The 72,089-nt window shown below is 43.7% G+C and overlaps 2 protein-coding genes and 1 pseudogene across 3 annotated transcripts in view; 1 reads left to right on the forward strand and 2 right to left on the reverse strand.

The window, feature by feature from the left end:
- Window positions 1-3,203, reverse strand: part of LOC115157444 (fibronectin type III domain-containing protein 7) — a 19,507-nt gene extending 16,304 nt beyond the window's left edge. Inside the window, exons 1-5 of the mRNA XM_029705701.1 lie at window positions 3,004-3,203; window positions 2,522-2,540; window positions 2,090-2,347; window positions 1,263-1,523; window positions 1-101 (exon numbers count right to left, since the gene is read on the reverse strand). The exon at window positions 1-101 is cut by the window's left edge and continues 157 nt beyond it. Coding sequence (XP_029561561.1) covers window positions 1-101; window positions 1,263-1,523; window positions 2,090-2,347; window positions 2,522-2,540; window positions 3,004-3,060 — 696 coding nt within the window. The 5' untranslated portion in view covers window positions 3,061-3,203. The remainder of the gene's footprint in view (window positions 102-1,262; window positions 1,524-2,089; window positions 2,348-2,521; window positions 2,541-3,003) is intronic.
- Window positions 3,204-29,532: 26,329 nt separating this feature from the next.
- LOC115156465 (G-protein-signaling modulator 2-like) lies at window positions 29,533-59,912 on the forward strand (annotated as a pseudogene).
- A 3,109-nt stretch (window positions 59,913-63,021) lies between these two features.
- Window positions 63,022-72,089, reverse strand: part of LOC115157446 (WD repeat-containing protein 47) — a 28,876-nt gene continuing 19,808 nt past the window's right edge. For both annotated transcript variants that reach the window (XM_029705702.1, XM_029705703.1), the window contains exons 12-17: window positions 69,544-69,704; window positions 69,224-69,396; window positions 68,834-69,004; window positions 68,540-68,671; window positions 67,041-67,259; window positions 63,022-63,385 (exon numbers count right to left, since the gene is read on the reverse strand). In XM_029705702.1, the coding sequence (XP_029561562.1) occupies window positions 63,243-63,385; window positions 67,041-67,259; window positions 68,540-68,671; window positions 68,834-69,004; window positions 69,224-69,396; window positions 69,544-69,704 (999 nt within the window). In that variant the 3' untranslated portion in view covers window positions 63,022-63,242. The remainder of the gene's footprint in view (window positions 63,386-67,040; window positions 67,260-68,539; window positions 68,672-68,833; window positions 69,005-69,223; window positions 69,397-69,543; window positions 69,705-72,089) is intronic.

A 72,089-nucleotide genomic window follows, 5' to 3' on the forward strand; every position in this document is an offset into this window, starting at 1 on the left:
GATGCAGAGGGTGTAGAGGACCGTGTGGTTGACCGGGGACCAGGTCACCAGGATGGTGTCATTTCTGGGAGAGGTGGACTTTAGCTGTGGGGCCACCACCACTGAAGAGGGGGAAGGGAGAAAAAAGGTAGATTAATAAACTAATAGATGTGATGAAAGGAGGCAGAGAGAGAGAGAGAGAGAGAGAGAGAGAGAGAGAGAGAGAGAGAGAGAGAGAGAGAGAGAGAGAGAGCGAGAGAGAGAGAGAGAGAGAAAGCGAGAGAGAGAGAGAGAGAGAGAGAAAGCATGAGAAAGCGAGAGAGAAAGAGAGAGAGGATACTATCCAGGAAGGAAACAAACCTGTTCCAGGCAAAGATAAAAGAAGAGAGAATACACTGAAATAGTTCAAACCTGGCCAGACAGAGAGTCATCTTTTTTGTTTGCTAGTGAAATAGAATCCATTTTCCTGTCCTTATGATACGTCCAGTTCTCCTTGGGGAGAGGAGAACCTAGTTCTCATGGTTTCCCTTTTCATATTCTGATATGTTTTAAGGCTTAAATGGGGAGATACAGTTTCTGCACAAGGCACCCACTATGACAATAGAGCTGTGAAACTGCACTCCATTATGGAGATAGCAGCCCTTTGTCTCTCAGACACTATGGAGAGGTAGCGTTTCAGTCATTACCATATTAAGTAAACAACTTTTAATTTCAGTTGAAGAGTGAGTGAAAGTTGAGGGATAGACTTATTGTCTGTGATCGATTATTTTTGTGGCTTGGATCAGATAGACACTAATTGTCATTTTACGTTGTAATTATTGTAACAAACTTACGTTTTTTTAATAAACCTAGACAGGTGTATGTATCTAAAACGGTGTATGTGAACAGGTATATAAACCTGGACAGGTGTATGTATCTAAACAGGTGTATGTAAACAGGTGTATAAACCTGGACAGGTGTATGTATCTAAACAGGTGTATGTGAACAGGTGTATAAACCTAGACAGGTGTATGTATCTAAAAAGGTGTATGTATCTAAACAGGTGTATAAACCTAGACAGGTGTATGTATCCAAACAGGTGTATGTGAACAGGTGTATAAACCTAGACAGGTGCATGTATCTAAAACGGTGTATGTGAACAGGTGTATAAACCTGGACAGGTGTATGTATCTAAACAGGTGTGTGTGAACTGGTGTATAAACCTGGACAGGTGTATGTATCTAAACAGGTGTATGTGAACAGGTGTATAAACCTGGACAGGTGTATGTATCTAAACCATCTACCCGTTCTGATCTGGACGGGTGCTGAGGGCTGGCTGCGTCCCGCGCTGTTGACAGACATGACACTGAGGGTGTAGTCTGTGTACGGCTGCAGCTGCAGCACGGTGCCCGGGGAGCTGGTCACCGCGGTCTCTGAGAAGAAGTCTCCCACCTCAGACTCAGCTCGCAGAATGTAGCCGCTCGCCCCCATCACCTCACTGAACTCCACAGTGATGCTGTCGCTCTGCTTGGAGTAGGCCTGCTTAATGGTAGGTACCTCGGGGGCTGGTGGTCAGAGCAGAGCAGAACAGAGCATCATCACACACAGGGATATAGACATCATCATCATGATCATCATCATCATGATCATCATCATAATCATCATAATTATCATTATCATAATAACCATAATTATCAGCATCATCATCATCATAATCATCACAATTAACATTATCATCATCATCATAATCATCACAATTAACATTATCATCACCATAATCATCATAATTATCAGCATCATCATAATTATCATCACCATCATCATCATCATCATAATCATCATAATTATCATTATCATCATCATTATCATCATAACCATCATCATTATCATCATCATTATCATCATAACCATCATAATTATCATCATCATCATCATCATCATCATCATAATTATCATCATCATCATCATCATAATTATCATCATCATCATAATTATCATCATCATCATCATCTTATTATTATTCAAATACCTTATTCAAAGCATTGAGAGAATAGCAGGCCTACAATGCGTTATACATAATTCATAATATGTCCATTACGCACACACATGACCATTATGCATGCATACATACATGAGCTCCCGTCCAACTCTGCACTGCTCAGGACGTTGCCCGCTTTGTCAATGGCCTCGACCCGCATGGTGTACATCGTGTTGGCGGAGAGAGAGTTAACAGAGCCCATGACGGAGTTCCCGCTAAACTGGGCGAATGCGGACGGTCGAGGAGAGTTCTTTGGTGTGGCGGTGATTTTGTAGGAGCTGGCGCCAGAGTAACGACTCCATCGCACCGTCATACTTTTTGTGGACACTTGGAACACGGATAATGTTATGTCTGCAACGTTGTGAAAGAACATAAATCATTAAATACATTTTAGGCTTATTATTTGCATGTACTTTATAATAATGTAATAACAGTGAAATAAAAGAGAACGTTAATGTGTGCGTCTCTCAAACAATTATGTGGGAAAGTTTGTTTTAAAAAGTTAACAAAGGGTGGTTTGAATACCTTTTTGCGCTCCACATATCTGAAAACCAAACATAAACATGAACGCTAACGGAAACCATTTCAACGGTAGTGGTGGTATTTCATATTTTATCCCTAGAAGGAACATTATACCCCTGGCCTGTATAATATTCTCCCTGTATGACAGGCCGCGCGGCAGCACATTTTTTCTTCACTCAACACAGATTTCAGGACTGGTCAGTGAGCTCAGGGCTATTTTCTCCTCAATGAATGAATGTGTCCATTGAGCCAAGGTTGGGCATACACTTGTTGAAAGCAGTGTTACTCAAAAGAGCCTGTGTATTTATTTCCCAAACGTCTCCCTCTGTCTCTATGCATTTCTAGAATCATACAACGTGCATGTTTTCAGATAGTTACAATGACACAGCAGAATAACAATATCATATACAACTGCAATAATCAACACTAAGATTGTTTAAGCAACACATTATTTGTAGGTCTAATTAGTAAAGATCTGTTCTTACCTCAGATAAACTGATTAAAAGCAAAAGCTGTAACACTTTAAAATCTGTTCCTCCCATTCTTCCTGGAGAGCCTCTGCCTTGAGGCTAAAGATGTATAGTAGGCTAATGCTATTTCTGATTATGACTGCAGGGTAGTGTCAGGGGCTTAACTTTGACGGTTTTTGTTTTTTAGGGGGAATGAAATGACAATTCTTTTATTGTTTTCAGCAAATACCAAAGATTGAGCCCTCCCACTGCCAGGGTGCCTGCAGGCCTATCAGAGAAGGAGGAGGAAAGATAGCCTACTCAATTGTAGTACTGGATGTACACAGGTGCACTATTACACTGTGCCCCATTAAAAAGCTACTGTCATTAGTCAACAATAGCAGTTGAGTAAATGTATGTATAATGGCTTAGCTATAGTGTTACAGTCATAGGCCAGGTGTGTTCATGTGTGCTATCTGTGTTCTGCATGCTGTATGTTGGTGAGTTAAATATCCAGTTGTATAATGGCAAAATTATGCTTGCATGGCTCTGCATTACAGTGGATAACATCCTGTTGTGCTGGAGATACAACACCTGACTGTACACTCTGAGAAAAAGGATTTCAAAAGGGTTCTTTAGCTGTCCCCATAGGAGAACCCTTTTTGGTTGCAGGTAGAACACCTTTTTGGTCGAGGTAAATCCCTTTTGGGCTCCATATAGAACCCTCTGTAGAAAGGGTTCTACATGAATCCCCAAAAAGTGTTCTACGTGGGAACCCAAAAGGGTTCTTCTACGTGGAACCAAAAGGGGTTCTACCTGGAACCAAAAGGGATTCTTCTAAGGGTTTTCCTATGGAGACCGCCGAAGAACCTTTTAGGTTCTAAATAGCACCTTGTTTTTCTAAGAGTTTACAACCAATATTACGCGGGGCGGAGCAGGTGAACCCAAGTGCAGACTCAGACGAGGAGACAGGGATAAGGTAACCAAGATATTTATTGACAAATGGAGAAGAAGGGGTGCAGGCCAGGGAAAGCTTGGGCGGGTTGCAGGGAGCCAGGTGCTGAGGCTGAGGCTAGAGTGAGGGATGTTGGGGCTGGGTAAGCAGGTCAGGAGAGGAATCCAAGGAAGCAGTAGAGTGGGGGGGTCCAGGACAGTAGCAGGACTGACGAGACATGGGACTGGAGACAGGGACCAGAGTCAGAGTGGATGGAACTTTAGCGCAGACAAAAGCAGCGCCAGGCTAAGGGAAAAACAGGCATAACAGCATTACAAGCTCTATGCAGGAACAAACAGCTTTAAAATGCAGACCGACTGAGCAGAGGCTACGAACTGGCAGCGTGGAAGTGGCAGGGCTGAGTATTTGTACAGGCCTTGATTATGGAACAGGTTGCAGCTGGTAGGGATCTGCTCTGCCTCCAGCACACCGGTCTCCACTCACACAATCACATATACACACACACACAGAGAGGGAGAGAGCACTGGGGGAGTGGTGGCAGGTTAAGGAGACACAAGATGAGAAGTAGAGGGCGTGGCAGGAGCAGATGTAACAACCAAGGTTGTACAATAAACCGGAGATTCGTGCCAGTTATACTGCGTTGCTAAGTGCTATTCTACACCTCCTGTGAGTATTACCTGTCATGAGAATGGTATGCTAGCTATAGCCCAATCTATCCTACAAGCAGCTAATAGCTCAACATAACTACAGTAAAAGCAAGACACCAGGCTTTAGTTTAGCATATACCAGGCCATTATAGGAGCTATGATTTATTTGTTTCACCAGATGGGTGGAGGACAGCTACTCAGTTGTTTACTTCAAGATAAACAGTTCTTCAAATCATTTGACAGGAATGTTAGGAATTCCTATAATTATCTCTCAAATGTAGGCATTCATATCCTTTGAAACAGAGGAAAGCCTATATCCTAAGGGAGAAAATCAGACATTATTTTGTACGAGTCACCTATAGCACTATGTTATTGTTGTGGTAAGACACAAAAACATAGCCTCAAGACATGACTTTCTGTTCACTTGTCCGATACAATGTTTCATGACCTATTTCTCTCTGTATTGAGAGTTTTGTGGAAGGCACCTCTCATGGATGGACAGCCACTGGCCAGAGGGTTTTCCCTTAAAGCGTTGATATTTTATATCTGTCACGTCCTGACCATAGTAAGTTGTTATTTTCTATGGTAGAGTAGGTCAGGGCGTGACAGGGGGTGTTTGTCTGTTTTTGTATTTCTATGTTCAGTTTCTAGTTTTGTATTTCTATGTTGGTGTTGTTTGGATTGATCTCCAATTGGAGGCAACTGATCCTCGTTACCTCTAATTGGAGGTCATATTTATGTTGATGTTTGTCCCACCTGTGTTTGTGGGTGATTATTTCTTGAGTAGTGTGTTTTCTCTCTGCGTCACGGTTTGTTGTTTTGTGTTTCAAGTATTGAGTGTATTGCATTTAGTTTCACGGAATAAATAAATATATGGAACTACGAACATGCTGCATTTTGGTCCGATCCTTCAGACAGCCGTGACAATATCTCTTGGATGAAATGGAACTAATAGCTCATTTGACAGATCAATTTGTCAGATCTATTTGTCACTTTCCCTTCAATCTATCAAAGTAGGACCCAATCTATATAAATAGTCATGACAATACATGTTGTTAATGTACAGTATGTGGTCAGGGTGTTAGCCTGGGTGCCACATATTTGGAGTTGGCAAGAACACAAACAGATCTGGAACCAGGCTAGGAATATCTTGGGAACAACACCAACATTTAATTAGTTATTTAGCCTATATGCCACTTGATTTCAAATAAAATAAAATTGTATTTGTCACATGCGCCGAATACAACAGTGAAATGCTTACTTACAAGCCCTTGACCAACAATGCAGTTTTAAGAAAAATACCAAAAAAATAAAAGTAACTAATAATTAAAGATCAGCAGTAAAATAACAATAGCGAGACTATATACAGGGGGTACCGGTACAGAGTCAATGTGCGGGGGCACCAGTTAGTCAAGGTAATATATACATATGGGTAGAGTTACTAAAGTGACTTATACACAGATAATAACAGAGAGTAGCAGCAGCGTAAAAGAGAGGTGGGGGGGCAATGCAAATAGTCTGGGTAGCCATTGGATTAGATGTTCAGTAGTCTTATGGCTTGGGGGTAAAAGCTATTTAGAAGCCTCTTGGACCTAGACTTGACGCTCCGGTACAGCTTGCCGTGCGGTAGCAGAGAGAACAATCTATGACTAGGGTGGCTGGAGTCTTTGACAATTTTTTGGGCCTTCCTCTGACACCGCCGGCTCGTGTCACTGGGGAGCTCTCGGCTGTGCTTCCCTTTGTAGTCTGTAATAGTTTGCAAGCCCTGCCACATCCAACGAGCGTCGGAGCCAGTGTAGTACGATTTGATCTTTGTCCTGTATTGATGCTTTGCCTGTTTGATGGTTCATCGGAGGGCATAGCAGGATTTCTTATAAGCTTCCGGGTTAGAGTCCAGCTCCTTGAAAGCGGCAGGAGGTTGCCTGTAATCCATGGCTTCTGGTTGGGGTATGTAAGTACAGTCACTGCGGGGACGACGTCATCGATGTACTTATTGATGAAGCCAGTGCCTGATGCGGTGTACTCATCGGAAGAATACGGAAGAATACCGGAACATATTCCAGTCTGTGCTAGCAAAACAATCCTGTAGCTTAGCATCTGCTTCATCTGACCACTTTTTTATTGACCGAGTCTCTGGTGCTTCCTGCTTTCATTTTTGCTTGTAAGCAGGAATCAGGAGGATAGAATTATGGTCAGATTTTCCAAATGGAGGGCGAGGGAGAGCTTTGCGCACGTCTCTGTGTGTGGAGTAAAGGTGGTCTAGAGTTTTTTTCCCTCTGGTTGCAAATTCAACATGCTGATAGAAATGAAGTAAAACTGATTTAAGTTTCTCTGCATTAAAGTCCCAGGCCACTAGGTGTGCCACCTCTGGATGAATGTTTTCCTGTTTGCTTATGGTGGTATATAGCTCATTGAGTGCGGTCTTAGTGCCAGCATCAGTATGTAGACAGCTACGAAAAATACAGATAAACTCTCTAGGTAGATAGTGTGGTCTACAGCTTATCATGAGATACTTTACCTCAGGCGAGCAAAACCTTGAGACTTCCTTAGATATCGTGCACCAGCTGTTGTTTACAAATATACATAGACCGCCACCGCTTGTCTTACCAGAGGCTGCTGTTCTCTCCTGCTGATACAGTGTGTAACCTGCCAGCTGTATGTTATTCATGTCGTCGTTCAGCCACGACTCGGTGAAACATAAGATATTACAGTATTTAATGTCCCATTGGTAGGAGTTCGTCCAATTTATTATCCAGCGATTGTACGTTGGCTAGTAGTACGGATGGCAAGGGAAGATTAGCCACTCGTCGGCGTATCCTCACAAGGCACCCCGATCTCTTTCCGTGATACCTCTTGTGTCACGGTTATCGTCGGTGAAGGAGGACCAAAATGCAGCAGGACTGTGTTTGTTCATTTTGAATATTTATTAAATCAAAATGAACACAAAAACAACAAAACGAACTCACGATATACCGACAGTCTTCTCAGGCTCATACATGCTAGACAAGAAACAATCTCCCACAAAACCTACACCAAACAATTACCCATATATAGGACTCTCAATCAGAGGCAACGAGGAAACACCTGCCTCCAATTGAGAGTCCCAAACCCAATCAACCTAACATAGAAATACATCAACCAGACTACACATAGAAATACATCAACATAGACCATAACTCAAAACTCGGAAATTATAAATCAAATGCCCTCCTAACTAACACACCACCCCGAACCACATAAAACAAATACCCTCTGCCACGTCCTGACCAAACTAAAATGACAATTAACCCTTATACTGGCCAGGACGTGACATCTTGCGTCTTTTTCTCCTACGAATGATGGGGATGTGGGCCTGTTCGGGTGTCTGGAGTAAATCCCTCTCGTCCGACTCATTAAAGAGAAATTCTTCTTCCAGTTCAAGGTCAGTAATCGCTGTTCTGATTTCCAGAAGCTATTTTTGGTCATAAGAGACGGTAGCAGCAACATTATGTACAAAATATGTTTAAAAAAATGTGAACAAACAAACAAAATAGCACTGTTGATTAAGAGCCCATGAAACGGCAGCCATCCTCACTGGCACCATCTTGTTACTGCTCACAGGCCTCAGTATCACCCATTATCTGACCCAGTAGGCTCACTTTGTTACTCACCACAGTCGACAGCAGTACTGTGTGTCCAAAGCTATCCTATTTATTAAAATCGAATACAAAGGGCCAAAGACTGATGACAAAGACTGGTCTGGTCATGAAGGAAGTTATTAACCTCATATGCAGCAAGGTTATCAGTTAAGATGTGAAGAAACGTGTATACTACCAGGTGTTCCATGTCATACAGTGAAGGTTAATTGTTTGGTACTGACAAAGACACCTCTTTACATGTGAGATGCCTTTCTTGTACATGTAATTCAATGGTAGAGCTTGAACTGAACACTCCTTGTTCCCCTATATCTCTGTCATGCGTGGCTCTCTAAGTCCGATCCTACACTCTAGAAGTAAAGGTGTCTGGAAGAAACTTTTGGGTTGCCACACCAGTGGAAACATTGTAGTTTAAAAAGGTTCCTCGAGGAACGCTTCTGAAAAGGGTCTATTTGTGGAACCCCTATGTAAAGGTTCAAACCTGAAGTTTTTTGTCATGGGAGGGGTTCAATTTTGAACATTCCTTATAATTTATTGTTGGAGGCGTGACTTATTAGAAGTGTGGCTTTCAGATATTTTTGGCCAACCGTCCTTGAATATCTTTACATATTATATTTTTGAATATAATATTAATAATATTAACATTGCTGATTACGTATAGTAATAAAGTAGTAACTATTCCAACTTTGGGATTTGCATAGGCTCTTGAGGAACTCATACACCTCTGTTAGCCTCATTAAAGCTACCAAACTGTCATTGTTCAACCTTAATATGTGATGACACAACAGAACAGATGAACAGGAATGACATTTACTCTGACGGGTGGCCAAACACCTAACTAAAATACTAAGCCACGCCTCCACTCCAGGGTTCCTCGGTTTCTCCAATAACCCCTTAGCTAACAGAAGATGCAAATATGAACCATTGACTAGTCACTACTAATTCTAAGCATGAACAGGTGTGGGTGTGTACGAGTAAATCGAAAAAAAGGATCAAGCGTGGATAAGGCTGTTTTGTGAACCAAGGACAAAGAGAGAAATCTGAGCAAATTAAACTTTACAGAGATAGATCTGAAACTTGATCTGAGTTTCATATTTCTATTGTTATGATTTATTATAGCCTTGTAGGTGATCCCATCAGGATTAGAATGGTCCCTTTAGGGGAGACCTGCTCCCTGTCCATGGCACACAACTGATATGTGATGCTTCATTTAAATTTTTTATTTCCCTAGTTGTACAACTACTTATTAATGTCAGATGAATCCCTAGGCTTGGTGACGGACACTTGAGGTCATATTGATAGTTTTATAAATAGGGGATACAGGCTAGAAAATGTCCTTCCCAAAACATTATTGTTTCAGCCAAACTAATACTATTGTCCACTATTCAAAGCGAGAGCTTTTTCTATTGTCAGGAACCAGTGTTTTCCAGTAACCAACCGTGAAGTTGACCTGGACTGTGAAGTTCCAGGAACCAACCTGTGAAGCTGTGTGATTGGATAAATTGCAGAACAGAGATCCTACATGTAGTTCTAGGTTGCTGACCACCTCACTCAAAACGTCCAACAAAAGAAGAAAACAAATGTATGTTATATATAATCTTTCAAATAAGTTATTACATAAATAGATAGAGTATAGATGAACACCAGGGTAAGATAAGGATCATTAGATGTATGCCTCAGAATGAGAAGATATCAGACAGAGACAGGATCACAATACATCTACATAAACAATATGAGCGATACCATATGCCAGGGATCATCAACTAGTTTCAGCCACGGGCTGATTTTTTTCTTAAGCGGATGTCCAGGTGTCCGGAACATCATTAAAAATAATTTGTTGACTGGAAATTGACAAGAAGATGCCCAAACAGTTATAATATTAGACTAAAATGTAAAAAAAAAATTGTATCACATATATCTCTCTATTATGCGTTGGAACACTTTGGAACAGGTGTTTTTACAGTCTTTTATGTCCAACAATAAAAATAATAAAAATAGAAGAGTCAAAATGTTTTTGCTCAGAAAAATAAAATGACTGGCGGGTCACCAGTTGGGGAACACTATCATATGCTATCAGTACCTTGGTCAGATGTTCTTATCCAGAGTGACTTACAGGAGCAATTAGAGTTAAGTGCCTTGCTCAAGGGTACATCAACAAAATTCTCACCTAGTCGGCTTAGGGATTCGAACCAACAACTTGCGGGTACTGGCCCAACGCCCTTAGGCTACTAGGCTATCTCCAGTCCCATTGTATTGTTGTCACGGCTACTATAAGTGATATATATATATATCTCCCTTTTCCCAATGAGAGTTCAACAAAAGGGCTTATCTAGAAAAATGTCCTAAAGGACTTATTCGAGGTAGACAGGAGTTGGAGCACTCAACTATGGGAGTTCATTCACATGCAATTTGGAGGATTATTGTCAGGTGTGATTGTCAGTTACCGTGTAGTTACAAAAAGAAAACGTGTAAAGTGTGTTATTCTGTGTTAGTACTACTGACAAGACATACACAAACACCAAGCACTGACCCATGGCAGGCGACTGAAAAAGTTGGTGGTCTGTCCTCTTAGTTCAGGTTTGAGTGTGGAGGGATCAGGTTTAACACTGTGGGGGCACAGCACTTAGACTTCCGCTTGCACTAGTTTCCTCTCCTTTTATGTGGATGTCATGGAGGACCATGGTTCCCCCCCAGAGAACACACCAGATCAGGCTTCAGTACACAGCCCAGGGAGGGAGCAGAATGGTAGATAGGTAGCTCAGCTGGAAGACATCCACCTGGCATAATCAAGGTGTTGACAGACACCTCAAGGTCACAGGGCAGTTTCACACCTCTGGGAGGACACATGGACAGTATCAGTGTGATAGCTGTGAAAGTGACGTTTTATGGATTAGGGATTGACCTGGAGCTGATCTGGACACCTCTGGTTTGACCTACTAATGAGAGATATAATAACATGGTTTCAGTGTCTTTAGAGAGGAAAATGTGATATTGCGGTAAGTTAGGTCTTTTACAGGAAACCACGACCACAGGGCATGAAAGAAGGAAAATGAACTGTTTTGTGTTGTTTAAGATCATATCTAAGAGAAGGGTTGTGTTGATGTCTATAGGTCTAGGGAAATCACCTATATCTAAAATAAAATTGGACGGGACGGTTAAGCATGTTGCCCGGACACTTCTCCTCAGACACCCATAAGAGAACAACAGGGAAACAGAATATTCTACAACAAAACACACAACTTGGCACCGGAATGGGACAGAGCAAGGGGAACACAAAGACATCTGATAGAAAAACTCAATAAGCGTCGGTTTTGTCTGCGATATCAACAGGGCGAAAACAATGGGCGGGAGGGTGTCAGGTGAACAAATTATAGTTAAGAGGACCAAAGTCGATACACATTCTCAGAAGTGAAGGGGCTTTTTTCTGTAATGTAATATTCAAAATCTGGCCTAGTTTTTATCAACATAATCTCTGTCCCTTTGTGTAGGGGAATGGTGGATGGACAGTTGGCTGGGTAGTACTAGAATAGTGTGATAGGGATGTCCTGCGGCCATAGAGGCAATAAGTTGAGGTGGCTGAATGATACTGGTAGTAATAATAGTAGTACTGAGGTAGCTGTTGTTACCAATGTTGTTACCAAGCCAATAGTTGCAAAGTTACAGTAGAATAGACTCCTGTGTGAATAGTCCCTCTTGTGTTCATCTTAACACACGGGCCTCTGGAATATGGGGGGCCATTTTGCGACGCCAAGATGTTATCTTTGAAAACATATGACATTTACAAAATAACTGGTTGTAAATAATTTCATTCAAAATAAAATGATCAGATTCAGTAAAATTTCTCTAATACAACAATTTTCTAAGAACTTCAACATCTGGAAAGCATGTTTTCCTCACTGAAATACATTCAGAAGTTATTCTAATTGTAAACTTATGATGTAATGATGGTTACATGACATGAAACAACACATAGTTATTTGATTCCTTTAGGATGACTATTCTTTGCATAATTCTTTGACATAACTATTACAGAACGGGTAAGTGGGAAAGGGGGAGACCTAGTCAGTTGTCCAACTGAATGTATTCAACTGAAATGTGGCTTCTGCATTTAACCCATTTTACCTCATAATTCCTCAGTAAATACCTATCTCCATTCTCCTATCTCCATGTGGAAGCCTCACCTTGTCGGCCCTTTGCCTGCCTCGGTCCTGGGGGGGGGGGGGGGGGCTGAGAGCTGGGGGAAGTGTCCGCTGGAAAAACACATTGCTGGGCAGTAGAGGTGAGTCTGACTGGGTAGAGCTCCTTCTGTGGTGGGAGACAGACAGCACCTGCTGCTCTCACATTTTGAGTGAGTGAGTGAGTGAGTGAGTGAGTGAGTGAGTGAGTGAGTGAGTGAGTGGGTGAGTGAGAGAGAGAGAGAGAGAGAGAGAGAGAGAGAGAGAGAGAGAATATAGTGTAGGAGTAGACAACACTGGGTGGGAAGCATCTCAGCTGTTCTTCTCCTTGGCCTTTGATTTCTGCATAGTGCATCTTTAAATTGTGACGTGATAATGAAATGAATAAAGTAGTCATGATGAGGCCCAGTCATGACAGTGTCATATGGGCAGGAGTGGACTGGTTGCTGGTCCTTACATGGAGATCTGTAGTTTGGGTTCTTGTATGAGTGCTGGAATGCTGGAGGACTGGAGTGGGTGAGATTGGAGGTCTCCAGAGAACAGTTCTCGGATGGTAAGATGGATGGAGAAGCACACACAACTACCTTCAGGACCACCGAAGATAACTTTAAGGCAAATTCTGCAAACTGAATGACCAAAATCTGACTCAACAACTGATTTAATCTTTTGTTAAACATATAATGTAAGAATGAGTCTTGTTTTTTCAACTGTTCCCTGTATTTTACACCCATTAGGAGAAAGTCAATACCAGGACCACCAACCTGTATTGGAGTGTTTTTTGCTCTGGGTTTTCCCTGGTCTGTCCGAGCAGGAGTAGGGCTTGCTGCTCCCTCTCCTGCCACCTAGTGGTGTACTGTGGAATGGCAGCATGTTCTCAGAGCGGTCCGACTCCACACTGTCTATACCTGGGAAAAAAGGACCATACACAGGCCAGGGAGCTGTAACTTCGTACACAATGAAATTGACAATTAAACACAACATTACATTTACAATTATCTCTGGTGGGCAGACTACATAAACATAAATTAATAAAATAAATTAATTTAAAAAACTATGTTTTTATTCTGTGGATTTGATAACGAGCAGGCAATAGTTTCCGGCAACTGGTTATTTGGACAAGTCACGATTTCGCAGGTGTTAGCATCTTTCGACTTTCAGAAGGGGAGGGAACATTTGGCCCATAACTTACAAAGAGAGAGGGTCGAGCTCCTCACCCTGGTTCCACTCCTCCTTCTAGCATCTCTTCATCTCTTCTCTTAACATGTATGGACCAACAACTTCATTGAGCATCTGACCAATAACGTAAGACTTTAGTTCTGGGTTAACCAAGATTACATTTACAATGACTAACATTACATGCTAATATAAGCAATATCTCAATTACATGCTAACCGAACTAATACTAAATTCCACATTGGCAGTAGCAGGCATCAACAGCTTGGTTTTAAGCCTTCTGTTGTGTCTGTATCTGGAGGTAAGTTAGTCCATCCTCTGGGAGAGGTTTTAAGCCTTCTGTTGTGTCTGTATCTGGAGGTAAGGCAGTCCATCCTCTGGGAGAGGTGAGGCAGCTGGACCAGACCCTCTTCCAGGTCTCTCCTCAGTTGGGACACCTCCGACTGTAGGACCTGCATCGCCTCACTGGAGAGACACAGCGAGAGAGAGGTTAGTCAACTCAAAAACATGAGGGTTTTGGCCACTATGATGTAAGCCTTATTAAATGGTAGCCTGCCCTGGTTATCATTTTCATATGGTCAAGTTTACTCTTGAGTTGAATACTCAGTACTTTTAGACTAACCTTTGCCCAGCTGTACTGCCGGGCAAACATCCACACTTCCACTAGAACCACAGCAGAAGCTGTGTGAATCTTCACCACTCACCATGCAGTTTAACAGGTACACTCTGAGTAGGTCTGGTCAGCCAGTAGTCCACTGCAGTCCTGCACATCTGAGGAGGCATCTGCAGACTGGGTCTCCTCTCTCCAATATCCCCAGTCAGATGGATAGTAGTCTGCAGACTGGGTCTCCTCTCTCCAATAACCCCAGTCAGATGGATAGGAGTCTGCAGACTGGGTCTCCTCTCTCCAATATCTCCAGTCAGATGGATAGTAGTCTGCAGACTGGGTCTCCTCTCTCCAATATCTCCAGTCAGATGGATGGTAGTCTGCAGACTGGGTCTCCTCTCTCCAATATCTCCAGTCAGATGGATAGTAGTCTGCAGACTGGGTCTCCTCTCTCCAATAACCCCAGTCAGAGGGATAGTAGTCTGCAGACTGGGTCTCCTCTCTCCAATATCCCCAGTCAGATGGATAGTAGTCTGCAGACTGGGTCTCCTCTCTCCAATATCCCCAGTCAGATGGATAGGAGTCTGCAGACTGGGTCTCCTCTCTCCAATATCCCCAGTCAGATGGATAGTAGTCTGCAGACTGGGTCTCCTCTCTCCAATAACCCCAGTCAGATGGATAGGAGTCTGCAGACTGGGTCTCCTCTCTCCAATATCTCCAGTCAGATGGATAGTAGTCTGCAGACTGGGTCTCCTCTCTCCAATATCTCCAGTCAGATGGATAGTAGTCTGCAGACTGGGTCTCCTCTCTCCAAAATCCCCAGTCAGATGGATAGTAGTCTGCAGACTGGGTCTCCTCTCTCCAATAACCCCAGTCAGATGGATAGGAGTCTGCAGACTGGGTCTCCTCTCTCTAATATCTCCAGTCAGATGGATAGTAGTCTGCAGACTGGGTCTCCTCTCTCCAATATCTCCAGTCAGATGGATAGTAGTCTGCAGACTGGGTCTCCTCTCTCCAATATCCCCAGTCAGATGGACAGTAGTCTGCAGACTGGGTCTCCTCTCTCCAATATCCCCAGTCAGATAGATAGTAGTCTGCAGACTGGGTCTCCTCTCTCCAATATCTCCAGTCAGATGGATAGTAGTCTGCAGACTGGGTCTCCTCTCTCCAATATCTCCAGTCAGATGGATAGTAGTCTGCAGACTGGGTCTCCTCTCTCCAATATCTCCAGTTAGATAGATAGTAGTCTGCAGACTGGGTCTCCTCTCTCCAATATCTCCAGTCAGATGGATAGTAGTCTGCAGACTGGGTCTCCTCTCTCCAATATCTCCAGTCAGATGGATAGGAGTCTGCAGACTGGGTCTCCTCTCTCCAATATCTCCAGTCAGATCGATAGTAGTCTGCAGACTGGGTCTCCTCTCTCCAATATCTCCAGTCAGATGGTAGTAGTCTGCAGACTGGGTCTCCTCTCTCCAATATCTCCAGTCAGATAGATAGTAGTCTGCAGACTGGGTCTCCACTCTCCAATATCTCCAGTCAGATGGATAGTAGTCTGCAGACTGGGTCTCCTCTCTCCAATAACCCCAGTAAGATGGATAGTAGTCTGCAGACTGGGTCTCCTCTCTCCAATATCTCCAGTCAGATGGATAGTAGTCTGCAGACCGGGTATCCTCTCTCCAATATCTCCAGTCAGATGGATAGTAGTCTGCAGACTGGGTCTCCTCTCTCCAATATCCCAGTCAGATGGATAGTAGTCTGCAGACTGGGCCTCCTCTCTCCAATATCTCCAGTCAGAGAGATAGTAGTCTGCAGACTGGGTCTCCTCTCTCCAATATCTCCAGTCAGATGGATAGCAGTCTGCAGACTGGGTCTCCTCTCTCCAAAATCTCCAGTCAGATAGATAGTAGTCTGCAGACTGGGTCTCCTCTCTCCAATATCTCCAGTCAGATAGATAGTAGTCTGCAGACTGGGTCTCCTCTCTCCAATATCCCCAGTCAGATAGATAGTAGTCTGCAGACTGGGTCTCTTCTCTCCAATATCTCCAGTCAGATAGATAGTAGTCTGCAGACTGGGTCTCCTCTCTCCAATATCTCCAGTCAGATAGATAGTAGTCTGCAGACTGGGTCTCCTCTCTCCAATATCCCCAGTCAGATGGATAGTAGTCTGCAGACTGGGTCTCCTCTCTCCAATATCTCCAGTCAGATGGATAGTAGTCTGCAGACTGGGTCTCCTCTCTCCAATATCTCCAGTCAGATGGATAGTAGTCTGCAGACTGGGTCTCCTCTCTCCAATATCCCCAGTCAGATAGATAGTAGTCTGCAGACTGGGTCTCTTCTCTCCAATATCTCCAGTCAGATAGATAGTAGTCTGCAGACTGGGTCTCCTCTCTCCAATATCTCCAGTCAGATAGATAGTAGTCTGCAGACTGGGTCTCCTCTCTCCAATATCCCCAGTCAGATGGATAGTAGTCTGCAGACTGGGTCTCCTCTCTCCAATATCTCCAGTCAGATGGATAGTAGTCTGCAGACTGGGTCTCCTCTCTCCAATATCTCCAGTTAGATAGATAGTAGTCTGCAGACTGGGTCTCCTCTCTCCAATATCTCCAGTCAGATGGATAGGAGTCTGCAGACTGGGTCTCCTCTCTCTAATATCTCCAGTCAGATGGATAGTAGTCTGCAGACTGGGTCTCCTCTCTCCAATATCTCCAGTCAGATGGATAGTAGTCTGCAGACTGGGTCTCCTCTCTCCAATATCCCCAGTCAGATGGACAGTAGTCTGCAGACTGGGTCTCCTCTCTCCAATATCCCCAGTCAGATAGATAGTAGTCTGCAGACTGGGTCTCCTCTCTCCAATATCTCCAGTCAGATGGATAGTAGTCTGCAGACTGGGTCTCCTCTCTCCAATATCTCCAGTCAGATGGATAGTAGTCTGCAGACTGGGTCTCCTCTCTCCAATATCTCCAGTTAGATAGATAGTAGTCTGCAGACTGGGTCTCCTCTCTCCAATATCTCCAGTCAGATGGATAGTAGTCTGCAGACTGGGTCTCCTCTCTCCAATATCTCCAGTCAGATGGATAGGAGTCTGCAGACTGGGTCTCCTCTCTCCAATATCTCCAGTCAGATCGATAGTAGTCTGCAGACTGGGTCTCCTCTCTCCAATATCTCCAGTCAGATGGTAGTAGTCTGCAGACTGGGTCTCCTCTCTCCAATATCTCCAGTCAGATAGATAGTAGTCTGCAGACTGGGTCTCCACTCTCCAATATCTCCAGTCAGATGGATAGTAGTCTGCAGACTGGGTCTCCTCTCTCCAATAACCCTAGTAAGATGGATAGTAGTCTGCAGACTGGGTCTCCTCTCTCCAATATCTCCAGTCAGATGGATAGTAGTCTGCAGACTGGGTATCCTCTCTCCAATATCTCCAGTCAGATGGATAGTAGTCTGCAGACTGGGTCTCCTCTCTCCAATATCCCAGTCAGATGGATAGTAGTCTGCAGACTGGGCCTCCTCTCTCCAATATCTCCAGTCAGAGAGATAGTAGTCTGCAGACTGGGTCTCCTCTCTCCAATATCTCCAGTCAGATGGATAGCAGTCTGCAGACTGGGTCTCCTCTCTCCAAAATCTCCAGTCAGATAGATAGTAGTCTGCAGACTGGGTCTCCTCTCTCCAATATCTCCAGTCAGATAGATAGTAGTCTGCAGACTGGGTCTCCTCTCTCCAATATCCCCAGTCAGATAGATAGTAGTCTGCAGACTGGGTCTCTTCTCTCCAATATCTCCAGTCAGATAGATAGTAGTCTGCAGACTGGGTCTCCTCTCTCCAATATCTCCAGTCAGATAGATAGTAGTCTGCAGACTGGGTCTCCTCTCTCCAATATCCCCAGTCAGATGGATAGTAGTCTGCAGACTGGGTCTCCTCTCTCCAATATCTCCAGTCAGATGGATAGTAGTCTGCAGACTGGGTCTCCTCTCTCCAATATCTCCAGTCAGATGGATAGTAGTCTGCAGACTGGGTCTCCTCTCTCCAATATCCCCAGTCAGATAGATAGTAGTCTGCAGACTGGGTCTCTTCTCTCCAATATCTCCAGTCAGATAGATAGTAGTCTGCAGACTGGGTCTCCTCTCTCCAATATCTCCAGTCAGATAGATAGTAGTCTGCAGACTGGGTCTCCTCTCTCCAATATCCCCAGTCAGATGGATAGTAGTCTGCAGACTGGGTCTCCTCTCTCCAATATCTCCAGTCAGATGGATAGTAGTCTGCAGACTGGGTCTCCTCTCTCCAATATCTCCAGTCAGATGGATAGTAGTCTGCAGACTGGGTCTCCTCTCTCCAATATCCCCAGTCAAATAGATAGTAGTCTGCAGACTGGGTCTCCTCTCTCCAATATCCCCAGTCAGATGGATAGTAGTCTGCAGACTGGGTCTCCTCTCTCCAATATCCCCAGTCAGATGGATAGTAGTCTGCAGACTGGGTCTACTCTCTCCAATATCCCCAGTCAGATAGATAGTAGTCTGCAGACTGGGTCTCCTCTCTCCAATAACCCCAGTCAGATGGATAGTAGTCTGCAGACTGGGTCTCCTCTCTCCAATATCTCCAGTCAGATGGATAGTAGTCTGCAGACTGGGTCTCCTCTCTCCAATATCTCCAGTCAGATGGATGGTAGTCTGCAGACTGGGTCTCCTCTCTCCAATATCCCCAGTCAGATGGATAGTAGTCTGCAGACTGGGTCACCTCTCTCCAATATCCCCAGTCAGACGGATAGTAGTCTGCAGACTGGGTCTCCTCTCTCCAATATCTCCAGTCAGATGGATAGTAGTCTGCAGACTGGGTCTCCTCTCTCCAATATCTCCAGTCAGATGGACAGTAGTCTGCAGACTGGGTCTCCTCTCTCCAATAACCCCAGTCAGATGGATTGTAGTCTGCAGACTGGGTCTCCTCTCTCCAATATCTCCAGTCAGATGGATAGTAGTCTGCAGACTGGGTCTCCTCTCTCCAATAACATCAGTCAGATGGATAGTAGTCTGCAGACTGGGTCTCCTCTCTCCAATATCTCCAGTCAGATGGATAGTAGTCTGCACACTGGGTCTCCTCTGTCCAATATCCCCAGTCAGATAGATAGTAGTCTGCAGACTGGGTCTCCTCTCTCCAATATCTCCATTCAGATAGATAGTAGTCTGCAGACTGGGTCTCCTCTCTCCAATATCTCCAGTCAGATGGATAGTAGTCTGCAGACTGGGTCTCCTCTCTCCAATATCCCCAGTCAGATAGATAGTAGTCTGCAGACTGGGTCTCCTCTCTCCAATATCTCCAGTCAGATAGATAGTAGTCTGCAGACTGGGTCTCCTCTCTCCAATATCTCCAGTCAGATGGATAGTAGTCTGCAGACTGGGTCTCCTCTCTCCAATATCTCCAGTCAGATAGATAGTAGTCTGCAGACTGGGTCTCCTCTCTCCAATATCCCCAGTCAGATAGATAGTAGTCTGCAGACTGGGTCTCCTCTCTCCAATATCTCCAGTCAGATGGATAGTAGTCTGCAGACTGGGTCTCCTCTCTCCAATATCTCCAGTCAGATAGATAGTAGTCTGCAGACTGGGTCTCCTCTCTCCAATATCTCCAGTCAGATGGACAGTAGTCTGCAGACTGGGTCTCCTCTCTCCAATATCTCCAGTCAGATGGAGAGTAGTCTGCAGACTGGGTCTCCTCTGTCCAATATCCCCAGTCAGATAGATAGTAGTCTGCAGACTGGGTCTCCTCTCTCCAATATCTCCAGTCAGATGGATAGTAGTCTGCAGACTGGGTCTCCTCTCTCCAATATCCCCAGTCAGATAGATAGTAGTCTGCAGACTGGGTCTCCTCTCTCCAATATCTCCAGTCAGATGGATAGTAGTCTGCAGACTGGGTCTCCTCTCTCCAATATCTCCAGTCAGATGGACCGTTGTCTGCAGGTTGGAGCAGGAGCCTTCGCTGTCACTCATTCTCACAGGACTGGAGGCCCCATCAGACTGGAACTGGAGCCCGAGGATAGGTGATAAAAACAACAACATACATTTCATACATTTGAATTATTAATACATTACTGAAATGTCCACTCAAATAGCTTGCCTCACTCCAGGTTTGTATGTAGCTGTACCTTTCTGTATGAAGTTTTGGTTGGGATCGTCCTGTGGCTGGGCGACTCAGATCAGAGCTCCCAAACCCACTGTCTGTCTCTGGTCTCACTGTCCTCTACATCCCAGAATAAACCCAACATCAGCGTCACTTCAACACCCAGGATGTTGTTAGCTGTATTACCAATAGTACAGCGTCTGTGCCAGTTTGGGAGTTAGTCAATGTATTGACACTAACCTGGGATGTGTTGAGGGTCTATGATGCTCTGGGACTGGGTCTTGACAACAGAGGAGCAGGAGACAAGCCAAACTCACACTACGTCCCAGATCCCACTCACTGTCTGGGTTCAGGGGGGCTCTGCTGCAGGCTACAGTAACAACAACACAATACCAGGATGAAGACATTGTCTAAATACATGTTTTAAATGTTCATTTGGAAACACTTTACCAAATCGTACACCTTTCATATATAGCATGTCAGTTGTGCATTATGACTTAGATAGAGACAGTGCATCCTGTCTTACTATTGTACTGATGAAATCACCACTCCATATAACCACAGCTGTGTCACTTTTACTAAAGAGTGGGGGGTTAGTTATGTGGCTTGTTCATTATGCACACGTGCTATATTATAGACAAAAGAGGGAGGTGTTGTGGTGAATAGGGAGTTGGTTAGCTTGTTTACGTAGCTAGTCCAGTACACTGAAATACCAAAACACTAACTTGTCAGGCATCCACAGTCTATCTCACGATATCGGGTACTGGCAAGCCAAATACTCTAGAACCATATCATAAGCTGGCCCCTCAGATAGACCCGAGCTCCTCTCCTCTTCCTCCTCTTCCTCTGTGTTGGTGATGTCTAGTCTCTCTAGGGAGCCTTGTGAGAGGCTCAGGGGGAACAGAGAGGATCACAGAGACTAAAATAAACGGTTCCTACTCTTTATGGAGCCCACCAGCACCTCTGTACCTGAATGTAACACTATCTCCAGTGGTGTGCTTGCTATCAGCATACATGAACATGTACACACATGCACGGACACACATGCACGGACACACATGCACGGACACACATGCACACACTATCCACTTACATCACCATCAACAGTCCACAGATGATTATCGGAATATCTGAATGTACAGTAACTTGTGATTGATGTCAATGTCATGGAAAATAGAGATAATATCACTTCCCTAGACAGGATTTCTACTTAGAGCCATGAGGCATAAAAACATAAGTATGTAAATGATACACAGTGTTGTATTACAGGAATCTAGATGATTAATACTAAACAAGAAACCCATGAATGTAAATGGCATATAGAGAAGCTCAAAGAAGTGGGACATGTACCGTAGACTGACGCTGCTGTGTACAGTACTGTTCAGTAGGGGGTCAGCAGGAGTGAGATCACAGCTCTGGTCTAAACCATCATCCTGTGGACCTCACTGGCTTCTTCGTCATACTCCTCCTCTTCTTCCCTCTCCTCTGGTCTCAAACCCCCAGTGGAAAAACAGGGGCCTGGATCCTGGATCCTGGAACGTGAGACCCTGACCACAGAGAGGTTCATTAGATAACACACTCCCACACACACATTTTGAGCAGGTAGCGTGTCCTGTCTGTCCTCACCGTGAAAATATGAACCACGGAAATGATTGTCACTCAATGAGAGAGCAAGACACGCCTCCACTTACAAAACAAGGACCTGGGTTGCATTTCATTCTAAGAAGTTGTCCCCTCCCCAGATGTGGTGATAGGTTAGGGCAATAGCTCCTCCTAGTTTACACCATATTGCTTTCACTTACTCAGTCCTATCAGATCTGTGAGGTGGCAGAAGGAAGAAAACAACTTTTGGGAATGAAATGCAGCCCTGTTCATCAGGACTACAGCTGCATTGGTCAACATACAAATCTCATGTTGCTCACACAAACACCTGTCACATGGATCAGGACTTCTGCTGCAGAGAACCCGTGTTGATCAGTGGAGGAAGGGGAGGACCATCCTCCTCAGTGAAATGTCATAAAAATGGAAATAGTGAAACATTTCAAAAGTTTGACTTTTTAGATAAAACTATACCAAATATACTCATATGTCACCAAATAATTGGTTATAAAATAAATACACTGTTTTGCAATGAAGGTCTACAGTAACTTCAACAGCACTGTCTGGGCTAGCACCATGGTGTAGCCTGAGGACAGCTAGCTTCCGTCCTCCTCTGGCTACATTGACTTCAATACAACACCTAGGAGGCTGGTAGGCCTCACCCCCTTCCATAGACATACCATGGTAATTATGACCATTTCCAGGGGACGTCCTCCAACCAATCAAAGCTTTTGCAGTATGTTGTCCATCCAATCATAGATGTAGGATCAGAGAACGAACCTAATGTGTTGTATTGGGATTGTGACAAAGAGCATTTTGAGGGTTCTATGTGGAGAAGCTTGGTGACATTGTTGGATAGAGATTAAGAGTGAAAAGTGATAGTTGAGCATTTTTGGACATTATTCAATTCAAATGATTTTTTTCAAATTACAGGATATAAATACATTTAAATAAATAGTTTTCTTGGGTTTAGAACTTTTGTGTCGTTAGTGCAATTTATTTAAATTTGCCATGCTAACTTCAGTAGCTAGCTAGCTACCGGCGCGAGTGTACAGTTTTCTTCGCCAGAATGGCCAATGCTGCCGAAAATGTTGTGGACTTTTTGTTGAAGAACCCCTTTAATTCTCTGGGGTACACGGAAAAGGTGCGAATTAAAAGCGAGGGTCGACCTCTGCCTGAGATCAGTTTCATGAAGAAGGATGAAAAGGTGAGAGCGTTCAATTCCAACTGGTATCAAATGTATAGCTGGTTAACAGGGAAGCCTATCATCAAGCCGCCTGTAATTGCACGTTACGATGCTTGACATGCTGAACATCTTTTCGGGGATGTTGAAAACAATTCCAAATGATTTGATAGCTTCCATCGCATCATCCATTAAACGTTAGATTAAAGAGAGAGGTTGATGAAGCACATTCTTTCGCGTGCGCTCGAGTAGACTTTCCAGTATTTATTTAGCAAAGTTAATAACACGTCACAAAATCACTCCGGACGGACACAAGCAAAACCTCATGACATATATGTTATGCAGCAGCCTAGGCTACACCAGTGGCGGTTCTAGACCATTTCAACTGGGGGGGCCAAGCTGGGGCCAGCTGTACTGTTAGAGGGGCCAGTTACATTAGACGTTATTGTTGTCATATCGTTTTCTTCACTGCATTTCAGGCATTAGCAGGCAAAAGACCACGTTCATAATCATTAGTGTTCCGCGTTGCCACTGTCTAATAACGGATGTAAAAAAAGAACGATAGCAAAAATCGTTTCATACTCCACACACCAGGTACCACCCCAAAGCCGTAAACACGGGCATCCTTATAGATATCATCCTAACCAACTTGCCCTCTAAATACACCTCTGATGTTTTCAACCAAGATCTCAGCAATCACTGCCTCATTGCCTGCATCCGTAATGGGTCAGCGGTCAAACGACCTCCACTCATCACTGTCAAACGCTCCCTGAAACACTTCAGCGAGCAGGCCTTTCTAATCGACCTGGCCCGGGTATCCTGGAAAGATATTGACCTCATCCCGTCAGTAGAGGATGCCTGGTTATTTTTTTTAAATGCCTTCCTCACCATCTTAAATAAGCATGCCCCAATCAAGAAATTTAGAACCAGGAACAGATATAGCCCTTGGTTCTCTCTAGACCTGGCTGCCCTTAACCAACACAAAAACATCCTGTGGCGTTCTGCATTAGCATCAAACAGCCCCCGTGATATGCAACTTTTCAGAGAAGTTAGAAACCAATATACACAGGCAGTTAGAAAAGCCAAGCCAAGCTTTTTCAAGCAGAAATTAGCTTCCTGCAACACAAACTCAAAAAAGTTCTGGGACACTGTAAAGTCCATGGAGAATAAGAGCACCTCCTCCCAGCTACCCACTGCACTGAGGATAGGAAACTCTGTCACCACCGATAAATCCACTATAATTGAGAATTTCAATAAGCATTTTTCTACGGCTGGCCATGCTTTCCACCTGGCTCCCCCTACCCCGGTCAACAACACTGCACCCCCCACAGCAACTCGCCCAAGCCGTCCCCATTTCTCCTTATTTCTCCAAATACAGTCAGCTGATGTTCTGAAAGAGCTGCAAAATCTGGATCCCTACAAATCAGCCGGGCTAGACAATCTGGACCCTTTCTTTCTAAAATTATCTGCCGAAATTGTTGCAACCCCTATTACTAGCCTGTTCAACCTCTCTTTCGTGACGTCTGAGATTCCCAAAGATTGGAAAGCAGCTGCGGTCATCCCCCTCTTCAAAGGGGGGGACACTCTTGACCCAAACTGCTACAGACCTATATCTATCCTACCCTGTCTTTCTAAGGTCTTTGAAAGCCAAGTCAACAAACAGATTACCGACCATTTCGAATCCCACCGCACCTTCTCTGCTATGCAATCTGGTTTCAGAGCTGGTCATGGGTGCACCTCAGCCACGCTCAAGGTCCTAAACGATATCATAACCGCCATCAATAAGAAACAATACTGTGCAGCCGTATTCACAGACCTGGCTAAGGCTTTCGACTCTGTCAATCACCACATCCTCATCGGCAGACTCAATAGTCTTGGTTTCTCAAATGATTGCCTCGCCTGGTTCACCAACTACTTCTCTGATAGAGTTCAGTGTGTCAAATCGGAGGGCCTGTTGTCCGGACCTCTGGCAGTCTCTATGGGGATGCCACAGGGTTCAATTCTTGGGCCGACTCTCTTCTCTGTATACATCAATGATGTCGCTCTTGCTGCTGGTGAGTCTCTGATCCACCTCTACGCAGACGACACCATTCTGTATACTTCTGGCCCCTCTTTGGACACTGTGTTAACAACCCTCCAGACGAGCTTCAATGACATACAACTCTCCTTCCGCGGCCTCCAACTGCTCTTAAATACAAGTAAAACTAAATGCATGCTCTTCAACCGATCGCTGCCTGCACCTGCCCGCGCGTCCAGCATCACTACTCTGGACGGTTCTGACTTAGAATATGTGGCCAACTACAAATACCTAGGTGTCTGGTTAGACTGTAAACTCTCCTTCCAGACTCACATCAAACATCTCCAATCCAAAGTTAAATCTAGAATTGGCTTCCTATTTCGCAACAAAGCATCCTTCACTCATGCAGCCAAACATACCCTCGTTAAACTGACCATCCTACTGATCCTCGACTTCGGCGATGTCATTTACAAAATAGCCTCCAATACCCTACTCAACAAATTGGATGCAGTCTATCACAGTGCCATCCGTTTTGTCACCAAAGCCCCATATACTACCCACCACTGCGACCTGTACGCTCTCGTTGGCTGGCCCTCACTTCATACTCGTCGCCAAACCCACTGGCTCCAGGTTATCTACAAGACCCTGCTAGGTAAAGTCTCCCCTTATTTCAGCTCGCTGGTCACCATAGCAGCACCCACCTGTAGCATGCGCTCCAGCAGGTATATCTCACTGGTCACCCCCAAAACCAATTCCCCCTTTGGCCGCCTCTCCTTCCAGTTCTCTGCTGCCAATGACTGGAACGAACTACAAAAATCTCTGAAGCTGGAGACTCATATCTCCCTCACTAGCTTTAAGCACCAGCTGTCAGAGCAGCTCACAGATTACTGCACCTGTACATAGCCCATCTATAATTTAGCCCAAACAACTACCTCTTCCCCTACTGTATTTATTTATTTTGCTCCTTTGCACCCCATTATGTCTATTTTTACTTTGCACTTTCTTCCACTGCAAATCTACCATTCCAGTGTTTAATTGCTATATTGTATTTACTTTGCCACCATGGACTTTTTATTGCCTTTACCTCCCTTATCTCACCTCATTTGCTCACATTGTATATAGACTTATTTTTCTACTATATTATTGACTGTATGTTTGTTTTACTCCATGTGTAACTCTGTGTTGTTGTATGTGTCAAACTTCTTTGCTTTATCTTGGCCAGGTCGCAATTGTAAATGAGAACTTGTTCTCAACTAGCCTACCTGGTTAAATAAAGGTGAACTTGCCTACCTGGTTAAATAAAGGTGTAATAAAAAATGTAGGGGGGCCACAAGGGGGTCCAAAATTGTTGTCACAGGGGCTCTGTGATCTCTTTCCAACATGGTGTAAGTAGCCCTCTCATTCCCATTCCCCATAATATTGTACCATGAATGTCTTTACTAAATGCTTCAGGTTAAAATAATTTGTTTTCGATGGTTTTTGAAACACACTTTTTGGTCTCTGTGCGTTCTGCGCCTATACCATGGTTCTCCCGTCCTCCTCAATGTTTCAAGTCACCAGCCTCCACTGGTGTTGATACATGTATAATGAAGGAAACACAGATGGTGTAATTGGTCCCTTGAGGCTTAGCTGATCACACTTAACATTACAGAGGCTTATACCAGTGTAAATAACAGAGCAATAATCTATGTAACTACTCTGTAAAAAGCTTGTATGTACATGCAGTAATCATTGAGATATTTGAGTGAGAGTGAGTGAGTGAGTGAGTGAAAGATTGAGCAAGCAAATAAATGGCAAAACAGTGAATGAACAGCTATGCTATGAGTAAATGAGTGGGTGTGTTACATTATGTGGAAGGACCACCAGGGGGCAGGCTGTGCCCACTGATAGTAGCCCAGCCCGGCATGTGAGTACAGGGGATCAGAGGCAGCTAAGCACACCTGGCGGCACTAATCACCTATGCTCTTCCTTCTACATAAGATACGGGAGAACCAGCAGTGGGGAGAGCTCGGTGGAAAAAGGATGTGTTGGTTCTCCAAACGGATGACTTACCTGACAGACGACAGAAGAAAGGAAAGGACCACCTCTTGGGAATGGCAAACACGGATTCTCACCACCACAAGAAATGAGCTCTTTCATCGAACGTATAGTTAAGATGGTGACACACCTGTGATTTATGTTATAGTTAAGTTACTCACCTTGTTTTCCTTATTCCTGTAAAGATGTGTGTATCCTTGTCAGATCCTCCTTGGTTGTGTGGGCATGCAGGAGAAGAGAAAAGCCCTCCATAGAGAACTTTGTTCTATGTCAACCTGCTCCGGACCCGTTTAGTCCACCTTTCCGCTTTAGAGCAACAGACAAAATACTTGGCCGCTCACAGTTACCACATGCAGGGGTGGTGAGCAGACCCGGGGGACTGGGCTCCCCACACAGTGACGGGGGTGTGGAGGATGAGTGGGCCTGGGCTCCCCACACAGTGACGGGGGTGTGGAGGATGAGTGGGCCTGGGCTCCCCACAGTGACGGGGGTGTGGAGGATGAGTGGGCCTGGGCTCCCCACACAGTGACGGGGGTGTGGAGGATGAGTGGGCCTGGGCTCCCCACACAGTGACGGGGGTGTGGAGGATGAGTGGGCCTGGGCTCCCCACACAGTGACGGGGGTGTGGAGGATGAGTGGGCCTGGGCTCCCCACACAGTGACGGGGGTGTGGAGGATGAGTGGGCCTGGGCTCCCCACACAGTGACGGGGGTGTGGAGGATGAGTGGGCCTGGGCTCCCCACACAGTGACGGGGGTGTGGGGGATGATGAGTGGGGAGGGGAGAGCTGCTGCTCACACACGTTCCTGTCAATCAGCCCTTTTAATGTCCTCTAGGTGCATCTCCATCCTGAATATCTCTTCCTCCACACGCAAAATCACCGATAATATGCACCACTGCGACCTGTGTGCTCTCATTGGCTGGCCCTCACTACATATTTGTCGCCAAACCAACTGGTTCCAGGTCATCTAAGTCTTTGCTCGGTAAATCCCAGCCTTATCTCAGCTCACTGGTCACCATAGCAACACCCACCCATAGCACGCGCTCCAGCAGGTATATTTCACTGGTCATCCCCAAAGCCAACACTTCCTTTGGCTGCCTTTCCTTCCAGTTCTCTGCTGCCAATGACTGGAACGAATTGCAAAAATCACTGAAGCTGGATTCTTATATCTCCCTCACTAACTTTAAGCACCAGCTGTCAGAGCAGCTTACCGATGGCTGTGTACATGTACAGTAAATCTGTAAATAACACACCCAACTACCTCATCCCTATGACATGGTGTTCAACACATTTTGAATTCATCCACCTGTAAAGTTCAGTATAATTGAAATGAAGGGTGGTAATGCACCACTATAAAGCTTTAGTTTGTTTTACAGGTTACCTTCTGCATAAACCGACTCCCTGGTCATCCTTTCCCCTTCACTCGGACTCGGTTGGGCAGTTTAGAGTGGTTTTGTTGGTTTGGCTCCTCAGTGAATTGTCCTGCAAACACAAAAGCTGAGACGGTCCAGATCCAGTTTATGTTATGGCCTACATCATTGAAAATGGAAAGTAGCTTATTTGTAATTGATGATTTAATGTGAAAAAATATAATATAATGAGAAATGACTAATTTCATTCCTCAAGTTGCATCATCTCATGTAAACTGGTTGTGTAATACATTTATCATTTTTCTCAATACTTTGTCCTTGAATCCTCACTCTTTTCTTATTTGGTATTTTTTTAGGGGGTGAATCCTCACTCTTAGGTTGTGACTGTGCGTGTAACCAGAATCATATGCCATCCGACCCCATTTGTCACTAAGGAAACGGGTGGCTCTTGGCCAGGTCATTTGTAACAGAGCGAGAACCTGTCATAATATCAGATGTCAGAGACAGCATCTTGCCTGATGGAGATGGGGAGTTGGGGAAGTCTTCTTGGTCACCACAGTCAAACTCCAGGGTAAGATTAGATAGCGCTTGTGTCTGTTGAAAGAAATGGTTACAAGTTGTACAACATTTCCATTGAGATTTTTTTTTTTTAGATTGTTTAAAAAGTGACAATAGTATGAAGGTTATTTAAGTCCATTTAACAGAACAAAGACGAGACCATTGTAGAGTCCATTGTAGAGTCTCATCTGATCAATGAAGTTTTCTGCATAGTCAGCAGTTTATCATATTTAGCCTCAAAGAGAGATATATGAGAGAGATATGTTATGCATGAAGAATGTGTGACTCATTTGTAGAGTGGTTTACAGGCAACTGGCCCTCTGAACCCACCTAACCCTAACCCTCTCCCCTAAACCTAATGATGCACCAGTCCTGGGATGGTCTCTGTCTGTTTGTCCTGGTCTCTGAACACGTAGAGCCTCTATGAGTGCTGAATAGAGTCCTCCATCACCCTGTTGATCACCTCCAAAGCAGAGGACCTACCCAGTGAGGACTCGGGCCTGGCGAAGATGGGGGGCCTGGAGAAGATGGGTGACTGGCTGACAGGTCTCACTGGACCGCTGGTACTCTTTGAGATTTTCACCTTGGAGAAGTCAGGGAGCAGGTAGTGGACTTCAAATCAAAATCTAATTTTATTTGTCACTTACAGTGAAATGCTTACTTACAAGCCCTAACTAACAATGCAGTAATTTTTGCAATGTGTGGGCGTGAGTGATGTGAGTATAATGGTAGGTTTGTGTGTGAGCAGTGCTTGACAGGAGCAGGAGCTCACTGGAGCTGAGTACCGGCACCTCAAATGTTCTACTGCTTGAGTTCCTGCACCTCTTACAGAATATTGGCTTAAACTATAGCAGTCAGTAGTTCCTGCACCTCTTACAGAATATTGGCTTAAACTATAGCAGTCAGTAGTTCCTGCACCTCTTACAGAATATTGGCTTAAACTATAGCAGTCAGTAGTCCTGCACCTCTTACAGAATATTGGCTTAAACTATAGCAGTCCAGTAGTTCCTGCACCTCTTACAGAATATTGGCTTTAAACTATAGCAGTCAGTAGTTCCTGCACCTCTTACAGAATTTGGCCTTAAACTATAGGCAGTCAGTAGTTCCTGCACCTCTTACATGAATATTGGTCTTAAACTATAGCAGTCAGTAGTTCCTGCACCTCTTACAGAATATTGCTTAAACTATAGCAGTCAGTAGTTCCTGCACCTCTTACAGAATATTGGCTTAAACTATAGACAGTCAGTAGTTCCTGCACCTCTTACAGATATTGGCTTAAACTATAGCAGTCAGTAGTTCCTGCACCTCTTACAGAATTTGGCTTAAACTATAGCAGTTCCAGTAGTTCCTGCACCTCTTACAGAATATGGCTTAAACTATAGCAGTCAGTAGTTCCTGCCTCTTACAGAATATTGGCTTAAACTATAGCAAGTCAGTAGTTTCCGGAACCTCTTACAGAATATTGGCTTAAACTATAGCAGTCAGTAGTTCTGCACCTCTTACAGAATATTGGCTTAAACTATAGCAGTCAGTAGTTCCTGCACCTCTACAGAATATTGGCTTAAACTATAGCAGTCAGTATTCCTGCACCTCTTACAGAATATTGGCTTAAACTATAGCAGTCAGTAGTTCCTGCACCTCTTAGCAGAATATTGGCTTAACTATAGCAGTCAGTAGTTCCTGCACCTCTTACAGAATATTGGCTTAAACTATAGCAGTCAGTAGTTCCTGCACCTCTTACAGAATATTGGCTTAAACTATAGCAGTCAGTAGTTCCTGCACCTCTTACAGAATATTGGCTTAAACTATAGCAGTCAGTAGTTCCTGCACCTCTTACAGAATATTGGCTTAAACTATAGCAGTCAGTAGTTCCTGCACCTCTTACAGAATAGTGCTTAAACTATAGCAGTCAGTAGTTCCTGCCACTCTTACAGAATATTGGCTTAACTATAGCAGTCAGTAGTTTCCTGCACCTCTTACAGAATATTGGCTTAAACTATAGCAGTCAGTAGTTCCTGCACCTCTTACAGAATATTGGCTTAAACTATAGCAGTCAGTAGTTCCTGCACCTCTTACAGAATATTGGCTTAAACTATAGCAGTCAGTAGTTCCTGCACCTCTTACAGAATATTGGCTTAAACTATAGCAGTCAGTAGTTCCTGCACCTCTTACAGAATATTGGCTTAAACTATAGCAGTCAGTAGTTCCTGCACCTCTTACAGAATATTGGCTTAAACTATAGCAGTCAGTAGTTCCTGCACCTCTTACAGAATATTGGCTTAAACTATAGCAGTCAGTAGTTCCTGCACCTCTTACAGAATATTGGCTTAAACTATAGCAGTCAGTAGTTCCTGCACCTCTTACAGAATATTGGCTTAAACTATAGCAGTCAGTAGTTCCTGCACCTCTTACAGAATATTGGCTTAGAACTATAGCAGTCAGTAGTTCCTGCACCTCTTACAGAATATTGGCTTAAACTATAGCAGTCAGTAGTTCCTCGCACCTCTTACAGAATATTGGCTTAAACTATAGCAGTCAGTAGTTCCTGCACCTCTTACAGAATATTGGCTTAAACTATAGCAGTCAGTAGTTCCTGCACCTCTTACAGAAATTGGGCTTAAACTATAGCAGTCAGTAGTTCCTGCACCTCTACAGAATATTGGCTTAAACTATAGCAGTCAGTAGTTCCGGCACCTCTTACCGAATATTGGCTTAAACTATAGCAGTCAGTAGTTCCTGCACCTCTTACAGAATATGGCTTAAACTATAGCAGTCAGTAGTTCCTGCACCTCTTACAGAATATGGGCTTAAACTATAGCAGTCAGTAGTTCCTGCACCTCTTACAGAATATTGGCTTAAACTATAGCAGTCAGTAGTTCCTGCCCTCTTACAGAATATTGGCTTAAACTATAGCAGTCAGTAGTTCCTGCACCTCTTACAGAATATTGGCTTAAACTATAGCAGTCAGTAGTTCCTGCACCTCTTACAGAATATGGGCTTAAACTATAGCAGTCAGTAGTTCCTGCACCTCTTACGAATATTGGCTTAAACCTATAGCAGTCAGTTAGTTCCTGCACCCTCTTACAGAATATTGGCTCTTAAACTATAGCAGTCAGTAGTTCCTGCACCTCTTACAGAATATTGGCTTAACCTATAGCAGTCAGTAGTTCCTGCACCTCTTACAGAATATGCTTAAACTATAGCAGTCAGTAGTTCCTGCACCTCTTACAGAATATTGGCTTAAACTATAGCAGTCAGTAGTTCCTGCACCTCTTACAGAATATTGGCTTAAACTATAGCAGTTCAGTAGTTCCTGCACCTCTTACAGAATATTGGCTTAAACTATAGCAGTCAGTAGTTCCCTGCACCTCTTACAGAATATTGGCTTAAACTATAGCAGTCAGTAGTTCCTGCACCTCTTACAGAATATTGGCTTAACACTATAGCAGTCAGTAGTTCCTGCACCTCTTACAGAATTTGGCTTAAACTATAGCAGTCAGTAGTTCCTGCACCTCTTACAGAATATTGGCTTAAACTATAGGCAGTCCCGTAGTAGTTCCTGCACCTCTTACAGAATATTGGCTTAAACTATAGCAGTCAGTAGTTCCTGCACCTCATGAGCTTTCCTCTTACAGAATATTGGCCTTTAACTATAGCAGTCAGTAGTTCCGGCACCTCTTAACCAGAATATTGGCTTAACTATAGCAGTCAGTAGTCCTGCACCTCTTACAGAAATTGCCTTAATACTATAGCAGTCAGTAGTTCCTGCACCTCTGACAGAATATTGGCTTAAACTATAGCAGTCCAGTAGTTCCCTGCACCTCTTACAGAATATGGCTTAAACTATAGCAGTCAGTAGTCCTGCACCCTATACAGAATATTGGCTTAAACTATAGCAGTCAGTAGTGTCCTGCACTCTTACAGGAATATGGCTTTAAACTATAGCAGTCTCGTAGTTCCTGCCCTCTTACAGAATATGGCTTAAACTATAGCAGTCAGTAGTTCCTGCACCTCTTACAGAATATTGGCTTAAACTATAGCAGTCAGTAGTTCCTGCACCTAAATATAAACAGTACCGTCACACAAAATCAGCACCAGCACCTATTTCAGTCCAAGTCAAGCTCTGTGTGTGTGTGTGTGTGTGTGTGTGTGTGTGTGGCCTCGCCTACAGCATGTGGGTGTGTGTATGAGTGATGTGTGTACGAGTGGTGTGTGTATAAGTGGTGTGAGAGACTTGATAAACTTGCTCTTCAGCATAACGAGTATTTGAAGATCCAGTTTTAGAAGTTCAAAAGCATGAGACTAAGCTGCATGCAGTCGGTATAAGTGCAATTCTATTAGGATAACTAAACTGATAACATACCTGTACATAGCCCATCTATAAATGGCACAAACAATTACCTCATTCCCTACTGTATTTATTTATTTTGCTCCCTTGAACCCCAGTATTTCTACTTTGCACATTCACCTACTCCAAATCTACAATTCCAGTGTTTTTTAATTGCTATATTGTATTTACTTTACCACCGTGGCCTTTTTATTGCCTTTACCTCCCTTATCTCACCTCATTTGCTCACATTGTATATAGACTTGTTTTTGTACTGTATTATTGACTGTTTGTTTTACTCCATGTGTAACTCTGTGTTGTTGTATGTGTCGAACTGCTTTGCTTTATCTTGGCCAGGTCGCAGTTGTAAATGAGAACTTGTTCTCAACTTGCCTACCTGGATAAACAAAGGTAAAATAAAAAATAAAATAAAGGTTAAATTAAATAAAACGAATCTCTATCCTGCTGAGAAGTCTGTGCAACCTCTCAAAACAATCAACCACAAGACTTGCTGGCAAGTTATCAGCGTATACCTGTTGTACCCAATGAAACTCACCTGACCTGTCCCCAATCTCATCTATTTAGAATGTGTTATATGCTACACAGCATTGTTTCTTATGGGATCTTCAAGTTCTGACATAACCCACCAGTTACGTCTGCAACATTGTTTCAAGATCTAAAGCAGTCGAATGTATGTGGCTTCATCAATAATGTACATTGTATCACGTCTGAAATTGACGTGCGAGGGGAGGATTTTGATCGCTTCAGTAAACTCCTGAAACCTGAAAAAGTATTGGGGAGCAGCGAGCTCACTTCACTCTCTTCCTTCCCTGCTGCTGACAAACGCCGAGCTTTTGAAAGCACCTGTGTGTTTTGGCCAACTTCTCAATTCATGCAAACAATATTAACTTAGCCTGTCAGTTTGCTAGCAGCTATCCACATTTTATTAACAGCTAGCTACTGTCTAACGTTCTGCAACAGTGGCAGTGCAACTAGACAGGCTCCTACTTTTTCAGGCAGTCAGTTTACTTAGTTGACTTACTAGTTTTCAACCCCCCAAACTGAGACGTTTGCATTAGTAAATTCCATTATTGTCGAGAATGAGTCTTTGTTTTATTCTTCGGATTATTGCATATTTTGCTAACACACTTGACACCGTGAAGCTGCATGAGGATGACGTGTTTACTCACTCATCCTATAGTTGAAATTCATTATTGAAATCTCATTGGTCCACAGACGGGTATTACGGGCGTGGCTATCTTTGAACCTGTTCCGCTGATTGGCTACTGGACTAACAAAACAGAGTCGACTCATCGAAGTTTGCCAAAAGTTTATTGCTAGTTATGTTAGCAAAGTGGCGAATTTATAAGCACATATGGCAATAAATATAACGTTTTATTATAAAGTTGTAGAATAAAACTGACATTTTATTTACCGTCCGAGTCGAAGTATCGAAACGGGGAGTAAAACGCATTGTTCGAACTGGACCGCCTAACGTAAGTGGACTAGACTAGCTGACGTTAGCCAGCTGAGCTAACGTTAGCTACGGTTACAGGTTGTAAAGGCTCTCTGGTTGTGTACCCATAGCTTAGCCCTCTAGCTATAAGCTAAATAAATAGCTATATGGTTGTGGTTGTAGCTTGCACGTTTGTTAGAACTGGCTTGTTGGCTACCAAGTTAGCTAGTTAGTTTTTTCAGTTGACTTGCTGATCAAATCTCTCAGTTCACTATTTGGGGAACGCCTTAGCTATATTCGTCAAAATAAATATAAAATATATATATAATTTGTTAATCAAATGTTATAGGCCTATAGCCATATCTCGTGTGTGCACAATATCTACAGTTTACTAACTTAGTTAGCTTGTTACTGTAAAATTGCTGTGTTAAATTGTCTTTCTTTTCTAGCCTAAAACAAGTTCCAGTGTATTTTTCTGGGAAATCATGGCATGACTTCATCTCTTCTGGGAAATGAATAAGGGAACAAGCAAGAAAATGTGAAGACAACAGTAGAAGGACATTCAGCTATTGATAGTAATCTATATCACGTGTATCTTAAAAAAACAAATCGGGCTTCTCAGAGTCCCAATCCCGCTAGCAAGCCAATCTCCACACTGAATCATTTCAGGTGAGGGGTGCCTCTTTCTAGATCTGTCCCCTCTGTTTTGATGGTGATTTGCTGGCTGCATTACTGTGCTCATGCATTATTATGCTTTGGTGTTTCCGGGTTTGCTTGGTTAATGAGAGGCTGTGGACTGGTTAATGAGAAGCTGTGGACACAGAGTGAATAGACCACCCTGTGAGTACATTAAAGATGAGCTCATGATAACAGTTCTGTGTGTGATGTGGGAGCCAGCCTCCTATCAAGCTGTTCTTTCAAATGACTGCTTTTGTTGCCACAGCTGCACTGTAGTCGTATATCACTTGTTCTATTAACCACTACGTCATAGTCGCAGACAGACAGCTTTGTCACCGACTCAGACACATACAGTTGAAGTCGGCAGTTTACATACACCTTAGCCAAATAGGAGCAGACTCCTTTCTGAGAATGTAGGCTCCTCCTTTACGCCGGTGAAAAGAATCAGGGAAAAGGATCTCTGTCTGACTATCAGTGAGCTGGTGTAACTGAGTCAGGTCTGTAGGCCTCCTTGCTCGCACATGCTTTTTCAGTTCGGACCACACATTTTCTATAGGATTGAGGTCAGGGCTTTGTGATGGCCACTCCAATACCTTGACTTTGTTGTGTTTAAGCCATTGTGCCACAACTTTGGAAGTATGCTTGGGGTCATTGTCCATTTGAAAGACCCATTTGCAACCAAGCTTTAACTTCCTGACTGATGTCTTGAGATGTTGCTTCAATATATCACACAATTTTCCTCCCTCATGATGCCATCTATTTTGTGAAGTGCACCAGTCCCTCCTGCAGCAAAGCACACCCACAACATGATGCTGCCACCCCTGTGCTTCACGGTTGGGATGGTGTTCTTTGGCTTGCAAGCCTCCCCCTTTTTCCTCCAAACAGAACGATGGTCATTATGGCCAAATAGTTCTATTTCTGTTTCATCAGACCAGAGGACATTTCTCCAAAAAGTACGATCTTTTGTCCCCATGTGCAGTTGCAAAACCGTAGTCTGGCTTTTTTATGGCGGTTTTTGGAGCAGTGGCTTCTTCCTTGCTGAGCGGCCTTTCAGGTTATGTCGATATAGGACTTGTTTTACTGTGGATATAGATACTTTTGTACCGGTTTCCTCCAACATCTTCACAAGGTCCTTTGCTGTTCTGATTTGCACTTTTCTCACCAAAGTACGTTCATCTCTAGGAGACAGAACGCGAGTCCTTCCTGAGTGGTATGACGGCTGCGTGGTCCCATGGTATTTATACTTGCCTACTATTGTATGTACAAATAAACGTGGTACCTTCAGGCATTTGGAAATGATTCCCAAGGATGACCAGACTTGTGTAGGTCTACAATTTATATGTCTTGACTGATTTCTTTTGATTTTCCCATGATGTCAAGCAAAGAGGCAGTGAGTTTGAAGGTAGGCCTTGAAATACATACACAGGTACACCTCCAATTGACTCAAATTATGTCAATTAGCCTATCAGAAGCTTCTAAAGCCATTACATAGTTTTCTGGAATTTTCCAAGCTGTTTAAAGGCACAGTCAACTTAGTGTATGTAAACTTCTGACCCACTGGAATTGTGATACAGTGAATTAATTAAAAGTGAAATAATCTGTCTGTAAACAATTGTTGTAAAAATTATTTGTCATGCACGAAGTCGATCTCTTAACCGACTTGCCAAAACTGTAGTTTGTTAACCTTTTACGGCTAGGGGTTCCGCTAGCGGAACATTTCGACAACATCCGGTGACATGGCAGAGCGAAAAAAAAAAAAAAATTAGTAATATTTAACTTTCATACATTCACAAGTGCAATACACCAAATTAAAGCTTAACTTCTTGTTATTCTAGCCACTGTGTCAGATTTCAAAAAGGCTTTACGGCGATAGCAAACCATGCTATTATCTGAGGACAGCACTCCATCAAACAAACGCATAACAATCATAATTCAACCTGCCAGGCGTGACACAAAACTCAGAAATAACGATATAATTCATGCCTTACCTTTGAAGATCTTTTGTTGGCACTCCAATATGTCCAATAAACATCATAAATGGTCCTTTTGGTTCGATAAATTCCGTCTTTATATCTCCGAAATGTCTATTTATTTGGCGCGTTTAATAAAAAAAAACAGGCTCCAACTCGCGCAACATGACTACAAAAAATCTAAAGTTACCTGTAATCTTGATCCAACATTTCAAACAACTTTCCTAATACAACTTTAGGTATTTTTTAATGTAAATAATCGATTAAATTTAAGATGGGATAACTGTTCAATACCAGACGAAAACAAAGTGGAGCGAGCTTCAGGTCGCGCGCCCCAACCACAACAGTACACTAGACTTGACCCTCGTTTCTGAACAGCCATACCACTTCATTACTCAAAAGAAAAACATCAACCAATTTCTAAAGACTGTTGACATCCAGTGGAAGCGATAGGAACTGCAAGCAAGTGCCTTAGAAATCTAGATCCACAGAAACCCCATATGAAAACACTGTCACCTCAAAAAAACTCCTGAATGGTTTGTCCTCGGGGGTTTCGCCTGCCAAATAAGTTCTGTTATACTCACAGACATAATTTGAACAGTTTTAGGAAACTTTAGAGTGTTTTCTATCCAAATCTACCAATTATATGCATATCCTAGCTTCTGGGCCCGAGTAGCAGGCAGTTTACTTTGGGCATGCTTTTCATCCAAAATTCAGAATGCTGCTCCCTATCCTAAAAAAGTTAACAAGAAATTTGTGGGGTGGTTGAAAAACTAGTTTTAATGACTTCAACCTAAGTGTATGTAAACTTCTGACTTCAACTGTACATTACACACCCATTTGGTGCACAATACTAGAAAGGTTTCAGTTCACACACTGGCAGCTGTTGATTGCTAATTATAAACATATGTACAGGAATGTATGGCAGACTCCTCACGCACAAACAAAAGCAGGCTTAACCTCTCTAGGGGGTGTGGCCAACATCCAGTGAAATTGCAGAGAGTGAAATTCAAAAATACTCAATTCAAATATTTAACATTCTTGAAAATGTGTTATACATCAAAATAGTATCTGTGAAGTAATGTTTTCCCTCTACAGTATGGGGTTAATTTTCAGAATGAGAGAATTAGGTGAAAACGTGGCATTGCTTGTTAAACAAGTGAATTCAGGGCTCAAGTGTAGCTAGAGCTGGCTTAACCCTTGTGTTGTCTTAAGGGTAAAAAATGACCCGACACAATGTTTAGCAGCAGAGAACCGCCTAAATTATATTTTTTCACTTGAAATTGATGACTTCCTAGAGTGACCTCAACATTTAGAAAAAGTGAAACATCGCCTTTGACCACCAGGGTACAAGGCATACAAAGTAATTTTTGGCCCGGCAGTTATAATGAGAAATTGAGATTGTGTTCTACTGATTGAACTCAGCCAGCAGCTCCTGAAGAGGAAGATCACCATGGTTGGCACAGTTAGAAAGAACAAGCCTGAGCTCCCCCCTGCACTCCTTGCAAAAAGGGGGAGGAGGCCTTCTCATCAAAGTTTGCCTTCACCCCCACCACCACTCCAGTTTCTTACCTCCCAAAGAGGAACAAGAATGTGGTCCTCCTCAGCACACTGCACAAAACGGCTGAGATCAGTGATCGTGAGGACAGCAAGCCAGCCATCATCCTGGACTACAACCACAACAAAGGAGGCGTGGTCAACCTGGACAAGGTGATTGGAACTTACAGCTGCAGGAGGATGACTGCCCGCTGGCCCCCTGGTCATCTTCCATAACATCATTGATGTGTCCCTCATACATGCCTTTGTGATATGGAACAAGATCAACCCTACCTGGATGCCTGATAAGCGGAACAAGAGGAGGGTGTTCCTGGAGCAGCTGGGAAAGGCACTTGTAACCCCACACATTCAAAGAAGGGAGTGCCTCCCCCGCACAGCAGCCTCTGCAGATCTTGTGAAAAGCTGTTCAGGGAGCTGAATCTTGTCCTGATCCACCTGAGGCTGCAGCTGGGGCAGGCAAGAGGAGGAGATGCCAATTCTGCCCCCCAAAGAAGGACTGGAAAACATACTATGTGCTGCCACATGTGAGAAATACATCTGCAAATTCCATGCGCACACACTTGCATACTCCCCTACATGTGCTAATTAGAGTTGATTGATTTGTTTTTCACATTTTTGTTTTGTGTCTATCTTATTTGTTTATACACCTTGTGGGTGGGTGCTATGGTTAAAAAAATGGGAGAAGACTAGTATTTTGTAGTTGAATTCCTCATTGTACAGTATATAAGAATATATCATTATGTTGCCAAAAAACAGTTTATTGTTTCCCTTCAATAAATGCATTCAAAACTACTCTGCACATTTCTGCTACTTTCTTAGGCAATACAAGTGCTATCTCTTGCAAAACATTTTTTTACACCTATGCAGTACTTTTAGTAATAATAAACCTCTACTTTAGTAAAGAAAACAATTGACAGGGTGTCTGTAATAACTAGTCTTGTCCACTGATTTGAAATGCAGTCTTTCTGCATTGTGAAGAGGGAAAACCAAGATATTAAAAGTTTGATGAATGACAGGTTGTTTCTAAATGCAGAATAGATTTTGGGTTTAAAATTCAATTAAGCTGCTTTTATTTTAGTGAATGCGGGTCATTTTTACCCTTAGGACAAGGAGTATACAGAATGTTAAGGACTATATACAAGGGTTAAGCTGGAAGCCACTAGAGTTGAAAGGAACACCACACACTTTCCCTCTTTCTCACTTCTTCAATACAGTGGATAAAAAGGGCTATGCCAGGTGTACTCTCTGCCTGAAAGAGATCAATTATTCCAACAAAGGGTATCATGCTGTATTCACAACGCAACAAGCAGCTTGACAAAGAGGTCTGTGGCGAACCATCCCCAGGTTGAAAGTAGATTACTCCTGGATTAGAAAAGTGATGATTCACAACAACCAAGTCTTTGAATAATCTTTGTGAATGTCATTTAGATACAGGCGTTGCGATACTACCTACTATCAGAATATGCCTCTTTCTATTATCCACCAATGAATATTAATATGCACCTGCAGCATACATTTGAATACCGCTTACTGTTTTTTATATTTGTAATAATTGTGCTCTTGACACTTAGCTGGTAGTCTAATTTGGTTTCAGGAATAACCTGTTAATTAGGTCTACTCCTTACTAGTAAAACGTGACCTGTTAATTAGGCCTACTCCTTACTAGTAAAACCAGACCTGTTAATTAGGCCTACTCCTTACTAGTAAAACCAGACCTGTTAATTAGGCCTACTCCTTACTAGTAAAACGTGACCTGTTAATTAGGCCTACTCCTTACTACTAAAACGTGACCTGTTAATTAGGCCTACTCCTTACTAGTAAAACGTGACCTGTTAATTAGGCCTACTCCTTACTACTAAAACGTGACCTGTTAATTAGGCCTACTCCTTACTACTAAAACCAGACCTGTTAATTAGGACTACTCCTTACTACTAAAACCAGACCTGTTAATTAGGACTACTCCTTACTACTAAAACCAGACCTGTTAATTAGGACTATTCCTTACTAGTAAAACGTGACCTGTTAATTAGGCCTACTCCTTACTAGTAAAACCAGACCTGTTAATTAGGCCTACTCCTTACTACTAAAACCAGACCTGTTAATTAGGACTACTCCTTACTACTAAAACCAGACCTGTTAATTAGGCCTACTCCTTACTAGTAAAACCAGACCTGTTAATTAGGCCTACTCCTTACTACTAAAACCAGACCTGTTAATTAGGACTACTCCTTACTACTATGACGTGACCTGTTAATTAGGCCTACTCCTTACTACTAAAACGTGACCTGTTAATTAGGCCTACTCCTTACTACTAAAACGTGACCTGTTAATTAGGACTACTCCTTACTAGTAAAACGTGACCTGTTAATTATTTCTACTCCTTACTACTATAACCTGACCTGTTAGTTAGGACTACTCCTTACTACTAAAACCAGACCTGTTAATTAGGCCTACTCCTTACTACTATGACGTGACCTGTTAATTAGGCCTACTCCTTACTAGTAAAACCAGACCTGTTAATTAGGACTACTCCTTACTACTAAAACCAGACCTGTTAATTAGGCCTACTCCCTTACTAGTAAAACCAGACCTGTTAATTAGGCCTACTCCTTACTACTATGACGTGACCTGTTAATTAGGCCTACTCCTTACTACTATGACGTGACCTGTTAATTAGGACTACTCCTTACTACTAAAACCAGACCTGTTAATTAGGACTACTCCTTACTAGTAAAACCAGACCTGTTAATTAGGACTACTCCTTACTACTATGACGTGACCTGTTAATTAGGACTACTCCTTACTACTAAAACCAGACCTGTTAATTAGGCCTACTCCTTACTACTATGACGTGACCCTGTTAATTAGGACTACTCCTTACTAGTAAAATGTGCGTCTGGAAAGAGGCGGCCTACTTTATCATGTGGGAAAGGACGGCAGCGTTTGGTCTTGTGCTGTTGGCGTTCCTCATCTACGACTACTAAGGCTTTCTTATCACTGTACTAACAATGGATTTCCACACCGTCGTAACTGGTGGTCTTTTTTCAAACTTCTTTCGTCAGCCAGGCTACTTTACCTACTTCTTGCTAAATAATAAAAGTTGAATCAATTTGCATTATAATTATCTTTGCTGTGGTGATACATGTTCTCTTTTCTCTACCAATGATTTGCATACAGTATATTACATGTATCTGTGGTGATTGGGAAAAATCCTCTCCTGTTTGTCTGCTTGCCTAGGCTAGCTGTATCTTCACACTTAAGTAGACCCTGAGCACTAATGATTGAGTCATTGATTGACAGCTTGCGTGTGGTGAGGGGTGAACATATCCACTTCTGTCCTGCCCTGCGTGTGCACGCTGTTTAGTGGGTGTTGCCAGTTGTCGCGTGGCCAGAATGAAGCTTCACACAGAGCAATCTTGTGTTCTCTTCACAGAAGGCTGCCGAGGAGAGCTGTAGGTGGCACTGACAAGGCAAGCCAAAACTCAAACAGTAGGAGAAATGCAGCCTCGTGGACTGACGGGCAACTCTGTCTGAGGATCTCTGGTCTGGGGCTGTGGTCATGTCTCTAGACAGGACTAACAGTTCAAGGACAAACAACCTTACATAAAAAGGGAATATTAGGATTTTCCAACAACTCTTGTTGTGAAGGTTCAGACCACTTCTCCTAGGTCCAGCAGATGTTTTTGACTTTTAGTTTTTCATTATCACAATTTTTCGGATTAACTGGGATCGTCCCACTTATGACCTTAAATGGATTCTGTTGGCTCTTTGGTTAGCATTCAAGATGAGGACCAGTCCCTATCGTGTCCGATACAGGTAGGCAATACCCCCCCAGCATTATACTGTCACTGTCTCAATCGTTGGTCAAACATATGTTGTTTCATGTACGGCCTAGATTGGGTGCTTTAAACTTCCCTTCATTGAAGTTTATTTTATTTTTTAAGAATTGGAACAAGAATTTAACAACAATGATCAGTGTAGGATTTGACACAGTAGACCATGTAGTCTAGATCTCATCCTGATGTCTCAAAAGTCTGTTGCATGGGATGAGATCAGATTTTCCAGAGCTTTCAGGTGTGAATTGTAGGCTACATTTCCCTCTTCTTCCATTTTAAGTGGAGTTGAGACAGAGGGATGGTTTGGACTATAGACTGACTAGTTGAGTGGTTCCTGTTCCCATGTTTGTGGTAGACTGCAGGTCACTGTACTTTCATAGGTGTCACCCAGCACCTGGCCCAAGGTAAAGGGCACCGGCAGGTGTGACCTGGGGGAAAAAACAGCAAAAACCGCTCCAGGCTTCTCAATCAATATTTAACAAGCCTCTGAAACATTCATGATGATTTGCTTTGTATTTCTAGTTTCCAAATGAGATGATTCCACTTCTTTTGAAAGGAGTGGAGGGACATCTGTTTGGTAGAAGACACCATGGTTGTATGTTCAACCATCTTCACCTCCACCTATAGGATTTATAGGTATTTTCCTGGTCAACCATTTTAAAATGCATTTGAGCATTAATGCGGAGGTGACAATTATGGCATATGTTCTCAAACGCTTCAATGTTAGTATTGAAGGTAGGCCTAACTCCTAGTCAAACCTTGTACGTTTAATTGAATACTTAAACCTCCTATTAGAGCTGGCACAAAGAACTGAAATGATCAACGACCATACTGAGCACTTATCGCAGGCATTTAGCTGATATTGTTCATTATGATAAGTAGCCTATACTAGAGAAGTGTGAAATGACATAAGTTTGCTAATATGAGTGATTGTTAATGGACAATTGATGGCTACAACCATAAAACTAGAAGTAGTAGTTTTAAAATAAATATTTGTTATAACGTATCGTTCTATTATGGTTATCACAGTCAATTCAGGCATATGATCGCTATATGGATTTTTATCGCTATAGTCCATTTGCCCAGTTTTGTACCTCCTAGCCAGCTGAATCTCAGACAGAGACCTTTAACAAAGCTCTCTGATGCTCCCAGCAGCTTTGTAACAGGGCCTGTATAATCACTGTAGGACCCACTGTAGTAATTCCAGCCAGGTGACAAGGCCTAGAGAGAGACAAGTAGATTACCTCATGTAACGCTGACAGTAGATTTTCCCCTTTTTATCCTTAGGGTTTAGCCTACTTTATGCAACCGTAGTGTGTGGCATGCAAAATATGGTCGTTGGTGACTTGTGGGAATGGAAGGGAGATCTTTTCAATGTTTTGGGTAAAATAATCTCAGTGAGACATTGAAGAGCGTAGGCTACCTCAGCCCTTGTCCGGAATGTGTTTAGCTCTCGACTGTTGCACAGGAATCATCTTTAAAACCCAGTGGAAGCTCTGTAGATGCCACTCAGATGTACCATGTGCTGTTGTAGGGGAAAGAAACCCAGGTATGGCTGTAGTGTGTGTGTTGGTTAAAATAACCAAATTAGGTTAAATCCAGGATCTGTCACTGTACAGTACAATCATTTATTGTCATTTTATCTGCAAGACTTGATACCGGTTCATTGAAACATTGGTCAGTCTGTAAACAGTAAACACATTTTAAAATACAGTAACAAAACTATAGATGTTTTCCTTCAATATCAATGTTATAACCTTTTATCTATAAAGTTTCATAATGCATACAATGTGTTTAGTAGGTCAGATCTATGTCAGTCAGTATTCTGTGAGAGCTTTCTAACCGAACACCTGGGTGGGCGGGGGAGCACTTGATAGAAGAACGGAAAACTGAACTAAAACAACATGCATGAAAACGTCATCTCTAACAAAGGGATGGATGTTTATGCAGTAGAAAACATGCATGAATACAGTTCATCTCTAACAAAGGGATGGATGTTTATGCAGTAGAAAACATGCATGAAAACAGTTCATCTCTAACAAAGGGATGGATGTTTATGCAGTAGAAAACATGCATGAAAACAGTTCATCCTCTAACAAAGGGATGGATGTTATTGCACGTAGAAAACATGCCATGAAAACAGTTCATCTCTAACAAAGGGATGGATGTTTATGCAGAGTAGAAAACATGCATGAAACCAGTTCATCTCCTCTAACAAAGGGATGGAGTTATGCAGTAGAAAACATGCATGAATACAGTTCATCTCTAACAAAGGGATGGATGTTTATGCAGTTAGAAAACATGCATGAAAACAGTTCATCTCTAACAAGGGATGGTAGTTTATGCAGTAGAAAACTGCATGAATACAGTTCATCTCTAACAAAAGGGATGGATGTTTATGCAGTAGAAACATGCATGAAAACAGTTCAATCTCTAACAAGGGATGGATGTTTATGCAGTAGAAAACATGCATGAAAACAGTTTCATCTCTAACAAAGGGATGATGTTTATGCAGTAGAAAACATGCATGAATAACAGTTCATCTCTAACAAAGGGATGGATGTTTATGCAGTAGAAAACATGCATGAATACAGTTATCTCTAACAAAGGGATGGATGTTTATGCAGTAGAAAACATGCATGAAAACAGTTCATCTCTAACAAAGTGATGGAAGTTTATAGCAGTAGAAACATGCATGAATACAGTTAATCTCCTCTAACAAAGGGATGGATGTTTATGCAGTAGAAAACATGCATGGAAAACAGTTCATCTCTAACAAAGTGATGGATGTTTATGCAGTAGGAAAACATGCATGGAAAACAGTTCATCTCCTCTAACAAAGTGATGGATGTTTTTGCAGTAGAAAACAACATGCATGCATGAATACAGTTAATCTCTAACAAAGTGATGGATGTTTATGCAGTAGAAAACATGCATGCATGAATACAGTTAATCTCTAACAAAGTGATGGGCGTTTATGCAGTAGAATACACAAGATAGTAAAGAGACTGTGTAACAATTGAAGCCAGGCTGAATGAATATCACTAATCTGCTCCTAATCTGTTAATCCACCTGCCTCTGTGGATGCTCCTCTCTGACCCTGTCTGGGGTTAAAGTGACCGAAACACCCAGAATGTTACAGCACCCTGAGCGTTGCAGATCCAATGTCTTGCTCAATCCCTATTCTACACAGCAGAGAACCATGCCTGTAGACAGTACACTTCTGTCTGAATGTTCTGTAAACATTGAGCCCACTGAATAGCCCAGTCCTCAGCGGAGCTGTCTGCCAGATTGCTGCATATTGTACTGTAGTGACCACGTAGAGAGGAAGTCAGCCCTAACCATAACAAACAAACCCTGATAAACCAAGGCTATTGTCCTCAGGGCTAAGAAGGAAGTAGCCAAACAAACTCCACATTCACAGTCTGATGGAGAGTGAGAGGGATGCTTGTCATACGTTTTTTCTGCTTTTATAACTTGAACATTTAGGCTAATGGGTAGCTTTGGTTTCTGGTTGATTTGAACTTTGGGACGTTTAGACTCAATAAACTTGTTTTTTTTTGGACCAGACTATATTTTCTCCTGTCTGTGCCTACTGAACGCCACCAGCTCCGTGGCCCTCTAATCCTATCTTCTACCTAAAGCGTTCTTCCTGCTGCCCCCCTGTAGGATGGAGGCGTTCTTGTCTGGAGCTGGCCCTGGAGGGGGAGCGGCTCTGTAAGGTGGACGACTACAGCGCAGGGGTGTCTTTCTTTGAGGCGGCCATTCCAGGGTGGCACTGAGGGACCTGCAGGTGCTGAGCGCCATCTATAGCCAGCTGGCAACGGCTCACTTTCCACCTGCATGATTACGGCAAGGCCTTGGCGTTCCACCATCATGACCCTCACCTGGACCAGGTAGGAACACCCCAATCACCAGGCGGAAAGATACGCCCATCACCAGGCAGGAAAGCAATACGCCAATCACCAGGCAGGAAAGAATACGCCCAATCACCAGGCAGGAAGATACGCCAATCACAGGCAGGGAAACCCAAATCACCAGGGCAGGAAGAATACGCCCAATCACCAGGCATGAAAGATACCCCAATCACCAGGCAGGAAAGAACATAGCCCATTCACCATGCAGGAAGAATACGCCCCATCACCAGGCAGGAAAGAATACGCCCATCACCAGGCAGGAAAGAGATACGCCCATCACCAGGCAGGAAAGAATACGCCCATCACCAGGCAGGAAAGAATACGCCCATCACCAGGCAGGAAAGAATACGCCCATCACCAGGCAGGAAAGAATACGCCCATCACCAGGCAGGAAAGAATACGCCCATCACCAGGGCCGTATTAATAAAGCTTCTCGGAGTAGGACCAGGTCATTGTTCCCTTTATCAGCATGACCTCACCACATAATTCTGCTGTCTGGACATAAGCATTTTGCAATTTAAAGTAGATGAGCTTTTCCGTCCCAAGATGACATTTTACGATGCCATTCTCAGGACCATCAGGGACCAGCAGGGAGAGGCTAAAGCCAGTGGTAACCTAGGCAACACGCTGAAGGTGTTGGGTAGGTTTGATGAGGCTTTGGTCTGCTGTCAGAGGCACTTAGACATCGCCGTGGACCTGCACGACAAGGTGAGATTGATTAACTCATTTGCGGTTTATTCCGGTGTTTAAATTCAGCGGTTAAAAAAAAATAATAATAATACGGTTTGGAATTGACATTGCCTCTGTTCTTCTGCCTCTTCGTTAGGTGGGGCAGGCGAGGGCGCTGTATAACTTGGGAACGGTATCATGCCAAAGGCAAGACCATCTGTTGGAGCGAGCGGAGCCTGGAGAGTTCCCTGAGGAGGTCATGACTGCCCCTAAGGAACGCGCGGATACTATGAGTGAGTTAGTGTGTTCATGTGCCTTACTTCTAGTACTGTAGAGTAGAAATAAAGGGATATGTCATTATATATATATATATATACACACATACACATACATACACACACACACCACACACACAACCACACACACACACACCCACACACACACACACACACATACACATACACATACATTACATATACATATACATACACATACACGTTTCAATTAACAGGTATGCTATCACATTTTACAATGTAGAAATAGTCAAAATAAGAGAAAACCCTTGAATGAGTAGGTGTGTCAACTTTTGAATGGTCTGTATTTTAAACAATGTTTATTTTTAACGGTTTGTCTGTATTGTCAGAGCAAACTTATCCATAGTGAAGGAGCTTGGAGATTGTGCCGCCCAGGGCCGAACATACGGTAACCTTGGCAACACACACTACCTGTTAGGGAGACTTCCGGAATGCAGTGGCCTCTCATGAACAGGTAATTACAATCTGATCAACGTTTATAACCTATCATTAAGTGCTGGATTCAATCAAAACTGCACTGCTGTAGCATATAAAAAGCACACTTACCCTATGGCCAAACAGAATAGTGTGGTTTATGTACTGTAGTAGAAATACCAGTTAGACTCCCTTCACTGGAAGATGAGCAGTAGTTTGTACACAAAGGAACTCCAGAAACATTACTGAGGCAGTTTTGATTAAGTTCAGCCATTTGTCAGATATATTATGTTTTCAATGGTGCTCTGCAGTTCATTATAATGTCCTGTATGGCTCATTTCAACCCAGAAAGACTGGAGGTAAACATATGCCACAATGGAAGACTAGAGTCGCTGGATGTACCGAGACCAAGGTGTTGTAATATATGTGTGTGTGTTTTCGTCCATTTCTTTCCCAGCGCCTCCAGATTGCCAAGGAGGTTTGGCGACCCGCTCGCAGAGAGAAGGGCCTACTGCAACCTGGGGAACGCCTATATCTTTCTGGGGGAATTTGAAGTGGCAGCCGAGCATTACAAGTGAGCCAAACCCCAGCCCAACCATTCATCTTCTCTTAATGAAGTTCACTCCCCTGAGAAAACAACACTTCTTTCAGTCTGGAGGGTGTAACACTGTTAACACCGTAGGGTTTCAGGAGAGAGATGGCAGCAGCCATGCCTCAAAGGACACAATGTCAAGAGAGCCAGAAACACATTAGTTTGTGTGTGTGTGTGTGTCTGCATGTGTGCATTCATATACTAAACTAAATTTCAGGAACAGAGTAACCTTTGGGGTGTGTGTCACTATGAATGAGAGCCAGTGATCTGTTGTGGTTGTCAGGAGGACTCTGCAGCTGGCCAGACTGCTGAAGGACCGGGCTGTAGAGGCTCAGGCCTGTTACAGTCTGGGAAACACCTACACATTGCTCCAGGACTACGATAGGGCCATAGACTACCACCTCAAACACCTCATCATCGCACAGGACCTCAACGACAGGATCGGTGAGGGCCGGGCGTGCTGGAGTTTAGGAAACGCTCACACAGCCCTGGGGAACCATGACCAGGCCATGCACTTTGCTGAGAAACACCTGGAGATCTCCAAAGAGGTAGACTGCATTATCATAAAGTATCATGAGTAGGGCTGTTGCGGTGATCGAATGACCGCCACACCGGCAGTCACGAGCCATGAAAGCAGTCAAATTCCACGTGACCGTTTAGTCAAGGTAATTAGGCTTCTCCAAGCTCTGATGCTGGTCATTAGTAGCTTACCAAACTTACTAACTGCCTGGTACTCAGCACTCTATTGTCCTTCTAATCATTCTGACATCAATGAAAATGTTTTCAAAAAATCAAATGAACACTAAATGAGAGTCCATGAGCTTAGGTTGCGCAACATTTCTATAGGCTATGCAATTAGCGAGAAAACAGAGTAATGGCCTCTACTAAAAAGAGGAGGATTCCATCATTTCTATAGGCTAGGCCTACTATAGTTATTTCTCAACTTTCCTAATATTATGCACATTGCTTCACTTTACAACAGGAGCCTACCTGGCTTGCATGAAAATTTACTATTTAAGTGCATAGATGACATGTATTTTCTCCCACTGCTCCTGTTTTGAGACCGGTGCATGATAATGGACCATTCTATATCAAAACAAAATGTCCCACATATAACTCAGAAAAAAAAGAAACATCCCTTTTTCAGGACCCTGTCTTTCAAAGATAATTTGTGAAAATCCAAATAACTTCACAGATTAATTGTAAAGGGTTTCAACACTGTTTCCCATGCTTGTTCAATGAACCATAAACAATTAATGAACATGCACCTGTGGAACGGCCATTAAGACACTAACAGCTTACAGATGGTAGGCAATTGTCACAGTTATGAAAACTTAGGACACTTAAGAGGCCTTTCTACTGACTCTGAAAAACACTAAAAGAAAGATGCCCGAGGTCCCTGCTCATCTGCGTGAACGTGCCATAGGAATGCTGCAAGGAGGCATGAGGACTGCAGATGTGGCCAGGGCAATAAATTGTGGTCTGCACTGTGAGACGCCTAAGACAGAGCTACAGAAAGGAACAGCTGATCGTCCTCGCAGTGGCAGACTACGTGTAACAACACCTGCACAGAGTCAGTACATCCGAACATCAGGTACAGGATGGCAACAACTGCCCGCGTTACACCAGGAACGCACAAGCCCTCCATCAGTGCTCAGACTGTCCGCAATAGGCTAAGAGAGGCTGGACTGAGGGCTTGTAGGCCTGTTGTAAGGCAGGTCCTCGCCAGACATCAGTTGCACAAACCTACCGTCGCTAGACCAGACAGGACTGGCAAAAAATGATCTTCACTGACGAGTCGCGGTTTTGTCTCACCAGGGGTGATGGTCGGATTCGCGTTTATTGTCGAAGGAAGGTGGAGGGTCCGTCATGGTCTGGGGCGGTGTCACAGCATCATCGGACTGAGCTTGTTGTCATTGCAGGCAATCTCAACGCTGTGCGTTACAGGGAAGACCTCCTCCTCCCTGATGTAGTACCCTTCCTGCAGGCTCATCCTGACATGACCCTCCAGCATGACAATGCCACCAGCCATACTGCTTGTTCTGTGTGTGATTTCCTTCAAGACAGGAATGTCAGTGTTCTGCCATGGCCAGCGAAGAGCCCGGATCTCAATCCCATTGAGCACGTCAAGGACCTGTTGGATCGGAGGGTGAGGGCTCGGGCCATTCCCCCCAGAAATGTCTGGGAACTTGCAGGTGCCTTGGTGGAAGAGTGGGGATAACATCTCACAGCAAGAACTGGCAAATCTGGTGTAGTCCATGAGGAGGAGATGCACTGCAGTACTTAATGCAGCTGGTGGCCACACCAGATACTGACTGTTACTTTTGATTTTGACCCACCCTCCCCCCCTTTGTTCAGGGACACATTATTCAATTTCTGTTAGTCACATGTCTGTGGAACTTGTTCAGTTTATTTCTCAGTTGTTGAATCTTATGTTCATACAAATATTTGCACATGTTAAGTTTGCTGAAAATAAACACAGTTGAGTGTGAGGACGTTTCTTTTTTTGCTGAGTTTATTATTTAATTTGGGATCTATCGCATCCCACAACCGTCCCAGACTATGTTTGGAATATTTATTTCTCGCACATTATTGAATAGGTTGACTTTTGTACTATGGGGGATAGTAGATTGACATAGTGCTTTTGCTGTTCGTTAGGCATACATATCTTGTTGGTTGATTTAAAAGTAAATGTGGACAGTTCTTCCAGTATCTTTTTAATATGCACCTCGGAATTGGATGAGGACGTGCTGAGCTAAAGGGTAGAGCTGCCGCTTTCAAGGTGCGGGACTCTAACCCGGAAGCTTACAAGAAATCCCGCGTCAATACAGGGCTAAGATTGAATCATACTACACCGGCTCCAACGCTCGTCGGATGTGGCAGGGCTTGCAAACTATTACGAACTACAAAGGGAAGCACAGCCGAGAGCTGCCCAGTGACACGAGCCTACCAGACGAGCTAAATCACTTCAATGCTCGCTTCGAGGCAAGCAACACTGAGGCATGCATGAGAGCATCAGCTGTTCCGGACGACTGTGTGATCACGCTCTCCGTAGCCGACGTGAGTAAGACCTTTAAACAGGTCAACATTCACAAGGCTGCGGGGCCAAATGGATTACCAGGACGTGTGCTCCGGGCATGTGCTGACCAACTGGCAGGTGTTTTCACTGACATTTTCAACATGTCCCTGATTGTCTGTAATACCAACATAGTCCCTGTTCCCAAGAACACAAAGGCAACCTGCCTAAATGACTACAGACCCGTAGCACTCATGTCCGTAGCCATAAAGTGCTTTGAAAGGCTGGTAATGGCTCACATCAACACCATTATCCCAGAAACCCTAGACCCACTCCAATTTGCATACCGCCCAAACAGATCCACAGATGATGCAATCTCTATTGCACTCCACACAGCCCTTTCCCACCTGGACAAAAGGAACATCTATGTGAGAATGCTATTCATTGACTACAGCTCAGCGTTCAACACCATAGTACCCTCAAAGCTCATCACCAAGCTAAGGAACCTGGGACTAAACACCTCCCTCTGCAACTGGATCCTGGACTTCCTGATGGGCTGCCCCCAGGTGGTGAGGGTAGGTAGCAACACATCTGCCACGCTGATCCTGAGCTCACCAGGGGTGCGTGCTCAGTCCCCTCCTGTACTCCCTGTTCACCCGCGACTGCATGGCCAGGCACGACTCCAACACCATCATTAAGTTTGCTGACGACACAACAGTGGTAGGCCTGATCACCGACAACGACGAGACAGCCTATAGGGAGGAGGTCAGAGACCTGGCTGGGTGGTGCCAGAATAACAACCTATCCCTCAACGTAACCAAGACTAAGGAGATGATTGTGGACTACAGGAAAAGGAGCACCGAGCACGTCCCCATTCTCATCGATGGGGCTGTAGTGGAGCAGGTTGAGAGCTTCAAATTCCTTGGTGTCCACATCAACAACAAATTAGAATGGTCCAAACACACCAAGACAGTCGTGAAGAGGGCACGACAAAGCCTATTCCCCCTCACAGGAAACTAAAAAGATTTGGCATGGGTCCTGAGATCCTCAAAAGGTTCTACAGCTGCAACATCGAGAGCATCCTGACCGGCATCACTGCCTGGTACGGCAATTGCTTGGCCTCCGACCGCAAGGCACTTCAGAGGGTAGTGCGTACGGCCCAGTACATCACTGGGGCAAAGCTGCCTGCCATCCAGGACCTCTACACCAGGCGGCGTCAGAGGAAGGCCCTGAAAATTGTCAAAGACCCCAGCCACCCCAGTCATAGACTGTTCTCTCTGCTACCGCATGGCAAGCGGTACCGGAGTGCCAAGTCTAGGACAAAAAGGCTTCTCAACAGCTTTTACCCCAAGCCATGAGACTCCTGAACAGGTATTTGATTTGATTTGATTTTGATTTGATTTGTAACCAAATGGTTACCCGGACTATTTGCGTTGTGTGCCCCCCCCCGCTACTCTCTGTTTATCGTATATGCATAGTCACTTTAACTATACATTCATGTACATACTACCTCAATTGGCCCGACCAACCAGTGCTTCCGCACAACCCCCAACCCCTCTTTTTACGCTACTGCTACTCTCAGTTCATCATATATGCATAGTCACTTTAACCATACCCACATGTACATACTACCTCAATAAGCCTGACTAACCGGTGTCTGTATATAGCCTTGCTACTCTTATTTTCAAATGTCTTTTTATTGTTGTTTTATTTCTTTACTTACACACACACACACCTTTTTTTCCCGCACTATTGGTTAGAGCCTGTAAGTAAGCATTTCACTGTAAGGTCTACACCTGTTGTATTCGGCGCACGTGACAAATAAACTTTGATTTGAGTTGTGTCCCCGATGTGTCTCCGATGTGTCTGTCTTCACTTGTAGCCTGTGAGAAGTACCCGATCACGTGATGAAGAGACATGTGAGTGAGAGGTCCTTCGGAGCGTGCAGCACTCACAGGCTGACCATACTGCTCGCGTTGCAAAATAAATTAAGAAATCTGTTATTCAATTATTGCACCCACACTGCTAGCGAGCGTCTGCGTTGCCAAGGGCTAAAATAGAAATCAGTTCTATTTGACGCAGATCGCGCTGCAAGTCCTGCCTATCCCCATCTCATTGGTTTATAAAGCGGGGGTACCCACGTGCCATCTCCTCATTGGTTATACCCACGTGGGTGACTGAAAGACGAACGATGACAGTGTCGGTAAAGCATCTAATTTATGAAAGTTGCTAATTGCAATATAAAGTCAAGAGAAGAAAAAGCCTGGAAGAGAGATGATTAGAAACGATTCGGTTGACCGTTTTATGTGTGGATTAATTGGTGGAGTAGAGGGCCTTGTGCATTTCAGGTAAAATAGCAACTCAATGTTTATATCCCAGGACAAATTAGCTAGCAAGTGCAAGCTAACTCGCTAAATTGCTATAAATGTTTAATGCTTTTCGACCTGTTCCCAAATTAATATAATTGGTTCAGAGTTTGTTTTGATATTTTAACTTGCGTGTCGTGATCGCATTTGGTGTGGGGGGACAATATAAATGTATGCACGATGGTGCACGCACGCAGCCAGTTTGGGCTCTGTGTCAGGGAGAAGGGCACAAAGCAGCACTCTGGGCCAAGGGGACAACGGCCACAAAAGGCATGGCATTTTTTAGGGTGCATTACGGCCACAAAGGGGATGCCACCGTGAAATTCAAGGCATAATCAAGGCTTGTCAAATTGTGAATGAGAGACTGATGAAGTGTGTACAGCCTGCACAAAAAACAAAGCAGAGCTCATGTCTTTCAAGTTACTTTTTTCAAGTCATTATTCTCATCATGCAGGCTTAGAATGTATTAAAAATCTAAACGTATAGCCCATAGTTTGTAGAACAACTAAAGTTACATTAATAACTCTAAATTAAGCATATAGGAGTACCTATTTCTTTTAATTGCTCAACACAGATTACCGAATGTGTGCACTTCCTCAAATCTTTGGAGAAAATACACTTTCTATTTTAAAAAAGAAAGTAGGACCCAGCCACTCTTCATATAATTATTGCTGCATGGCCTTCATCAGAGAGTACAAAGAAATGATAATACAATGTCCTCTTAAGCAGCTTTTTCCAATCATCCCTGATTTCAATAGGGAGTGGTTACAGCATTCATTGGACAACACCTAGTATGCAATACTATACACATTAAAAAGTGAAATACTGTAGATATGCTATCAAAAATGCAACTCCAAGCTAGAAGCATCAGAACCCCTAGAAAGGTAGTTCAACCTTGAATAGGAGAGCCATCTATTCCATAGTACCCCAAAACACCTAGTGGACATTTTTGCTCTCTTGCCCTGAGCTATGTTTTGGACTGTTTGCTGTGTTCTAGTGTACTATGGAATAGATGGCTTTCCTCTTCTTGGTACTTTGCCCAGTCATATTTAAGGTTAGAACTTCCTTTCTAGGCGTTCTGATGCTTCTAGCTTTGAGTTGACTTTTTTGATTACACATTAAAAAGTGAAATACTGTAGATATGTTTAATATTGATCAATTAATTTTGTAACCACTCCCTCTTCAAATCAGGGCTGATTGGAAAAAGCTGTTCAGGGGAAGACATTGTCAGGGAGTACAAATAAATGATAATACAAAGGCCATGCAGCTGAAACGCGGCAGAGTTTTTAAACTTTGTTTCCATTTAACATGCCATATCAATTAAGGCATTGTAATTAATTATATGAAGAGTGCCTGGGTCCTCCTTTCTTTTTGATGACCAATTTACCTTTTTTACCAAAGAGCACCTTCTGTCTACCAACATCTACTATTGTGTACCTTAGCAGCCCTTCTCTTTCTACCTTTCTATTTTATTCAGCTTCGTTCAATTGTATTCTTCATACTATAAAATAATCTAAAATAATGGCACGGAATTGTAAGCAAATCTTGTCTGCTATATGAACAGGTGTAGCCCACAGCCATTTGGCATAGCCACATCAGGGTCTAACATAAGGACAACACAGAGTATGCTGTTCTGCTCTTCTGAACCAGACTACATTTTCTTAATTTCATGCTTCTTTAGACCTGTCTAAAATAAATATTGGATTGATTGTGAAGGTGTAGGCTATATTATTACTTTATTTTTAAATGTAGATGTTCCAAAGGTCTGCATCCGTGGCTTGTAGGAAGCAAGGAGATGCTAAATGTGTTTGTTAATTACGGTCAATTACCATGAGACTGACAGTTATTTGCTTGTCAATCACCGGCTGATGAAATTGTGTGACCGCCACAACCCTAATCATGAGACCCACCTCGTGAGTAGGACCACAATTTTATACTGAATCCTACATTTGTGGTCAGCTAAAACTCATGGTCGTAGAAACCCTATCCATATAAAAAAGTATCTGATTACAGCAAGGTCGATCCTAATTTGGTGTGTGTTTCAGACTGGGGACCGGAGTGGAGAGCTCACAGCCCGTATGAACGTGTCAGACCTGCAGATGGTCCTGGGGCTGAGCTATAGAACCAACGACTCCACCCTGTCTGAGAACCCCATCAAGGACATTGACTACAACCTGCACGGGGCCAGGCCCAGGATGGGCAGACGGCACAGCATGGAAAACCTGGAGCTCATGAAACTCACCCCAGACAAGATCAACGTAAGTTACTGGGTTCAAAGGTGCAATCTGTAACTTTCTATTCCCTAGGCTTAGTGGCAATTCAAAGTGCACTATTGGCCTGAAATGAGTGAAATTACACATTGCATCTTTCAAATGTCTTGTTTTGTATGTCAATTCTCTATTTGAGGTGTTTGTGATGTGTATTCAAAGTTTGTCTCCCCTCTCTCCAGGCTCAGAAGTGGAACAGTGACATCCTGACCAAGCAGTCTAAACCCACCCTGGCTAAGAGCTCCTCCAAGCTGTTCTTCGTCAGCCGTCTGCGGGGCAAGAAGCACAAGGCTGGGGGCTCCAGTAAAGTCCTGCAGGACACCAGTAACACCCCACAGACCCCCGCACAGGGACCACAGAAGGTTAGAGGAAAAACATGATTTATCTAGTCCTAAAGCATCTCTTAGCCATTAACCATTCTCCTAGTTCTGAAACTACTACTACTGATACTCTACTGACTACTTCTACTACTGATACTCTACTGACTACTTCTACTACTGATACTCTACTGACTACTTCTACTACTGATACTCTACTGACTACTTCTACTACTGATACTCTACTGACTACTTCTACTACTGATACTCTACTGACTACTTCTACTACTGATACTCTACTGACTACTTCTACTACTGATACTCTACTGACTACTTCTACTACTGATACTCTACTGACTACTTCTACTACTGATACTCTACTGACTACTTCTACTACTGATACTCTGACTACTTCTACTACTATACTCTTCTACTACTGACTACTTTTCTACTACTGATACTCTACTGACTACTTCTACTACAGATACTCTACGACTATACTCTACTGACTACTTCTACTACTATACTTTACTCCTGATACTCTGACTACTACTGATACTATTCTACTACTATACTCTACTGACTACTTCTACTACTATAATCTACTACTGATACTCTGACTACTTCTACTGATACTCTACTACTGATACTCTGATTACTTCTACTGATACTCTACTGACTACTTCTACTACTGATACTCTTCTGCTACTATGCTCTACTACTGATACTCTACTACTACTACTACTATACTCTGACTACTTCTGATACTCTTCTGCTACTATGCTGTACTACTATACTCTACTGACTACTACTGATACTCTACTGACTACTTCTACACTCTACTACTGATACTCTGACTACCTCTACTACTATACTGATCTCTACTACTATACTGATCTCTACTACTATACTCTACTACTACTCGACCATGCTGCTGCTACTACTACTGATACTACTACTCTACCATGCTACTAGTACTCTACTACCAATAATACGTCTACCACCACTACTATACACTACTAGTACTCTACTACCAATAATACGTCTACTACACTACTATACACTACTAGTACTCTACTATCAATAATACGTCTACCACCACTACTATACACTACTAGTACTCTACTACCAATAATACGTCTACTACTGTACTCTACTACCAATAATACGTCTACTACTACCACCACTACTATACGCTACTAGTACTCTACTACCAATAATACGTCTACTACTATACGCTACTAGTACTCTACTACCAATAATACGTCTACTACTACCACCACTACTATACGCTACTAGTACTCTACTACCAATAATACGTCTACTACTACCAATACTTCTACACCTCTACTACTTATAGCTTATTAAAGTGTGGCTATTATGCTTACACCCACATTTCATTGTGGATCAAAATAAAGTATTTAATTCTTACTCAGAGGGCCAGTCCAGACATGCTCGGGGACGAGGGCTTCTTTGACCTGCTGAGTCGTTTCCAGAGCAACAGGATGGACGACCAGCGCTGTTCCATACAGGACAAGAGCTCCTCTGACTCTCCAGCCAGAGCCATGAGGAAGTGTAAGAGTAAACACACACTGTTATGACCTTATGACTGTTTATACCCACTTCCAACAAAATCCATGGCAAAATGTGCCTTTGATCCCTCCCTCCCTCTCTCCTCCAGCTGTGTCAGAGTCAGCGGCTGTAACAGGCCTGGGTTCTGGGTCTGGTTCCCAGGGTTGCCGGTTAGAGGACGGTGGAGGTGCTGGGGGTAGTTTGCCCGTCCTTCGGGTCCACCAGAACAGAAGCCAGGCTGTCCTCAGCCACCTGATGGCCAATGCAGATAACTCTGAGCCTGATGATGACTTCTTCAACATGCTCGTCAAGTGCCAGGTGTGTATTAAATAGGGTGTTCAGTAGGTCAGGGCACATTGTAGCAAATGTTACATCTGTGTTTTACATTGAAAGGGGTCCTTTTCATATAGGTAACAGTTCCACTTTCTCCTATCCCTCCCCCAGGGTTCCCGTCTGGATGACCAGCGCTGCGCCCCTCCCCCGGCACGTGGCCCCACTGTCCCAGACGAGGACTTCTTCAGCCTCATCATGAGGTCCCAGGCCAAACGCATGGACGAGCAGCGGGTCACCCTGCCCTCCGCAGCACGGCCATGCTCCAACTGAGCCTTGCCCAAGTAGAGGGCCCCCAATGGCGGGGTGAAAACCCAGGAGAGTGGGCCTCTCTGGAGGTGAACAGTGTGGAAGAGGAAGGGTGTTTTGTATTTGTCCACGACATTCATGCTGTACTCAAGTGGATGGGGCTTTTTTACAGACTAACTTTTCAATGGTCTTTTCTGTCTGTAGCAGAGACTGTTGCTTCCAAAAATAATGGTTGTTGATAATCCTGTCCATGGTGGGATTCAGAAGCCTCATGTTTCCCAGTTGAAAGCACTGCTAGCATTAATGTAGGTGCCTATAAGGAACCACAGTGGAACATTCAGGAACTCTAAAAGAAACCCACCGAAGGGTTCTAGAATATGGAACCATCTTTCCTTATGGGGAATACTCGACCTTGCACTCTACTGGACATGTTGTGAAACTGCACAGACAAACATGAAGTCCTGAACCTACTCATCTTATGTTTTTAACAATTATGTACTCCATAGAATTTTACTACCATCATCTGAAAATGTATCTTTAGATATGAGTCATGACTGCAGTGTATTTATTCTACCATTTATTTCTAAGCTCTAGCATACTGCCGTTTCACCTCCCCTTGTGGTTGGTTTGATTTGGCACCAGGTTTTTCTGACGTAGACTAGACTGGTACAGCACTCTTTCCAGCAGGTAGCCTAGGGGTTAGAACGTTGGGCCAGTAAGCTAAAGGTTGCTGGTTCGAATCCTGAGCCGACCAGGTAAAACAAATAAAAAAATCTGCCGATGTGCTCTTGAACAAGACACTTCACCCTAATTGCGTCTGATTATTGTATTTAATTGTCTGTATGTTGGGAGTTGTGGTTATGAATGGGGGTGGGATACCTCATTTAGGTAAGGATTTACAAAAAAAAGCAGAAAATGCTCTCAGGCTTAATAATCATTGACAAAATTAATTCACCGATGGATGTGTACAGTTCCTGATGCTCTTCTGTACTTCCTATATTTTCTATGACATCAGAGGAATAAAGCTTCATTTATTTAGTATAGAAATTGTTTTGTCTTAATGGTTCACCAAACCCAAAGTTGAGTTAGCTGGAGAGGTGTCGAAGCACAGCTTTCCACAAGGCAAGGCAACTAACCTACCAAACCGTGAGGCTAGGCGTGTCATATTAATCACCTACCAAACCGTGAGGCTAGGCGTGTCATATTAATCACCTGCCAAACCGTGAGGCTAGGTGTGTCATATTAATCACCTACCAAACCGTGAGGCTAGGCGTGTCATATTAATCACATACCAAACCGTGAGGCTAGGTGTGTCATATTAATCACCTACCAAACCGTGAGGCTAGGTGTCTAATATTAATCACCTACCAAACCGTGAGGCTAGGTGTGTCATATTAATCACCTACCAAACCGTGAGGCTAGGTGTGTCATATTAATCACCTACCAAACTGTGAGGCTAGGTGTGTCATATTAATCACCTACCAAACTGAGGCTAGGTGTGTCATATTAATCGCCTACCAAACCGTGAGACTAGGTGTGTCATATTAATCACCTACCAAACCGTGAGGCTAGGCGTGTCATATTAATCACCTACCAAACCGTGAGACTAGGTGTGTAATATTAATCACCTACCAAACCGTGAGGCTAGGTGTGTCATATTAATCACCTACCAAACCGTGAGGCTAGGTGTGTTATATTAATCACCTACCAAACTGTGAGGCTAGGTGTGTCATATTAATCACCTACCAAACCGTGAGGCTAGGTGTGTTGAACCATAAATCAAATCAAATTGTATTTGTCACATACACATGGTTAGCAGATGTTGATGCGAGTGTAGCGAAGTGCTTCCAGTTCCGACAATTTTTTTTCCTAGGAAGGCGAAGCGAGGCGGCCATCTCTGTCGGCGCCGGAAGTAGGAATAAGATGTAAGCATAAAGTTCTTCAATGATACATTTCAAACTTCAGACCTTTCAGTGTGTACTAACTACAGGCCTATGCCATTGCATAGTATATCCTATCAGGCAATCACACTAGTTCAGTCAAGGGTCAGAGGCTTTTATTTAGATACCACAGCAGCGATCACACTTTCATTTCTCTTAGTCACTTTTTAAAACACGTTTTATAAAAGCTAAATACAAGAACCACCATCTTATTTCATATCAACAGAAAATCAGGACTAGACATACAATATAACAAATTATAAATAAATACATCTATTAGTTTGGCCTTATTTTAAAATGTATGAACAAAGCCTAAAACTCAAGCCTGCATCTTGATACAATAAGTGTCTGGTGCAAACGTAAGATACAGAAACAAAAAATAACAGAAGCAAAACATGGCCCTCAATACAGGTTCATAAATGTGATGTAGGGCAATGCCATGCTTTTTCTAACATTTCATTGTGCATAAGAATCCCTTTAAATGGTCAAAGACTGCCATCTAGGTAACAACCAGTAACACTGCAGAACTAAGTAAATCTATACAAGTGATTGTTGCTTACAACTTAACTGTACGCTGCATCTGGCCAAGCCAAAAAGTAGATCTGGAATTCCCTTCCATGTCGATATAAAACAAGTATTTTATTTTTACATTTGAAAGCAAGCCAATGCAAGAAACACCATATCTGCCTGAAGACAGCATTTTGCACTAAACACTTGACATTAACGTACAAGCCCCCCCCCCCCCCCCCCCAAAGCCAGCGATGCGATAGGCAAACTTGCACAGTAGCGTTAGACATCGGAAAGTTCCACATTAGGGGTATACTAGTAGTATTGATCAAAGCAACAGATTCAACTCGATAGCTGATATCCCACACTGATCACCTGATGTAATGAACCACACACACAGTCAGCAGTTTAGATCACAACATTGGTTTCTTAAATAATAGCAGCATGGTAACAAGCTGTAACAAACACACTGACTGTGCAAACTAATGAGGAATGTACATTTTGTTTCTGGAATGATGTCACAGATAAGTTCAACTTTGACCCCGAAATGGAGAGGATTGATAAAGCTTTCTTGTATTGATAAAGCTTTCTTGTGGAAACTGGATAACTCAAGGCACCATATGAAACAATGCACTGTAGCCAAACATCTCCAGCTGGTGCACTTCCCCCATTGTACCCCCCCCCCACGACACACCTGTTGAACCACTAAGTACAGGATGCATTGTACCCAGAAGCAGTGATGTGAGGGGAGCATGACATCAAACCTTAAAACATCTAAAAGATACAACCACTCGGGCTTCACTCCAGAGGGATAAACCGTTCTGTTGGTTGCAAGTGGTGAGCGAGTGTAGGGTGCATCCAGGTTGTGTATTATAGGTTATTCAAGTCCACTGTGTGTGTGCTAGGGGTTGAGTGACGGTACGGTCAGCAGAGGAGGAGAGGAAGGACAGGTCGTGTGTGTGCTAGGGGTGTGTGTGTGTGTGTACTAGGGGTTGTGTGTCCAGAGTGTGACGGTACGGTCAGCAGAGGAGGAGAGGAAGGACAGGTCGTGTGTGTGTTAGGGGTTGTGTGTGTGTACTAGGGGTTGTGTGTCCAGAGTGTGACGGTACGGTCAGCGCAGGAGGAGAGGAAGGACAGGTCGTGTGTGTGCTGGGGGTTGTGTGTGTGTGTGTGTGTGTGTTAGGGGTTGTGTGTGTGTGCTAGGAGTTGTGTGTCCAGAGTGTGACGGTACGGTCAGCGGAGGAGGAGAGGAAGGACAGGTCGTGTGTGTGTGTGTGTGTGTGTGTGTGCGCTAGGGGTTGTGTGTGTGTGCGTGCTAGGGGTTGTGTGTGTGTGTGTGCTAGGGGTTGTGTGTGTGTGTGCTAGGGGTTGTGTGTGTGTGTGTGTGTGCTAGGGATTGTGTGTCCAGAGTGTGACGGTACGGTCAGCGGAGGAGGAGAGGAAGGACAGGTCGTGTGTGTGTGCTGGGGGTTGTGTGTGTGTGTGTGTGTGTGTGTGTGTGTGTGTGTGTGTGTGTGTGTGTGCTAGGGGTTGTGTGTCCAGAGTGTGAAGGTACGGTCAGCAGAGGAGAGGAAGGACAGGTCGTGTGTGTGTGTGTGTGTGTGCTAGGGGATGTGTGTGTGTGTGTGTGCTAGGGGATGTGTGTGTGTGCTAGGGGTTGTGTGTGTGTGTGTGTGCTAGGGGTTGTGTGTGTGTGTTCTAGGGGATGTGTGTGTGTGCTAGGGGTTGTGTGTGTGTGTGTGTGTGCTAGGGGTTGTGTGTCCAGAGTGTGACGGTACGGTCAGCAGAGGAGAGGAAGGACAGGTCATGTGTGTGTGCTAGGGGATGTGTGTGTGTGCTAGGGGTTGTGTGTCCAGAGTGTGACGGTACGGTCAGCGGAGGAGAGGAAGGACAGGTCATGTGTGTGCTAGGGGTGTGTGTGTGTGCTAGGGGTTGTGTGTCCAGAGTGTGACGGTACGGTCAGCGGAGGAGGAGAGGAAGGACAGGTCGTGTGTGTGCCACCTGCACTGAATCACCTTGTCACCGTGCTCCCCTACCAGAGTCAGGGGCAACGGCTTCGTCAAGTCACCTGCACAGACAAAAACACATTTTTATATATTGTGTGTACAAAGAGCCTAAATACATGTTCTTGGACTTGTGAGCAGGGATGGAACTCAGGCATTTTGACCACTGGCCAGCTAGGCTAGCTTCATTTCCATCCTGGATAGTGATTCCTCATAAGTCATTGACAGCGGCTAAACCAAATAAGTACATCTAGGTTTTTTTGCTTTATTATTAGACCAACAAACCACACAAAACACTGTCAGAGACTGCCAACACACAACTAACAGCTACAGTTGAACAACAACCATCACCAGGGACTATTTAGCGACTGTCTGAAATGCCATCCTAGTCCCTACATTGTGCATTGCTTTTGACCGGAGTTCTATGGGCCCTGGTTGAAAGTAGTGCACTACAGTGCCTTCAGAAAGTATTTATACCCCTTGACTTATTCCACATTTTGTTGTGTTACAGCCTAAATTCAAAATGGATTAAATATTTTTTTTCTTCATCAAATCTACACACAATACCCTATAATGACAAAGCGAAAACAGGTTTTTAGAAATGTTTGCAAATGTGTTAAAAATAAAGAAAACATACCTTATTTACATAAGTATTCAAATCAAATGTTAGTCATATGTGCCGAATACAACAGGTGTAGACGTTAGTGAAATGCTTACTTACAAGCCCTTAACCAACAATGTAGTTCAAGCAGCAGTAAAATAACAATAGCAAGACTATATACAGGGGTACCAGTAGAGTCAATGTGCGGGGGCACCGGTGTCGCGGTAAGAGGTAATGTACATGAGTTAAAGAGACTATGCATAGATAGAGTAGCAGCGGCGTAAGACCCTTTGCTATGAGACTAGAAATTCTGTTTCGATTGACCATCCTTGATGTTTACACAACTTGATTAGAGTCCACCTGTGGTAAATTCAATTGATTGAAGATGATTTGGAAAGGCACACAACTGTCTACATAAGGTCCCACAGTTGACAGTGCATGTCAGAGCAAAAACCAAGTCATGAGGTCGAAGAGTTTTGTCCGTAGAGCTCCGAGACAGGATTGTGTCGAGGCACATATCTGGGGAAGGGTACATTGAAGGTCCCCAAGAACACAGTGACCATCATTCCTAAATGAAAGAAGTTTGGAACCACCAAGTCTTTTCCTAGAGCTGGCCGCCCGGCCACACTGAGCAATCGGGGGAGAAGGGCCTTGGTCCGGGAGGTGACCAAGAACCCGATGGTCACTCTGACAGAGCTCTACAGTGGTGGCCAAAAGTTTTGAGAATGACACAAATATTAATTTCCACAAAGTTTGCTGCTTCAGTGTCTTAAGGAATTTTTGTCAGATGTTACTATGGAATACTGAAGTATAATTACAAGCATTTCATTGACAATTACATGAAGTTCATGCAAAGAGTCAATATTTGCAGTGTTGACCCTTCTTTTTCAAGATCTCTGCAATCCGCCCTGGCACGCTGTCAATTAACTTCTGGGTCACATCCTGACTGATGGCAGCCCATTCTTGCATAATCAATGCTTGGAGTTTGTCAGAATTTGTGGGTTTTTGTTTGTCCACCCGCCTCTTGAGGATTGACCACAAGTTCCCAATGGGATTAAAGTCTGGGGAGTTTCCTGGCCATGGACCCAAAATATCAATGTTTTGTTCCCTGAGCCACTTAGTTGTCACTTTTGCCTTATGGCAAGGTGCTCCATCATGCTGGAAAAGGCATTGTTCGTCATCAAACTGTTCCTGGATGGTTGGGAGAAGTTGGTCTCGGAGGATGTGTTGGTACCATTCTTTATTCATGGCTGTATTCTTAGGCAAAATTGTGAGTGAGCCCACTCCCTTGGCTGAGAAGCAACCCCACACATGAATGGTCTCAGGATGCTTTACTGTTGGCATGACACAGGACTGATGGTTGCGCTCACCTTGTCTTCTCCGGACAAGCTTTTTTCCGGATGCCCCAAACAATCGGAAAGGGGATTCATCAGAGATGACTTCATCAGACAATGACTTTATCCCAGTCCTCAGCAGTCCAATCCCTGTACCTTTTGCAGAATATCAGTCTGTCCCTGATGTTTTTCCTGGAGAGAAGTGGCTTCTTTGCTGCCCTTCTTGACACCAGGCCATCCTCCAAAAGTCTTCGCCTCACTGTGCGTGCAGATGCACTCACACCTGCCTGCTGCCATTACTGAGCAAGCTCTGTACTGGTGGTGCCCCGATCCCACAGCTGAATCAACTTTAGGAGACGGTCCTGACGCTTGCTGGACTTTCTTGGGCGCCCTGAAGCCTTCTTCACAACAATTGAACCGCTCTCCTTGAAGTTCTTGATGATCCGATAAATGGTTGATTTAGGCGCAATCTTACTGGCAGCAATATCCTTGCCTGTGAAGCCCTTTTTGTGCAAAGCAATGATGACGGCAAGTGTTTCCTTGCAGGTAAACATGATTGACAGAGGAAGAACAATGATTCCAAGCACCACCCTCCTTTTGAAGCTTCCAGTCTGTTATTCGAACTCAATCAGCATGACAGAGTGATCTCCAGCCTTGTCCTCGTCAACACACACCTGTGATAATGAGATAATCACTTACATGTCAGCTGGTCCTTTTGTGGCAGGGCGAAAATGCAGTGGATATGTTTTTTTGTGATTAAGTTCATTTGCATGGCAAAGACGGACTTTGCAATTAATTGCAATTCACCTGATCACTCTTCATAACATTCTGGAGTACATACAAACTGAGGCAGCAGACTTTGTGAAAATTAATATTTGTGTCAACCTTTGGCCACGACTGTAGAGTTCCTCTGTGGAGATGGGAGAACCTTCCAGAAGGACAGCCATCTCTGCAGCACTCTACCAATCAGGCCTTTATGGTAGAGTGGCCAGACAGAAGCCACTCCTCAGTAAAAGGCACATGACAGCCCGCTTGGAGTTTGCTAAAAGGCACCTAAAGGACTCTCAGATCATGAGAAACAAGATTCTCTGGTCCGATGAAACCATGATTGAAGTCTTTGGCCTGAATGCCAAGCGTCACATCTGGAGGAAACCTGGCACCATCCCTACGGTGATGCATAGTGGTGGCAGCATCATGCTGTGGGGATGTTTTTCAGCGGCAGGGACTGGGAGACTAGTCAGGATCGAGGAAAAGATTAACGGAGAAAAGTACAAAGAGATCCTTGATGAAAACCTGCTCCAGAGCGCTCAGGACCTCAGACCGGGGCGAAGGTTAACCTAACAGGACAACGACCCTATGCAAACAGCCAAGACAACGCAGGAGTGGCCTCGGGACAAGTCTCAGAATGTTCTTGAGTGGCCCAGCCAGAGCCCGGACTTGAACCCAATCGAACATCTCTGAAAATAGCTGTGCAGCAACACTCCCCATCCAACCTGACAGAGCTTGAGAGGATGTGCAGAGAAGAATGTGAGAAACTCCCCAAATACAAGGCTGTAAACGCTGCCAAAGGTGCTTCAACAAAGTACTGAGTAAATGGTCTGAATACTTATGTAAATGTGATATTTTTTGCTTTGTCATTGTGGGGTATTGTGTGTAGCTTGATGATGGTAAAACCCCCCCGATTTAATCCATTTTAGAATTAGGCTGTGACGTAACAGAATGAGGAAAAAGTGTGTATAGAAAATAGAAGCCATTTCAGACGTAGCCACTAGATGTCTTCCTTACCTTGCAGGTTGCTGATCATGACCTTGGTGTCGTAGGAACCAGTGAGCAGGTAGTGTGCCCCGGGGGAGAACCTAACAGAGCGCACATCACTGGAGTGGGGCCGGTATGTCTGCACCATGCGTCCCCCTCTGATGTCATAAAGCATACAGCCGCTGTCCTCCTGGCCCGTCGCTAGGAGACGACCGCTAGGGTCCACCGCTACCGAGGCAACAGGACTGCCTGAGAGGAGGAGAACAGAGACAAATATGTAAATATGTTTCTTTCATTTCACCTTTATTTAACCAGGTAGGCTAGTTCACCTTTATTTAACCAGGTAGACTAGTTCACCTTTATTTAACCAGGTAGGCTAGTTCACCTTTATTTAACCAGGTAGGCTAGTTCACCTTTATTTAACCAGGTAGGCTAGTTGAGAACAAGTTCTCATTTGCAACGGCGACCTGGCCAAGATAAAGCATAGCAATTCGACACATACAACAACACAGAGTTACACATGGAGTAAACAAAACATACAGTCAATAATACAGTAGAACAAAAGAAAACAAAAAGTATATATATACAGTGAGTGCAAATGAGGTAAGATAAGGGAATTAAGGCAATAAATAGGCCATGGTGGCGAAGTAATTACAATATAGCAATTAAACACTGGAATGGTAGATGTGCAGAAGATGAATGTGCAAGTAGAGATACTGGGGTGCAAAGGAGCAAGATAAATAAATACAGTATGGGGATGAGGTAGATAGCCCATCTGTAAACAGCCCATCTATGTACAGGTGCAGTGATCTGTGAGCTGCTCTGACAGCTGGTGCTTAAAGCTAGTGAGGGAGATATGAGTCTCCAGCTTCAGTGATTTGTTCCAGTCATTGGCAGCAGAGAACTGGAAGGAAAGACGACCAAAGGAAGAATTGGCTTTGGGGGTGACCAGTGAGATATACCTGCTGGAGCGCGTGCTACGAGTGGGTGCTGCTATGGTGACCAGTGAGCTGAGATAAGGCGGGGCTTTACCTAGCAGAGACTTGTAGATAACCTGTAACCAGTGGGTTTGGCGACGAGTATGAAGTTAGGGCCAACCAACGAGAGCGTACAGGTCGCAATGGTGGGTAGTGTACGGGGCTTTGGTGACAAAACGGATGGCACTGTGATAGTCTGCATCCAGTTTGTTGAGTAGAGTGTTGGAGGCTATTTTATAGATGACATCACCGAAGTTGAGGATCGGTAGGATGGTCAGTTTTACGAGGGTATGTTTGGCTGCATGAGTGAAGGATGCTTTCTTGCGGTAAATGATATAGGAATCCGATTCTAGATTTAATTTTGGATTGGAGATGCTTAATGTGAGTCTGGAAGGAGAGTTTACAGTCTAACCAGACACCTAGGTATTTGTAGTTGTCCACGTATTCTAAGTTAGAACCGTCCAGAGTAGTGATGCTGGACGGTCGAGCAGGTGAGGGCAGAGTCAAAGAAACACGTGTGTGTGTGTGTGTGTGTGTGTTAGCAGTACTCACCTGATCCATGAAAGGCAGTGCCCACCACTCTGACGCAGCTCGGTACTCTCAGGTCCCAGAACCTCACAGTCTTGTCCTGAGAGCCTGACGCTATCATCCACCCTCCCCACGTATACAGAGACAGGATATGACCTGAGGATGAAGGCACAGATCATCAGTCTCACGTCGCTCTCTCGTGGAGGCCTTTATTTTCCATATAGGAACAAAGATTATTAAGTAAGTAGTACATGAGTGTGTGTAAATGAGTACTGTGGAGCAAATTAGTGTGTGTGTACCTAATTTGTGTGTGTGTACCTGTGTGTCCACTGAGAGCGTGTAGGCCCTGTCCTCTCTGACAGTCAGTGGTGTAGATGTTACAGTCTCCGGCTCCGGCGCTGATCAGAATGGCCCCTCCACTTTCTGGTCCCTCCATGAACGCCAGGTCTCTGATGGTACCGTCGTGCATACTGAACTCCAGGTCTGGACCTGAGAGAGGGACAGAAACAGAGAGGGGGAGTAAGACTAAAACGCAAACTAAAAGAGTTCGAAGAGAAAATAGGAGAACTGGAAGTTTCATTGTCAGTTTGACTATTGAGTCAAATCCAATGTACGTCATTTCAGGAGATCAATAAAATGGAATTGATCCTAATTTGTGTATAGAGTGGATGTAAGATGGAAGCCTCCCAACCCTTGTATTGAGTTTACCTGTGGCGTTGCAGGTCTCTGAGCTAAAGGGCAGGACTTTGACATATTTGTCGTTGGAGCCGGTGGCTAGCAGCTGTCCACAGTGACTCCAGGCCACACAGTAGATAGAACCCTTATGGTGCTTATTCCTCTTAAAACAAACCTCCGGCTGCTTGGTCATACCTGATACCCCACTGAGGGAGGGGTGGGGGGTAGAGGGAAAGGAGAGAGAGAGAGAGAGGGTTAAATCGTAGTCTCTTAACAGCAGAATACCTCAAAGTAGTTGAACAGTAGATAAATCATTTCAGGAATTATTAGGCTGTGTGTGTGTGTGTGTGTACCTGGTGTCCAGTGGTGCGTTTGGGTAGGCACACACGCGTAGCGTCTTGGAGTTGGAGCCCACAGCGTATAGTGCTCCCGTGGGGTGGAAGGCTACAGCGCGCACTGCCTGAGTGTCTTCCAGGGTATTCACAGCCACAAACAGGGGCTTGGGCTTGTCCCCCTACAACACACAAAATGAACATCAGAGACCAGAATTAAAATAGCCCTCTGTCCTCAGGTACCGAGCTAGTAGAAAATATGCCAAAGTAGCGCGTCAGCAGACTTAACACTTAGGTCTCAGACTCTCACACACACACAGACCTGCCCCCACACACAGACACAGTGCCTTCGGGAAGTATTCAGACCTTATTCTAAAATGGATTAAATTGTTTTTTCCCCCTCATTAAGCTACACACAATACCCCATAATGGCAAAGCAAAAAATGTTTTAGGCATTTTTGCTGAATTATAAAAATAAACTGAAATATGAACAACTGAAAGATTTACATAAGTATTCAGACCCTTTACTCAGTACTTTGTTGAAGCACCTTTGGCAGCGATTACAGCCTTGAGTCTTCATGGCTATGACGCTACAAGCTTGGCACACCTGTATTTGGGGAGTTTCTCCCATTCTTCTCTGCAGATCCTCTCAAGCTCTGTCAGGTTGGATGGGAGTGTTGCTGCACAGCTATTTTCAGGTCTCTCCAGAGATGTTTGACCGGATTCAAGTCCGGGCTCTGGCTGGGCCACTCAAGGACATTCAGAGACTTGTCCCGAAGCCACTCCTGCGTTGTCTTGGCTGTTTGCATAGGGTCGTTGTCCTGTTAGGTTAACCTTCGCCCCAGTCTGAGGTCCTGAGCGCTCTGGAGCAGGTTTTCATCAAGGATCTCTCTGTACTTTGCTCTAATCATCTTTCCCTCGATCCTGACTAGTCTCCCAGTCCCTGCCGCTGAAAAACATCCCCACAGCATGATGATGCCACCACGCTTCACCGTAGGAATGGTGCCAGGTTTCCTCCAGATGTGACGCTCGGCATTCAAGCCAGATACTTCAATCTGGTTTCATCAGACCAGAGAATCTTGTTTCTCATGGTCAGAGTCTTAAGGTGCCTTTTGGCAAACTCCAAGCGGGCTGTCATGTGCCTTTTATTGAGGAGTGGCTTCTGTCTGGCCACTCTACCATAAAGGCCTGATTGGTAGAGTGCTGCAGAGATGGTTGTCCTTCTGGAAGGTTCTCCCATCTCTACAGAGGAACTCTAGAGCTCTGTCAGTGTGACCATCTGGTTCTTGGTCACCTCCCTGACCAAGGCCCTTCTCCCCTGATTGCTCAGTTTGGATGGGCAGCCAGCTCTAGGAAGAGTCTTGGTGGTTCCAAACTTCTTCCATTTAAGAATGAAGGAGGCTAGTGTGTTCTTGGGGACCTTCAATGCTGCAGAAATGTTTTGGTATCCTTCTCCAGATCTGTGCCTGGACACAATACAGTTGCAGAAAAATCAAGGATGATCAATGGAAACAGGATGCACCTGAGCTCAATTTTGAGTCTCATAGCAAAGCGTCTGAATACTTATGTAAATAAGGTATGTTTTTTGTTTTTAATACATTTGAAAAAATGTCTAAACCTGTTTTCGCTTTGTTATTATGGGGTAATGTTTGTAGAATGCTGAGGAAATAGTTGTATTTAATTAATTTTAGAATAAGGTTGTAACGTAACAATGTGGAAAAAGTCAAGGGGTCTGAATACTTTCCAAAGGCACTGTATGGGTTTAACATAGTGCCTTCAGAAAGTATTCATACCCCTTGACTTTCACATTTTGTTGTGTTACAGCCTGAATTCAAAATTGATTAAATAAAACATTTCTCATTAATCTACACATAATGACAAAGGGAACACGTTTTTAGACATTTCAGCAAATTGATTGAAAATTAAATGAGTCAGTACTTTGTAGAAGCACATTTTGCAGTTATTACAGCTACGAGTCTTTCTGGGTAAGTCTCTAAGAGCTTCCCACACCTGGATTGTGCAACATTTACCCATTATTATTTTCAAAGTTCTTCAAGCTCTGTCAAATTGGTTGTTTATCACTTCTAGAAAACCATTTGCGTCTTGCTGTAGATTTAAGTCAACACTAACTTGGGCCGCAACTCCAGTGTAGATTTGGCCTTGTGTTTAAGGTTATTGTCCTTCATATCCGGCAACTGAGTTAGGAAGGACGCCTGTATCTTTGTAACGACTGTGTGTACTGATACACCATCCCAAGTGTAATTAAAAACTTCACCATGCTCAAAGGGATATTCGATGTCTGTATTTTTTATTTTTTTACCCATCTACCAATAGGTGCCCTTCCTTGTGAGGCATTGGAAAACCTCCCTGGTCTTTGTGGTTGAATCGGTGTTTGAAATTCACTGCTCAACTGAGGGACCTTACAGATAAATGTGTTGGGTACAGCGATGAGGTAGTCATTTAAAAATCATATTAATCAAATTGTTACTCCTGAATTTATTTAGTCTTGCCATAATAAAGGGGTTGAATACTTATTGAGTCAAGACGTTTAAGCTTTTCATATTTAA

Source organism: Salmo trutta, chromosome 21 (assembly GCF_901001165.1).
Source record: "Salmo trutta chromosome 21, fSalTru1.1, whole genome shotgun sequence".
NCBI classification, from domain to species: Eukaryota; Metazoa; Chordata; class Actinopteri; order Salmoniformes; family Salmonidae; genus Salmo; species Salmo trutta.